This window comes from Zea mays, chromosome 8, assembly GCF_902167145.1.
Source record: "Zea mays cultivar B73 chromosome 8, Zm-B73-REFERENCE-NAM-5.0, whole genome shotgun sequence".
NCBI classification, from domain to species: Eukaryota; Viridiplantae; Streptophyta; class Magnoliopsida; order Poales; family Poaceae; genus Zea; species Zea mays.
In genome coordinates, this window is record NC_050103.1 from 69,117,901 (window position 1) to 69,189,989 (window position 72,089).

The 72,089-nt window shown below is 42.1% G+C and overlaps 1 protein-coding gene across 2 annotated transcripts; it reads right to left on the reverse strand.

Moving 5' to 3' along the window:
• Positions 1 to 25,927: 25,927 nt before the first annotated feature.
• On the reverse strand, positions 25,928 to 28,774 carry LOC103635319 (uncharacterized). Of its 2 annotated transcripts, XM_008657803.2 has the most exons (5): positions 28,296 to 28,753; positions 28,021 to 28,143; positions 26,948 to 27,024; positions 26,677 to 26,767; positions 25,928 to 26,374 (listed from the first exon to the last, which is right to left on the reverse strand). In XM_008657803.2, exons 1-5 carry the CDS (start codon positions 28,533 to 28,535, stop codon positions 26,267 to 26,269), a joined length of 639 nt encoding a protein of 212 aa, XP_008656025.1. In that variant the 5' UTR covers positions 28,536 to 28,753; the 3' UTR covers positions 25,928 to 26,266. The 2 variants fall into 2 exon arrangements, with proteins under 2 accessions (XP_008656025.1, XP_020398462.1); XM_020542873.1 differs by lacking the exon at positions 26,677 to 26,767 and having other exon boundaries at positions 28,296 to 28,774.
• Between the last annotated feature and the right edge of the window lie 43,315 nt (positions 28,775 to 72,089).

The window sequence follows — 72,089 nt, forward strand, 5'->3', positions numbered from 1 at the left end:
AATGTTCTGCTCATATGAGAAAAATGATGATCCTCAAAGAGCAATCACATTCGGGGATGGAAATCAAGGTTTGGTCGAAGGATTGGGTAAAATTGCTATATCTCCTTACCATTCCATTTCTAATGTATTTCTTGTAGAATCTCTAGATTACAACTTGCTTTCTGTTTCTCAATTATGCAAAATGGCTACAATTGTCTATTTACTGATGTTGATGTTACCGTCTTTAGAAGAAATGATGATTCACTAGCTTTTAAGGTAGTGTTAGATGGTCAGCTATACTTAGTTGATTTCACTGATAATAATGCTGAACTAGACACTTGCCTAATTGCTAAGACTAACATGGGCTGGCTCTGGCATCACCGACTTGCTCATGTTGGAATGAAGAATCTTCACAAGCTTCTAAAGGGGGAACACATTTTAGGACTAACCAATGTTCATTTTGAGAAAGACAGAATTTGTAGTGCATGTCAAGCAGGGAAGCAGGTTAGAGTTCATCATCCACACAAGAACATCATGACGACCGAGAGGTCGCTTGAACTACTCCATATGGATCTATTCGGTCCAATTGCTTACATAAGCATCGGCGGGAGTAAGTATTGTCTTATAATTGTGGATGACTATTCTCGCTTTACTTCGGTATTCTTTTTGCAGGAAAATCACAAACCCAAGAAACCTTAAAGAAATTCTTGAGACGAGCTCAAAATGAGTTCGGATTGAGAATCAAGAAGATTAGAAGCGACAATGAACGGAGTTCAAGAACTCTCAAATTGAAGGATTTCTTTAGGAGGAGGGCATCAAGCATGAGTTCTCTTCTCCCTACACACCTCAACAAAATGGTGTTGTGGAGAGAAAGAATTGGACTCTTTTGGATATGGCAAGGACCATGCTTGAAGAATACTAGACATTAGATCGGTTTTGGGCGGAGGCGATTAACACCGCTTGCTACTCCAACAGACTCTACCTTCACTGAATCCTCAAGAAAACATCATATGAACCCCTCACCGGTAAAAAGGCCAATGTTTCTTATTTTTGAGTTTTTGGGAGCAAGTGCTTTATTCTTGTTAAAAGAGGTAGAAATTCAAAATTTGCTCCTAAAGCAGTAGAAGGCTTTTTACTTGGTTATGAATCAAACACAAGGGCATATAGAGTCTTCAACAAGTCCACTGGATTAGTTGAAGTTTCTTATGACATTGTGTTTGATGAGACTAATGGCTCTCAATTAGAGCAAGTTGATCTTAATGAGTTAGATGATGAAGAGGCTCCGTGCATCGCGCTAATGAACATGTCCATTGGAGATGTGTGTCCACAAGAATCTGAAGAGCCTTCACAAGCACAAGATCAACCATCATCCTCCATGCAAGCATCTCCACCAACTCAAGATGAGGAACTGACTCAAGAAGAAGAAGATCAAGTTCAAGACAATGAGCCACCTCAAGAAGAAGGCATCGATCAAGGGGGAGCTAAAGTTGATCAAGAAAAGGAGGATGAACAAGAGATTCAAGACCAAAGACCACCTCACCCAAGAGCCCACCACGCAATTCAACGAGATCACCACGTCAACTCCATACTTGGTGACATTCAAAAGGGGGGTAACCACTCGATCTCGAATTGCTAATTTTTGTGAACATTACTCTTTTGTGTCTTCTATTGAGCCATACAGGATAGATGATGCACTTAGAGATCTTGAGTCGGTGGTGGCAATGCAAGGGGAGCTCAACAACGTCACAAGGAATGATGTATGGCATCTAGTTCCATGTCCTAACCAAAATGTTGTAGGTACCAAGTGGGTATTCCACAATAAACAAGATGAGCATGGTGTGGTGACTAGGAACAAAGCCTGACTTGTTGCAAAAGGATATTCACAAGTCGAAGGTTTGGATTTCGATGAAATTTTTGCACCCGTAGCTAGGCTTGAGTCAATTCAAATATTACTTGCCTATGCTACTTACAATGGCTTTAAGCTATATCAAATGGATGTGAAAAATGCCTTCCTCAATGGTCCTATCAAGGAAGAGGTGTATGTTGAGCAACCTCCTGGCTTTGAAGATAGTGAATATCTTTCACATGTTTATAAGCTCTCAAACACGCTTTATGGGCTCAAACAAGCCCCAAGAGCATGGTATGAATGCTTGAGAGACTTTCTTATTACTAATGGTTTTAAAGTCGGAAAAGCTGACCCTACTCTCTTCACTAAAATAATTTACAAAGACTTGTTTATATGCCAAATTTATGTTGATGATATTATTTTTGGGTCTACTAACAAGTCATCTTGTGAATAGTTTAGTATAATTATGATACAGAAATTTGAGATGTCCATGATGGGGGAGTTGAAGAATTTCCTTGGATTTCAAATCAAGCAACTCCAAGAGGACACCTTCATTTGTCAAACAAAGTACATTCAAGATATTCTCAAGAAGTTTGGAATGAAGAATGTCAAACCCATCAAGACTCCTATGGGAACAAATGGGCATCTCGACCTCGACTCTGGAGGTAAGTCTATAGATCAAAAAGTATACCGGTCGATGATAGTATCTCTACTCTATTTATGTGCTTCACGAACGGATATTATGTTTTCAGTATGCATGTGTGCAAGGTTCCAAGCCGAACCTAACGAAATCCACCTAAGGGCCGTGAAAAGAATTATGAGATATTTAGATTACACTCCTAAGTTTGGGATATGGTACCCCAAGGGATCTACCTTTGATCTAATCGGGTACTCTAGCACTAATTATGATGGATGTAAGATTGATAGAAATAGTACATCATGGACTTGTCAGTTTCTAGGGAGATCCCTGGTGTCTTGGGCTTCAAAGAAACAAAATTCAGTAGCTGTATCCACCGTCGAAGCTGAGTATATTGCTGCAGGACATTGTTATGCACAATTACTCTGGATGAGGCAAACTCTTAGGGAGTATGACTACAAATTGAGCAAAGTCCCTCTTCTATGTGACAACGAGAGGGCAATCTGCATGACAGAAAATCCTGTTGACCACAGCCGCACAAAACACATAGACATCCGGTATCACTTCCTGAGAGCTCACCAACAAAGGGGAGATATCAAAATTGCTTATGTTAGCACCCACAACTAGTTAGCCAAAATCTTCACCAAGCCCCTAGATGAAAAGACTTTTAGCAAGCTTAGGAATGAACTAAATGTCTTAGATTCTCAGAAATTTGATTGAAATCTTGCACACATTGCTCATTTTATACCTTTGATCATGGAATGTCTCTTTCATTTAGTACAAATGCATATCTCTTATTATTCTTCTGCCAAAGCTAAGACTAATATGCTTTGAAGTGTATCTCTATACTTAGTCTTAAATTGAAGAGGAAATGGAGTTGTAGGCAAAGGCAAGGCTTCCACTACATCTTCGTCAGAATTGTATACCCTTTGCCCTACTCATGTATTTACTTTCATATCTTTCTTGTTAAAGGCCTATAGTTTTCTTCGTTTTTGGCGCTTAATGCCAAAGGGGGAGAAATTAATAGGCCAAAGCAAAAGGACCACACCAACCACCTTGTTTTCTGAAAACTTTTTCAAAATTGGAACTATTGCATTTGCATCTGTAAAACCCTCTTGATAGCTAAGAGAAAAACTTTTTTAGGGAGAGCTTTTATTTAGCCAAAGGAAAATCATTTGAAAAATGGGGAGAATCTTTCAAAACTTGAAAATGCCTTTAGAAACCATATTCTTATACCATTGGCTAATTGCAAAAGAATTTGGAAAAACTTTTCCAAAAGATTTGCAAAAACAAGCTAAGTGGTGCAAATGTGGTCCAAAATATTAACTATGTCAAAACATTCACATATACACAAAACTGCTTTCATTTCAAAAGTAACTAAAAGGGAAATGTGCCCTTGGGCAATTTCTATAAATTTTTTGGTGATTAAGATGCCCAACACATATTGTTTTTAAGGTGATGTGTACTAAGTGTTAAAGAGATGCAAGTCAAGAATCAAGGTATGACTCTAGCCTTAGTGAATTGTTTTTGTTACTAACATATTCCTCTAAGTGCTAGGAACCGTATCAAAGCAAATGAGATTGGATTGGAGAAGTTTGGCTAAGTCTAGCCAGACTTGCACCACCCTCTGGTGCATCGGACTGTCCGTTGTGCACCGGACAGTGTCTGGTGCCTAGGCTGGCGCAACAACGAATTCGCTGCTCTCCGGAATCGCTGAGGACGCTGTGGCTAAAATTCACCGGACTGTCCGGTGAGCCAACAACGCCCACGCCAACGGTCGGCAGCACGATCAGCGGGCGACGCGTGGCCAGAGCCAACAGTCACTAGGCCGCAACAGACTGTCCGGTGTGCCAAGGGGACCGAGGGCTCAACGGTTGACTTTGCCAGAGAAGGAAAGAAATCGAGCATTGTTCATGTCCGGTGGTGCACCGGATTGTCCGGTGCGTCAACCGACAGAAGGCAAGAATTGCCTACCAAATGGAGATCCAACGGCTCCTAGGTGCCTTGGGGCTATAAAAGGGACCCCTAGGTACATGGAGCAGGATACTAAGCCTCCATTGAACATCCTAAGATGCCTAGACATCGCAAGCACGCATCCGGATCACTGTGACTAAGATTTGAGCACTTGTTGAGTTGTATACTCGATGCACTGTGTTTTGTGTGCTCGTGTCTTGACTTGTGTGCGTGTCATTGCTACGACTGTAGCTCTTGATTGTGTTTCTTTCCCTCCCTTACTCTTGTGATTTACATTGAGATCAATCTTGTAAGGGTGAGAGACTCCAACTTGTGGAGATTCCTCACAAAAGGGAACATCTACTATAAGGAAGAAAATCGTGGTATTCAAGTGGATCATTGGATCGCTTGAAAGGGGTTGAGTGCAACCCTCATCCATTGGGACGCCACAACATGGAAGTAGGCAAGTGTTCTACTTGGCCGAACCACGGGATAAAAATCGTTGTGTCTCTTGTTGCTTTCTTGTGCGATCTTTTATTCACTTGATAATTGCCCTAGTTTAATACTCACTTTGTGAAGAGCAATTAAGTGAAGAAGTCACCACTGTCTCTTGTCATAACACCTTGGTTTGATTTCACTAACATTTCATAAACCAAGTTTGTGGCATTTAAAGTTGATTTTTATAGGATCACCTATTCACCCCCCTCTAGGTGCTCTCAGTAACTCATGCACATATGTAAAAATACAAACTAGCTACATTTCTATACTTTGTATTTGCTTTGGTTTGTGTTGGCATCAAGCACCAAAAAGGAAAGATTGAAAGGGAAATGGCCTCAACTATTTCCTATAATCGATTTTGGTGTTTCAGGACCATCACAAGTCTTATGGACTAGTTTGCCTAGTGATCATTTTTCAAGTGCATAAAGTTCATATACATCTATTGTAAGTCAACTATTCGGAATACCGTAGATTATTTCGGACAGGAGAAATGTTTTGGAAATTCTCCTAAGCGCGGACCGTCGGGCCATTGCGGCGGGCCGTCCACGACACCAAGGAAAGCCTCGGACAGAAACACTGCAAAAACAAGCGTTAACACTACAGACTGTCCAAAGGAAAATGATGCACTGTTCGGGACCAAGCACGGACCGTCCGGGACCAAGCACGAACCGACCTGCCTCGGAGCGGACCATCCAACCGTTGAAAAACTAGAAAACCCCGAAGGTGATGGGTTCGGTAAAATGCATTTTTAGCGTCCTCGCGGATCGTCCGGGGTGCACGACCGTACCGTCTGCGACTTCACTATCTAACATCAGACGACACATTTAATGCACTTGTAGCCGTTGATATAGCCGTTACTGCTGACCGTTGCGATTTTAGCCGTTGATGTAAAGGGACGGACCATCTAGACTAGTAGCGTGGACCGTCCGCGATTGGTAGAAAAGGAGCAATGGCTAGGAAGTGATTGGTGGCTATAAATACAAGCCCAACCACCTCCATTCACAACATCTAAGCACTCGACTCATATACATTCTATACAAGAGCTAGCAATCCATTCCAAGACACATTCAAAGCTTCCAATCTCTCAAAGTCCCACAATTAAGAGAAGTGATCAATAGTGTTTAGTGACTTGAAAGAGTGTGATCCATGTTTCATTTGTGGCTCTTGTTGCTGGGCTTTCATAATTGTGCTTTCTTCATCTCCTTCTAAACTCTCTAGTGACTTGTAAAGCTAGCAAGAGACACCTAAGTGTGTGGTGATCCTTGCGGGGTCTTTTTGATCCTTGAGATTGAGAAGAAACACCCAATCGGTCTGAGTGATTGATTGATAGAGGGAAAGGGTTAAAAAAGACTCAGCCTTTGTGGCCTCCTCAACGGGGAGTAGGTTCATTGGAACTGAACCTCGGGAAACAAATCATCGTGTTCATTTGTGTTACTCTACGATTTGATTCTTCCCTTCCCCTCTCTCTAAAGTTCTCTTGCTCGCAATCTTTTGAGTTTGCTCCAAAAGTTATCCGCATTGATTGAGCAACTCATAGCAAGAAGAACTCTCTTCCGCACTCCGAATTCATTATTACTCTTTCTAATCCTAACCATGGGTGAAGTTCGTGTTCAAAGTTTATAATTTACAGGTTTTGCCTATTCACCCCCCTCTAGGCGACTTTCAATTGGTATCGGAGCCCGGTACTTCATTAGAGTCTAACAACTCGAAGTGATGTTGGAAGAACACGCCGAAAAGGAGTTGATCACCGGGGAAAAGCCCGGATCTCGGGAAAGAAGAATGAAGAAAAGACTCTGTCAAAGGAGGCCAGCCATAAGCACAAGGAGGACAAGGATGAATCCGTCGGCTCCATCAAATCACACAAGAAGGGCGACAAGAAGAAAAAGATGTTTTGGGTGACCATATGAGTGATCTGCTCGATACGATCTAAAGTGACTTGTGGTTTGTAACACTGCCTCCAAAAATCGAACTCGTGGCACAAGCCTAAAAAAGAACTCTCGAGTTCATCCAGCATGGCGTGAGATGCGAGTACGGGTGATAATGAGCTCTAATTTTTACACTGTAAAATTTAAGGATCAGATCGAATCAAGATCATATTAGGATCAGACTCTATTTTTATTTATTTTTAAATTAAATTTTAGGAGATCAATAAATAAATTATGAAAAGACATTTGGATCATGATCCATTACCACCTCACATGTGAGAGGATGAGAGGAACGGCCCACACACGCCCGTAGCGGCATCCGCAATTTCGACCGGCTCCGGCGTGCGTATTCCGCGGCCTTTCGGTAGACCAGCGATCGATGAGCCGCCAAAAGACTCTAGCCTCCTACTTGCGCGAGTAGCTTTAGAGGATGTTTGGTTCCACCTAGCTAAAGTTTAGTCCTTATCATATTGAATGTTTGAGTGATAATTACGGATATAAAATATAGTCTAATCATAAAACTAATTATGTGGATGAAGACTAAAAGACGAGATTAATTTATTAAACCTAATTAAGTCTATATTCAATATTTATAATTGATTTTTCAAACATTTGATTTGGCATGAACTAAACTTTACGACCAGTTTAGCACCAAAGTATTTTTGCAGTTTTGTTCGAATACCGTGGTATTTGAGAAAACTTAGGTATTGTGAGCCATGAGTTGTTTGGTTGGATTTTGCAAACTACAGTTTTCAATAGCACAATATCCTCAAAACTACGATAATTTTAGAGTTTTGGATACTAGACTCGAGACCAAAGTTTTGCTTCAACGTCTCCTCCCTAGCACACTCTTCACTTCGCTGGGGTTAGGGGTGAAAACGGGTCAGATATAGAGCGAGGATTACCCGGATATTCGGTTCAGATACGTGTACCCGTAATTCAGGTACTCATTTTCCTTTTTTCTGTATAACAATCTCTACTACTAATTATGTATGTATTGTAGGCGTTCACAATTTTCCAGTGGCGCACGGTTCTGCCATCTCCCTCCGTGCTCCCTCCGCCACCCTCCGCGATGCATCAACACCCGCGGCTTCTGCCTCTCCCTCTCACTGCGCCGCCTGCCCCCGCCGCACCCCTCCACCGTGCCCCTTCCCCCGCCGTGGATCTCGCCCGAAGGCGCCGCGGTTCCCTGCCATGGACGCCCTGGATCCACCACCTCCTCTCCCCATAACTGTGCCGCCTGCCCCCGCCGCACACCTCCGCCGCGCCCTCGTCCCCGTCTCCGGCGCCGGTTGCGGGGCCCAGGCCGGCGGCAGTGAGGTCCGGGAGCGAGACCCCCACGGCATCCCCGTCCCCGTCTGCATCCCCGTCCCCATCCGTGCCCGGGACGCCCACGGCCGCGGTCGCGTCTCCGGCGCCGGTTGCGAGGCCCAGGCCGGCGGCGGGGTTTACGGAGAAATCGCCGCTTCACCTCGCCGCTTCCCCCACCGCGCGTCCGCAAGAGCCAAGAGTGGGCATCCAGATTCCTACACCATGCCCTCGCTCGCGCAATCCTCGCTCCCACGGAACCCTAACCAAGAATCCGACTCGACGCTAGACGAATCGGACAGAAGGAAGACGAGAAGGCCCCGAGGCGAGCGGGGGAACAAAGAAGAAGATGGAGGTCAGGGGGCTCGTGCCCCCGGGCGCGGGCTAGGAGGACGAGACCGTCGCGGGCGTCCAAGATCACGTCGCATAGCCCCTCGCCATCAGGAGGCGGCAGGAAGGACAGGGAGGCGTCGGGGTGCGGCTCCGCCATCCCGGAGACGTTGACGAACCGCTGAGTGGTCTCCTTCCGCTCCGGGACCATGGCGTTGGGGCGCGTGAGCCGCGAGCTCTCGGTGCCGCCGTCGCTGTCCAAGCGACAGAGGAACCCCGCCAGGGTCTGCGCGAACCGCTGGCGGTAGAGCGGGTCCGTGAAGCGGTGGAGGGAGTTGGCATCCACAGGAGGCCGAACATCTCGACGAGCGCGACGTCGGGGATGCAGGGGTCGGGCGCCGCCGCCGCCGCGCGTAGTTTGGGGCCTCCGGTCATCCCGCCTTCCCCCACGCCGCACACACCCCACCATCCTCTCTCCTGCCCCACCCCCACAACAACGGAGGCGTCCACACCGAGCCCCCCCCCCCCCCCGCCTGCGCGTGCGCGCTCGCCCGCACGCCACCGTCTACGCCCACAGGTACGCCATACCCCAGCCATGTCCCCTGGTTCGTGTTCGTGTTGCTCGCTCTCAGTCCCCTCCCCCGACCGTGTGGCACCACTCCCCTGGTCGCATTCGCCCAATGCCCCTGCGCCGGAGACGCCGCCTGGCCGGTGCCTACTTCGGTCCAGCCCGTGCTCCGCGCCTCCCTGGGCGCCCTCGCCCTTCCACTCCCGTCGCCACCGTGCTCGACCGTTCGCGCCCCCAACCAGCGCACGACCAACCCTCTGTGACCGCCTTTGGCCAGCCCGCCGCCGTTCAGCGTTGTTTTGGCTTCAATTTTTGTTGGGTCTCTCCGTTAATCTAGGGATTCTGTTGCTTCTATTGCTCTATTACAATATTTTATCTCTACCACCGGTATCAGTTGGTTTGTGCTGCTAGAGGTGTCGTCGATCTAGCACTCCTTTAATTTAGAATGAATTTGAAATTTGTGTGTTGCGCTCATCGTGGTTTTATGTGCTCCCCCGTCTTCCGTAGACCTACATGTTCAAGTACGACACCGTGCACGGCCACTAAAAGAACAGTGAAATCACACTCAAGGACTCCAAGACCCTTCTCTTCGTTGACAAGCCAGTCACCGTCTTTGGCATCAGGTGCTCGCCTTTCCTGCCTCTTCTAGACATGGACTGAGCTTTTGTGTTCAAGCTGTGAGCTAATGTATTAACTATTGTGACCCTCAAGAACCCTGAGGAAATCTCGTGGGATGAGGCTGGTGCTGAGTATGTCGTGGAGTCCATCGGTGTATTCACTTACAAGGATAAGACTATTGCACATCTGAAGGTATAATTTCTGATGTGTCCCTTTGTTTGTTTCAGAATGTACATGTTGTTTTTACTTGTTCTAACATGTCTGAGGGATGTGCATATGCAGTGCATAAATTTAGTGATGTTGTCAAGTAGTTTTCCATAATGTGTCCAAGTTTGCACCAGTAAATTCTTATTAATACTACTGCATGAAAGTTCACACAACCGTAATAAGGCATTTCTATTTTTATATTTTAGTATAACTTCTTACTTCCAGTTAAGTTGACCGATTGCCTCTGACATGCCAATGTCGCCACCAGTGCTATTAGAATTCTGATGTCGCTCAACTATACCGGGTAAGATCTGCTTGACTTCGGGTACCATACCATTGATCTAAAATAAAAATGATAACTGTTTACTCTGAGAAAACTTCAGAACCGAAATTTTGAGTAAGAACCCATTTTTCTAAAAGTAGACTCCAATACCTAAATTGGCCTGTTAGCGCATGGTCCATTATGAACTTGTAGCCATATTGACATTAGAAATACACATGATGCAATAGGAAAAAGAACTTGATAAACCTCTAGGAGAAGTAGATCAACAAACATGTTCACTTCCATGAGTTCCTTGTGTTGTTTTAGTTGAAAATATAAAAAAGGAAATGTAGATTTAAGAAACAAAACCAGAAAAAGGTGAAATCACTGAATATTATGTTGAATAGAAAGGCTAACCATAATCCAAACTGGTGTTGTAAACCATAGTGGCATGTAGGGATGTATTTTATTCTTTATTGGAACGTGGTGGGTTTTCTGCAGTGGTGATGTTTTCCTTTGGTTTGATAGCTACAAATTTTAATACATAATCCTTGGTGCTCTGCATGAGTTTCATTCAAGCTGAGCAGGGCGTAGCTGCTGCCAAGGTTCCCCGTTCAACGCTTGCAGCCACATCCCTCTGCCAGCCAGGCGGTGGTGGGGAGGGAGATTGGGATGGAGCATGTGTCGATGTGGCTGCGTGCGTTCCCGGATCTGCACACCTATGTCAGCATGTAGGTGTGAGTTGAGCCGTCGGTGACTAATGACATGATGGACAAGGTGGAGCAGGTACTTGATGTACTTACACATTTTGTTTATTGATGTATAGTGATCTAGCATTATTGTCTATATTAATATTTATATTGCTGGTAGCTTCTACTTTAACTGATCTCAATGGGGCATTTGGGTGGCTAGCAATTCACATTGATAATTTAAAAGTGAATTTCAGGTGTACATTTGATGGCCTCCGATATGGTGCTGCCTTCAATCCTCTACAATGCGCGAGAATGCTGCTCAGGAGGGTATTAACGGCTCAACACAGATGACCTCCTCTGAGTCATGTTTCTAATTATCTACACTATGATTCTCCTTCTGTTGATAAAATATTGTTTTATTGTCCTGTGAGCTAATGATAACAGTGATGGTAAGTAAATATGGTCCATGCATATTCTCATCACAGATGGCTGAAAAACTCCCAGTGCTGCTACGCTACCAGAGTCTTCATGTGCATACTTACTTCAAGAACTCAAGGTACACAAAGTTTTTTCACTAACCACTTATCCATAGCACACTTGTTCAAAGCATTGCTTGCCAATTAACAGAGTAACGATATACCGTTGCAACGCACGAGCCTCTAACTAGGTTGTACTAACTAGCATAGTGTTCAAGTCAAATGTCACTTCTGTTGAAATTTGTTGGCTTCTGTTGTGTTTTTTTGCTATGAAATTAGAGAATATATTTGGACTGATTTGTTGATTAGTGTTGATTAGGATTAGTTATATGCTCAAAATGCTGCTTGCTTATTATGTAGTCTGCTTGTCCTTAGATTGCCTCTTTTGCAACTTTTTGCATGAAGTATTATGCATTGAGAGTGATCTTCTGTTGTCATGTTCATTGCAAAAGTCTCACTTTTGATCCTCAAATTAAATGCTAGAACTCTTGATCATGGCTATATTTTTTGCAGATTCTACTCTTAGGAAAATTCATTGTCTGTGCTTTAGGTACCATCTTCAAACTTGGGCTAACCTATGTTTGGTGATTGTAGCAAGCTATTTTTGCAGAATGCGCAAAGGTGCGGCCTTTATCACCCTCAGATTTCTTCAGCTCTGGGTCGGCGCAATCCGAGAGTGACACACACCAGCAATGAATGGCTCTGGTTTCCTACTTGACTGTATTTTATAACTATTATATAGAGTCCTCCAACAAGTGTCATTGCTTTATTTTTTTCTAGGATATCATCTCTTGATTACTTGTCATTTCCTTTTGTTGAGCAAAGTAGCTAGGTAACTTGAACTGTATATTAGGCAAGGGAGGCGACTCGGGTGACAGCTCTAAGTTTATCCTGTCAAGGACCACATTCCAATAATCCTTGTCCTCTTCATCTGATGCTTGCTTGCTGTGCTCAGTTTGGCCATTGCTGGACTCAAGACTCACCCCAGCATTCTGATACATCATGCTCATTGGATACATCAAGCAGCTTGCCAGTGAACCAACTCCAACCCCAGCCATCCCTAAGAACCATGGCTCCTCAGAGCCAATGAAGTCATCTTCCACTCCTTGCTGTCCAGTTTGAGCACTTGATGCTTGTTGTAGATCTACCAATACTTTTCATCACCCTCCAACTCATCACTCATCTCATGCCCACGTTGCAAAGTGGCATAGAGAAAATCGTCATCTTCTCTTCTTCCTCCCATCCTGCACATAGTGTCCTTTTGCGCCTTCATCGGGGAGTTGCTTTGTTTGTAACCCACCACACAAACACTACATTGTTCATATGTTTTTGGTGGGTGATGTTTTATATTCCTCTGCATTTGCAATTTTTTCCACCGAACGATTTTTCTTTGTTGTTCACCGTAACGCCTACAAGTGCTTTAAACCTAAGATCAAGGAACCATGCAGTTGATAATGTTACTAATCGATGGTGGCAATGAAACGATGAAGTATCAAACCTGCAAAAGAAACACCATAGTAAATGGATAGATTGTTACTTCATTAGGCTTTGGAGTTCCCTTAGACATGTTTCAAAGTATATATTTTCATTCATCCTTCTTCAGTCCTGTTCACTAGCACTTTTAACACTCCTTACTTTCTATGAATAGATATGTTTGCCCCACAGTGACTATCATACTTTAAAAGTCAAAGAGCAGTACTGAAAATAATCATGTGTGGCTTTAATGAAAAATTGAACCTTTATCAGTCTGTACAACCCATCTGCTTTAGAAAATCAGCCCCTAATTAGTGAAATAAGATCATGCAATACATTAAGCATCCAAGTTGTATTATCTTGGCTGTTTCTCCTGCAAATTCTGATTTAGCCAACTCTGATGCGCTCCAACTAGCAAGGCTTGCTTATCCTGATGATTCTTAATCAACTTACATAATGCATTTAATTACCACTTTCTTTGTAGTAGACTACTAGCTAAGTGTCAACCTTTTAACTGCTTGTTGTTTTACTGGCAGAGTCTCGTACTGACCGTGTTATCAGCAAGGTATTTATTTACTTTACTTAGCTAATGTTTTATGGTCCTTTTATCACTATATGGTCATTTTGATAACATCATTTTAATGTCTTTAGTCGGATATCATGGACAGGAGGCACTTATGCTTGTAACTTCTTGTTGGGAAATGTGATTCCACTCAAGTTTGGTTATGTAGGTGTTGTAAATCGCAGCCAAGAGTTATATTTTTTTTGTCGAACCGTAGGCCTTGTAAAGTTTAATTACCAGTTTGTGTTTTTTCACAATAGTAGTTATTTCTATATCCATCCAATGCCATCTTGGTTGGGATAAAAAGCTTTGTTGTTGTTGGTCCTCACATAATGCTAGATTGATGTCTGCAATCACTAGGAACTAGCAGTGGAGACAATTATGATGTATTAATGAGAAATTAAATTTCTGATATTAGAAGTCTTCATTTGCTTTTACATTTTGTTCTTTTTATGATCTTGATCTTAGAAGCAGGGTTTTGGTACCAGCTTAGCTAATTTTCTGAAGTTTTATGTTCTTACTTTTTAGTTTCCTATATGATATACTGCATTCTAAACTCTGTATTCGTGGGGAAAGTTGTTGAGAGGCATTGGTATGAGAAAAACCTCTACGCCTATTAAGCGGGAGTTCCGTCGTGCATCACTCCCTTCCTCTCCTCCACACGATGGTGGTTCCCCTCCACGCAAGATAGCAACTGCAACACAGCATTCTAAACTTTGTATCCGTCTTCGTAGTTCATGTGCAGTAAGATACTTTACTTTGTATCTGTCTTTGTAGTTCATGTGTAGTCAGAGAAGTGTTTGCTCAAAGTCTTCTGTTAGATTTCTTGCATGTGCCTGTTTTGTTTTCTTCAGAGGCTGAGGACGCGATAGGGGATGAGATAGGGGATTTGCTGGAGATAGCCTTAGGGTACCTCTTTTTGGGTTATTTCCGACTATTTGAATGTATCGCCTCTATTCTTGATGCCATGATAATAACTTGCCAACTGCATTTTGATTTTTACTGCAGAAAGTGGAACAAGAGAAGCTGGAGAAGCTCGCACGCAAGGTATGCAAATACACAATATCTCTAAGCATTGAATTGGGCAGCATTCTCTTATGTTCGATCCAGTGTTGTCGTAAACGACCCTGTAATCTGTTTACTCACCATGTAAACTACACGGTCACTAGCCGTTTACATTTAATCATCATTTATCCTGTTTTCCTTGATCATTTACCATTTTAAGTTTAGTCTGTCATTGGCTAATAGGCTAAACATGGACTAATTAAACATTCTTTTTTTCTAATGAGTTCTACTCATCAATCACCATCTATTAGTTCATATTAGTCCACGATTAGTCCCCCCCACAGCATTCTGGTCAACATGGGCTCAATCATATTCTTCTGCTTTGTTGATGCTTGTGTTTTACAAATTTTCGTACTTGGAATCATGAACTCTTTACTTGGGTTATATGTATGCCCATGTTGAGTAGGAGTTTTGTTGCTGGAGGGTTATGAAAACATTAAACTCTCACACAAGATGTAACATTGATTCTAGGGCCCCAGCTCAGGTGAGCAACCCTCGTCAACCACAGGCTCTGCAACAAGTGATGTGAAGGCCGATGCTGGGCCAACGGAGTCAGCATCTGCAAGTGTGTCGACCGACAAGAACAGAAACTATGCTGTTCTGGCAGGCGTAGTTGCTGCCCTGGGTGGCCTGGGTTGGTATCTATTGTCAAAGCCTAAGAAGTCGGAGGTGGTTGTGGACTAAAAAGGGATGTTGTGAACTTGTGAATCCGATCTGCGGATGGTCGGCCTTATATCTCACCATGGTTTTTACTTTCTGCGCATAGAGCTGCAACTTCTGGAAATAATTGTTGAAATTTACTCTGCACTACTTGTTCTTAGGCCTGTTGCATCACATAACCTTGAAGTATGCACTCGAGTTGTTCAGTGGTTCTCTCCCTCGCTTGTCAGGTTGCAATGTTGAGTAATGCTTGTAGTGCTGCCTGCATCGTTGCTGGATAGGTTTTTGGATAGCTTGGATTAGAAGGGGAGGCACTAAACCAGGCCTCAATCTACTTCAATTCCTTTCTCCCAAACAATCTTTCTGATTCAATTCCAAACGTATGTTCTACTTTCCTATATATATTACTACATGTGTTACGTATGTTGTGGGATTCACAATTTTATTCCATGGTGTACACAGAACTGTCCAAAGTGCATGCGTTGGTTTGCATATATTAACATTATTGCTTCACACTTACTCCAAGTGCCAGCCTGCCAGGCTACCAGGTATCTTGCTATTATTTGCTCTGCTCTTAATACAGAGCTGGGGTGTTATGGGTGTGCCACAAAGATGATGAATTCCAAGATTCATCAAATGAAGCTCCTGAATGAGGACCCCCTGAGATGATCTTTATTCGGAAAATGCAAGGCAACTTAATGGCCTACCCAATGTGCACAGGCTAACATGATGAATATTGCAGAGTGATACTGTATTTGTTTAGTCACCTTATTACTTGATCACATTGTATTATCTTTATACATTGTTACCATGACTGAGCTTATAAAAACTTTTCTATTTAAATGTATAGTCGAGATGACATAGTTATACATGCTTAATTATGCTCTGAATTCGACCGAGGGTAGTGTATATATATTGTCTTTGTATGCTTACATGAACAATTTGTTTTATTTAATGTTAAAATATAAAGGTACTTTTGGTGGAAGTGCATTAGTGAAAGAACATGCATAATGTTCAATGAATTGTTTTATTAGAATAATTTATAAGATTTTTTTTCAAAGGCGTACACGCCCTCTAATCGAACGTTTGCTCCCATTGAACCAGCTCCCTGTACCTAAGGGTGCCTTTCGTGGTTCTGCCTCTCGTTAATTTTGCCACCCGGTCGTACGGACCGACAGATAGCCCCCCACGCGACGCCGAAACCGCAACCTTTTCTCCCCTAATTAGTCATGCCCCACCCCCATCTCTCACCTGGCTTACCGTGCCCCAACCTCCACAACAATATAATAGATTACTATGTGTTTTCTGTAATACTTCTGTTTTTTTTGTAATATTTATATCTTAGAACAAAAAGGCGCATGAATTTATCTATCCTTTTTAATTTCCATGACAAAGTACTTATCAATTTTCCTTTTCAATTTCCATGACAAAGTACGGGGACATACATATATATTTTTAAGGTATGTAACCTCTTTAATTATTTAAAGATACTGACAAGAGCATAAAATACCAGTTAGTGCTTCTATATCTTAATGTATCTTAATATAATATATTGACTCCGTAGCGAAGCACGGGCATATACCTATATAGTTATAAAATCATAACATTTATATATGAAATTGGATGAAGATAAAGTTTATATGAAAATTGTAGAGCTCAAAGAGATCAATAACTTTGTAGTACAACACATTTTTATTTAAACACATCTTTAGACCAAAATAATTGAAATAATATCCAAAATTATATCAAATTAATAGATTTTATCATTTTTATGTGGGGATTTAAGGTCATCTCTATGTGGGAACTTAATGTTATCTTTTTATAGAATATTTATTAGTATTGGTAACTTATTTGGAATTTTGATCGACGCTACAATATTTTTATGAATTTAATTGTATTTTGATGATTTTTCTACAACAAGAAATGGATAATACACAAATAGCTTTAAAAATTCATGAAATTTTACGGAGGCATAACATATGTCCATATATAACCATAAAAATGTTTGGATCATAAGATCTATACGATGCGTTTCTTCCATTTCACTTTAACTTATTTGTATGGGCTACATGTGATTATGTGAAATCAATTTAAGTATCCAAGTTTCAACATAATCAGTACTTTACTTTATCATTTTGATGTGAGGACTTGAGTTATCTTCGTATAGAATGTTTATTAGTTTTTTGAACTTATTTGCAATTTTTAAGTGAAACTAGAATATTTTATGAATTTAATTGTATTTTGATGATTTCCTATAGAAAAATAATAATAATACACAAATAGCCTCAGAAATTCATGGATTTTTTACAGAGACACAATATATATCTCCACATATAGTTCTCAAAAACATTTGGACTATAAAATCCACAAGTTATTGTTTCTTCCATTCCACTTCCACTTATTGCATGAGTTATACATGTGATGTCACTCTATATATCGAAGTTTCAACATAATAAATACTTCACTTATCATTTTCATGTGGGGACTTGAGGTTATCTTCGAATAGAATGTTTATTAGTTTTGGTAACTTTTTTTTGCAATTTTGGGTCGAAACTAGTGTAATTTTTTGAATTTAAGTATATTTTGATGATGTTATGTAGAAAGAAATTAATAATGCATAAATAGCCTTAGAAATTCATGAAATTATACGGAGGTATAATATATGATCACATATAGTCATAAAAAATAACGGGACCCTAAAATTCACAAGATGTCAATGTTTCTTCTATTTCATTTTCCACTTATTGCGTGAGTTACACGTGAAATTACTCTAACTATTCAAGTTTCAACATAATCAATACTTCGCTTTAGGAACTTGAGTTTTATCTTCTTATAAAAATGTTTATTAGTCTTGATAATTTATTTTGCAATGTTATGGCCGAACAAGAATAATTTTGATAGTATCTAATGTCTGACAAAAATTATTCATTCCGTCACTTATCCACCCGAATAAATATCTGGTCCATGTATTCATATCAGTTGTGTTTCTAACTATCTATATATCCGATTCCCGATACGTTTTAAATACATCTATTGTCACCCTAGCTTGGCTAGCGCGTCCAGGCTGGTGTAGCAGCCCAACAAGCTGACAAGCAAGCATGCACGTTCAGCTCCACGCCGTCCAGCCCTGCATCGTCGAGAAGAGCACTAGACCTCGCTGCACCTCACGACTTGTGCGTACACGCGCTCAATATGGCGCTCCACATCGCGACGGCCTTCTCCGACATGACGTCAAATACGATGCTCATGTCTCCAGCGAGCATGAGCTTTAGGCCATCCTGTCACGAGGACAGACGCCGGACGCGGACTAGCTTGCCACCAGCGACGCCGGTGTAGGGACGTGGTAGGGCATAGCACAGCGGCGCCTGGATGCGTGGCCGCAGACGGGACTGCGGCACGCTGGCCGACATGCATGGATGCTAGTGTTGGCGGCTGTAGGCCTTCTTGTGCAGCCGTTTGCAACCAAACATTCCATGGTTTAAATGTTTTTACAGGAGTATGAAAAAACTACAGTATCGATGTGCCATGTACAACCCTAAACCAGCATAGTATTGTAAGTATCAAAATACTTTGCTACCAAACACATGGCCTACAGGCCTAGTGTTTTTTGGTTCCACACACTTTCCACCCAGCAACTTGCTTGCTGCAATATGCATGCAGTACACGGGCAACTTGCCATCCGGCCGGGCACCATGCATGATTCAGCTTCAGCAGTCGTCTCCGAACTCTCTTTCTCCACAACTGGCTAGCTAGCGCATTATTAACGGTATAATAAGCATATATAATAAGTGCATATTGCTAGCTGGTACGACGTGTATATATATCGGCCTGCATGCACAGCTTTCATCTCCGATATATACATGCATGCGATGATTACTTCAATTTGATCCACAGTAGCTTGTGTTATCACACGTGTACTACCGTTGAACTGTAGCCTTCGGATTACAGGCCGGCCGGTACGTCGTATCCTTCATCTAAGGTTTCACTACAGTAAACGGAACAACGTCCGACGGCCAAAACCGTCGGACATAAGGATTAAACCGTCGGAAATAGGTTATCTCCGACGGGAATGACTTATCTCCGACGGCTTTAAGCTGTCGGAGATAATTCGTCGGAAATAGTGCAATGTCCGACGGCAGCCGTCGGACATAAGCTATCTCTGACGGCTGCGTGAGCCCGTCGGAAATAGTAAATCCCAACCGTTTTACCGGTCAGCCTGTGGGCCCCACAATCTTACGTCCGACGGCCCAGCGCTAAGCCGTCGGACATAACCATGTGTTATGTCCGACGGTATAGAACACTGTCGGACATAAGGAATGGTTATGTCCGACGGCTATCACTAGGCCGTCGGACATAACAAATTATAGAATTTACACAAAATTCTGTTTTTTAAAAAATCTGACATTTACAAAACAAAAACAGATTCATGCACATATACACATTCACATTCACAATCACAAATATACACATTCTAATAAGTATTCACAATCACAAATATTCTCACATAAATATTAGCATTCACAAATTTAACATCAACATATAGGTTCGACGGTTGTTGCAAACTGAAATTGTGTCTCACAAACAAGTGTTGCAAAGTGTTTCATAAATAAACATCACGACACATCAATCATATCCATCGTCTGGATGGTTCGAGTAGCCACCTCCTCCGGCTGGACTCTGCGTGTTGAAAAGGTTGTTGACCCACGAATGTGTTGTGTCGTCTTGACCAGACCCATCTCCTGGTGCGGCAACTGAAGCGGGTGGTGTCTGAAATCCCTATAACACAAGCACATGAAATAGTAACCATTCAGTTGTTCATTTAAACACATAAGACATCTATGAACATGTCACACACGCATATGTGTACATACCATAGGGAATTGTGACGGAGGCGGAGGCGGAGGTGGAGGCGCCAACATTGGCATTGGCAGTGCAAAGTCCGGAGGCGGCATCCCATATGTCGGCATCGGGACGCCCGCTTGTTGGGCTAGTTGCTACAAATTATATACAAGTCATTGTTGAACAAACAAGATACACATCAAGTGTTTTGCAAAATAAGCTACAAAATGTTACTTCGACTTACCGAGAGAAGAGCTTGATTTTGGGCCTGGAGGCTTGCATAATACTCGTCCCTCTTCTTCTGGTACTCGGCTTGTTGTCTCTGGTATTCAGATTGTTGCCTCTGGTACTCCAATTGTTCCCTCAAGACTGATTGATGGTACTCTGCCTGTTGACGCAACACTGCAAGCTCTATCTCATGGGCTGCTGATCGTGAACGGGACGACTGTGAAGACGACGATGTGGATTGTCGTCCACGGCGTCTCAGCTCTCTGGAATCAATTGTAGAATCAAAAATACCCAACCTACAAGAGTGAACCATGCACTTAGTATAGTAACTCATGGCTCAGTTGAATCGCAAGCATATGATGACAATTTTGAAAACCAAATCAAATAATCTCACCGTCCATGGGCTTGTCCTCCTACGCTAGCATATGCTGCCTGAGGGTCGATTGGCTGGCTCCTCCAATCGTACTCCTCCCCATGGCGTTGAACCATCTCCTGCCCATACGAAGCCTGGAGGCAAACAATATCAAATATAAGTGCATAACCCCTATGCCCTTGCAAACAATATCAACACACATAATAGAGTATCAAAAACTCACTAGACGGTCGGTGGTCGTCTGAGTGCATAACACATCAGGATTCTGAGGATCAGAACCCCTATGCCCTTGCATATACACCTCCACATCCGTGGGCGTACGGCCGGATTTGACTTCCTGTACATAAAAGTTATAATGACACATTTCTATGTGATTCAAAGTTACGACAAACTGTGACTTACCATTCGCTTAGCCAAGCGCACATGACCATCACCGCCGTAGTTGTGGAACGACTCAGTCCCACGGTTTCCCCTGTTCCTTTCGGAAATGGCACGAAACTCAGGGGAAGCCCACCATCTGCACAATGCCCGATAACCGTCTGATCGGGTGGCCATCCACGGCACCGACACCTACATGAAATTTTTTAAATAAAGCAAGCAAATACATGGCTTTGTGCGATATGAGAGGCAACAACCTGTTTACCTCTAGGTATTGCTCCTCCGTCAAGTAAATTGATGACCACTCGGCCTTTGTATTTGGCATCGGTCGATCATCAGCATTTGCTCTGTACCATGCCTTTATAGCCTGAATTCGTGCATAGTACATTGCATCTGCAACGACATCGTTCGCGTTAAACTCAAACACGTAACGAGCGTTCATATCATATGATCCATCGTCCGACAACTTGTACCGTTTCTGCAAAAACCATAGTGTTATCATAAAAGCAAACATATATGGAATAACTAAAATAGTATAAACAAGTCATACCCAGAATGCATCCCAAACTAGTGCCTGTGTGTTGCCAAACGTTCTACAGACACCATAGCGATAATGCTCCCAAGTGGTGGCGGGGACAGACTCTAGATTATATCATTAATGACTCCATAATAATTAGTCACCTTCCCTTCATCATCGACAGCTCTAGTTACAACTCCAAAGTTTGTCGTGGCTGCTAGAGGATGATCATCTTCGAACCTTGTGGAACGGAATCTAAAACCATTGACATCATACCGACCATAACGTCTACCAGTTACTGCTCCTAGGGATAATTGTCGAAGGTCCGGGTGTATATTGTCATTTTTATCTACATAATCTCGAAACCAACACAAGAAATTAAGTCCCCCATCTTTTCCCTCTCGACGAATCTGGTCACGTTCACAGCCAGAGATGCAATTTTGAGAATCAAATTCCCTGTTAGTACAAGGAAACAAACCTTTTAGTATCACAACAAAAATTCTAGCGGCAATGACTAAAATAAAGTTTACACTTACAGGAGAAACTGACTCATCTCTTCCATGTTGTTATACATGTAGAGTAAAGCAGTCTTCCATTCGTCGTTGGTGAAACAGTATGTTGTGCTGGGTCCTACAGTTTTGCCCCTCCATTGAAAAATTTCAATATCACTAATAGGGGGCTCGTCGACATGATACCGCAACGTATGGGCATTGACATTGTGTTCCTCTGCAAAGTACAGGCCCGTGAACGATGCTATCTCTTTGTATTTGAATTCTTCAGCGATGCACCCTTCAACTCGTCTCTTATTACCAACCATTGCACGTAGCTTCTTTAGTGTCCTTTCGATGTGATACATCCATCTATATTGCACATGACCTCCTACCTTAGCTTCGTATGGTAGGTGAACAAGTAGATGTTGCATCGGATTGAAGAAACCTGGTGGAAATATTTTTTCAAGTTTGCATACCAAAATCGGTATTTCTTGCTCAAGCTTCTCCATCATCTCTTTCTTTATTTCTTTGGCACAAAGATGTCTATAAAAGTAGCTTAGCTCCGCTAATGCTTTCCAGACATCATTTTTTACAAAACCACGAAACATAACAGGAAGGAGTCTTTCCATTATTATGTGGTAGTCATGACTCTTCAACCCAGAAAACTTGCCCGTCTTCAAATTCACAGACCTTCTAAAGCCCGCGGCGTAACCATCTGGGAACTTTAAGTTTTTCAACCATTTCATCAATTGTTTCTTCCTTTTAGGTTTAATACTGAAAGGAGCACGTGGCTTCTTCTGATTCTCTCCTATCTCCATAGTTGGTCTTCTACAGATTAAGGCCAAGTCTTTCCTTGCCTTAGGGTTGTCTTTTGTTTTGTCGGTGATATTCATGCAAGTGCTGATAATGCTTTCACCCATATTTCGTTCCTGGTGCATGACATCAATGTTATGCATTAGAATCAAGGCTTTCATATAAGGGAGTTCCCATAGACCACATTTGTGAGTCCAATTATGCTCGGTTCCATAACCTTCAAAACGATTTCCATGTTCGTTTAGTTTCAAATCATTAAGTCTCGCGAGAATCTCTGGACCACTTAGACGCTTGGGTGGTCCCCTCGTCACAATCGTGTCCTTTTTAAAAGCGTTCCTATCGAACCTGAACGGGTGATCCTCTGGCAAAAAACATCTATGGCAATCGAAGTAACATATCTTTCCACCAAACTTTAGTCGAAAGCATAAAGTGTCTTCAACGCATATAGGACATGTCAAAATCCCATGACAACTCCATCCAGCAAAGATACCATAAGCCATAAAATCATGAATAGACCATAAAAACGCGGCTCTCAGGTTGAACTTCTGTTTTTTGTAACAATCGTACGCCTCGACTCCTTCCCACAAAATTTTCAATTCTTCAATCAGGGGTCTCATCATCACATCGATCTTTGTTCCAGGATGATCCGGACCAGGTATTATAAGACACAAGAAAATAAATTCATATTTCATGCAAAGAGCTGGTGGAAGGTTGTATGGAACAGCAAAGACGGGCCAACATGAGTACGACGTTGCAGTTAGATTGAATGGTGAGAAACCATCTGTTGCCAAACCGAAGCGGACATTCCGCACTTCATCAGCAAAGCTGGAATCAAAAGCATCTAGTGCCTTCCATGCATCTGTATCAGCTGGGTGCACCATGACATTTGGATTCTCACGTACCCCTTCTTTGTGCCACCTCATGTGTCTGGCTGTATTCTTGGAGATGAACAAACGTTTCAACCGAGGTATGAGAGGCATGCAACGAAGCTGCTTACGTGCAATCTTCGTAGTCACGGTCAAACCATCGTCGTTTTCAACCTCAACGAATCTACGCTCACCACATACAATACACTTCTTCTCACCTGCGGTCTCCTTCCAGAAAAGCATACAATTATTTTCACAGACATCGATTTTTTCGTAGTCCATACCGAGGTCAGATAACAGCTTTTTAGACTGATACATGTCCTTTGGCATCTTGTGATTCTCCGGAAGTACATCACTGATCAAGTTCAAAAGTTCCTTGTAACAGTTGTTTGAGAATGCAAACTTAGACTTAATAGCCATAAGTCGAGTCACAAATACAAGGACGGTCACTTTTGTGTGCTCATGCAACGACTCTTCGGCAGCTTTAAGGAGCTCGAAGAACTTCTGAACCTCAGGTGTAGCTGGATCCTCAAACTCGGTGGGTTGACCGGGGTTCTCCGAATCGACGGTTAGAAACTCATGGCGTACATCGTCAAACATCTCTTCCATCCTATCGTAGTCCTCCTCTTCATGTGACTGAACTTCCGATACAATACGAGGAGGTGGGTCCTCACCGTGGTGCACCCACACCTCATAGCCTGGCATATAACCGTTCTTGCAAATATGTATCAACATAGTCCTCCTGTCAAGGAAATTAATGTTCCGACACTTGCTACAAGGGCACCTAACATCGGTTCCAGTCTCTGACCGAGCAAAAGCATGGTCGAGAAAAGCATCAGTCTTGGCCACCCACTCACTTGATAGAGCACCTCTTTTCTTCCAACCTTCATACATCCATCGACGATTCTCCTCCATACTAGATACGAGACGTTAACTTAATTAGATAAGTAATGCACGGGCCATCCGTTTTTACGAAGAAATCACGCCCCTACATCTGTAGGAAAGGATAGGTCCTAAACCCACCCAGGAGTGACCGACGAGGCCGTGTTTATTACAAGACATGTGGTCGTGCGAAATTTCGGCAGCATAACCCCGTTGTTCTCCAATCGCACGCCTAAAAATGGTGCAATTGGAGAACAGAGAGGTTATGCTGCCGAAACTAAGCAGGAGCACATGCTTTTGTCATAAACACGGACTCTGTCGGTCACCCCGAGGCTGTCCAATAAAGGGACAATTCCGGCCCAACATACCTCACATGCGTCGCATGTAAGGTGTGTTGGACCGAAACGGATGACGCCTAAGTTTCGTTTGTTGACACTACGATACACTATGAATAACTAGAATCATCGTTAACCATACTAGATACGAGACGTTAACTTAATTAGTTATGATTACTAATTAACCACACTAATACAATAGCCACTAATTAACCAAACTAATACAATAGCACTACAAAAAATCATTTCACGGGACCCTAAATCAAATAAAACAACCTTATTTCCGAGGGCTAATAATTACCCTCGAAAATTAAAAGTTTAAATTATATAGACACCACTACATAACATTATTACGGGTGACAAATCATATAAACTGACCTTAATTCCGAGGGCATAATAATTACCCTCGGAAATTAAAAATTTAAATTATCTAAGCAACACTAAGTAAACGAAAACAAACTTAATTAATTACATAACCAAATTTCGCCATATAATCAAATTTAGGCCCTCGGATATAATAAGATAAACATTATTTAACATACTAATAATTTAATAACAACAGTGGAAACTACAAAATAAAAATAAAAATACTTACTTAGCAGTGGGCAGGGCAGTGGCGGCCGGCGGCGGGTGTCGACGGGGGGCGGGCGGGGCGGCGGCGGCGACGGGCGGTGACGGCGCGGCGTCCAGGGCAGTGACGGGCGGTGACGGCACGGCGGCGGCGGCGACGGGCAAAGAGAAGAGAGGAGAGAGCGAGCGCGTGTGAAAAATGAACCGCGCGCCGGGCTTGCCGTGTTAAAAAACCTTACCTCCGACGGCTACGTACGAGACCGTCGGACATAAGCTTATGTCCGACGGCTATCAGGGTAGCCGTCGGAGGTAAGGCGGTATTTCCGAGAGCCCTTGGTGGCCGTCGGACATAATCTTATGTCCGACGGCATCGTAGACCGCCGTCGGAGATAAATTGACCGTCGGAATTTTGTTAGTTTACTGTAGTGTTTAGCATATAGCGCATGCACGCCCAGATGCCAGATTACCCGATAGTATACACACACATACATACATACATGTATGCATGCATGCATGCTTGCAGCATAACGGTGATAATAACCAGCACACACGTAATTCTATGCTATATCAAACTTATACACAGTATGTGAGTATATTATATATATTGTACAGATAATAATTAGGTAGCCAGCATATATCAACCAAATAAACCCAGCTTGTACGTGCTTGATCGTTTCCGCAAGTCGGTTACACAACGTCACACACCGTACGTGATCAATCAAAGAATTTGCACATGTGTGTGCATATATATATCTTTTTCTTGTATATATATGCATGCATCTCATGCAGTTCACACAAGACTACTGCAAGCCCGTTTAGTTCTCTTGTGGCAGAAACAATCAGGTAGTATATATATATGTGTAGCTTAACTGGGAGGGTATGGTAGAAGAGAGGGCCAGCAGCATGCATGTATCATCATAGCTTGAGCTCAAGGTCTACCTCCTGATCGTCGTCTAAGCTCGACGACGAGTCTGCGGTTTGATTTAGATCGTAATAATACGGCCTGTTCAAGCAAATTGATTCCTGCAACAAGTCAATGGCAACACTGCAACATGAGCTTTTCAGTAAGTTATCGACGACACGTACGTACTGAAACCACATACACACACTTGTAATCTTTTTATTATTATTTCAGACATATATACTCCATCTATTTCAAATTATTATTATGAGGCGTTCTAACTACTTCTCTAGATATCTAATAAAATAAAAAAGGTATGTGTTTGGACATAAGCTATATATACATAGATGCATATATAGCAAAAGATATGTAATTAGAAAAAACAAATAGAACGATTTATAAAGTAGAGGTAATAAAAAAGCACCCGAGGTTTGAAGAGAGGCAATGTGGCATTGCTTGGATGTGGATAATGTGCTTCCGAACCAAAGGTAGCGCCATAGTAATTATTTGGTGACCTGATCGACAGGTAATAAGGGAAATTAATTGCATGCATGCTCAAATGTTACTGCAGTACGTACGTAGTATATATCATCATCGTCTGCGTGTGTTTGAAAATGCACATGTTTTCTTTATTATTTGATATGCATGATCACAAATAAGCTAGTGCATGCAAGTACATGCATGGATGTGTGTACCTGCTGACGATGGGATTTGTTTGAAATTCACCATATCTCATGTCGTCTCCTCCAGCAGATCTCTCTCCATATGCCATCTACGTACGTACAACAGACACACATAATTGAGGTTGTTAGGTCGCAGCAGCAGCAGCTGTAAGATATGCAGGCAGCTGGCTAAAGCCCATCACGTGCATGGGGGAATAAAATCTCCTGATCTCCCCCACTGATACTCGATCTCGCCCTTTGTTGATCATCTTTTGGCGTACGTGTTAGGCTCAATTATTATACAATATTCTTATATTTTAGGCATCGTGAAACATCATTCCGTGTGCCACACAAGTGATATATGCATGCATATGGTGCATTCTTGATCGAGCTAGTGGTACACCAGTACTCACAAGTCACAAAATTGAAGGCACCTAAATATATATGAGCTAAAAATAAGTGCAGCGATGTACCAAATTGCTTAGCTAGCTTTTCTGATTTTATTTCAATCCGATGTTGCACTACATATATATCAAGTAACATTGGCGAAAGCAAAAACGACATGCATATGTTTATAATCAAGGATCTAAATCTCCTGCTGTAGCTGCTGCCATCTCTCTACATATTAGCCGTTCAATTCGTGGAGTGTAATAAAGCTATTTGCTAGCTCCTACATACAATTTAGCCAATACTTGTCGCTATATATAGCCTGCTAGCTAGTATATATGTGTAGCAGCTGTTTTAGAAGAGCTAGTGATATCACTAAGTTACTTAGATCGCTATCTAGAACAATGCTTATATATAATACATGTCGAAATTAATCTAGAAAAGGTATGTATAGCTCGAAAATAACAAGTATTTTCTGGAAACAAATAAATTAAACAACAACAACTTTCTCGAACAAAGAAAATATAGCAACTTTGTAGACAATGCTCTCCTATAAATTCATTGGAGAGGTATGTGCTATATAGTAAATGAAAATAGCATACTCCCTCCTTTCTTTATTATTTACCGTGTTTTAGTTCAAAATCGAACTACCAGGTGGCAAATATTCGAGAACGGAGTTATTATTTGTGAAGCGATATAATGGTATTTGGGTCGTGTACCGCAAGACGATGATGAGTCGGACGATGGATTGGGTAGGACGACGACGAAACACCCATGTTGTTGGCATGGAAGGTGGAGGACGGAGACGAAGAAGGCACCGAGTGAGACAGCCGCAACTCTTCCTGCTCGATGCATATATCGATGGATCCATCAATTGCAAAATCATCACATCAGATCAGGAAGTTCAGACCTAGCTACTGATAACCATGGCTATATATATTGCCACAAGACAAACTAAATTCGATCTGGCCAAACGAACTATATATTTAATTACCGAGTTGAAGCTACCAGTTCTGTGGATCGGATGAGGCGGCTGCTGGGCAAGAGGGTGGTGCAAGTACTCCGCCATCTCGCTCTGGATCCTGATCTTCTCCAGCTGCGCAACGCCGAGCCCTCGCTGCGGCTGCCTCGGCTTGTCGGAGCCGCCGCCGCCTCTCTTGCCCTTCGTCCTGGTGGTGGACCTTCCCCGTCCCCACTCCATGCTGTCCCCGGACCCGGAATTGCTCGCGCTCATGGATCCCACACACACACGCAGACGTCTCTCTAGACCTAGCTAGACCTAGAAGAAGTCGACCAAGAAATGGGAGCAAGCTAGCTACAGAAAGGAAGCTAAGGAGGATACGATGGATGGTGTAAAGAAGCCTCTTAGAGTGAAAGGGAGAGATCCCCCTACACGCGCAATACACCCATTAATTAATGCCTTAATTAATTAAAAAAGAGACAGCTGATCTCATCGATTTTTTTATCGGATTTGTTAGTTTAATCCTTTGTAGTGGCAAATGTGGGCTCACACGCATATATATAGTAGCATAGATAGAGAGACAGCCAGTACCATGTGCAGTCGCAGACGATCTTGGGACATCGTCCTTGTTGTCAGCAAATTAAAATGCACCACTGCTGATGAGAATTCACGTCTTCCTGGAGGAGTAAACAGAAACTGAAGGTGCGTCTCGCGATTTTTGCTCAGTTCGTTCGTCACTTTTGCTAGCGGAAGGACAAAACTGCGAAAAAAACGGGTAAAAATATGGAAAGCAGTAGAAATAAGGGCACCACTTTAAAATACCGGATTTTAAAAGTTGTCTGCTGACCCTTTTCAGTAACGATTCGTAGCTGTGCTAGCTAAGCTAAATGCTTCTGTTGGCCAGTGAGTGAACTGAAAGGGTAGTATATATATGTGGTCTTGGATTCTCTTGATGTCTCAAGAAAAGCACCCATTCGTGGTTGAGATGATAGCTGGGGCTTTATTTGTTATCACCAACAACTCTCCCTCTATATGTTAGCAGGCAACTCAGTGATTTTTTTTATGATGATACCACTATACAATGTATAATAACTGGAGTAATGATATCAGACTAGTGGAGACACATATATACATATAGTCTCTAAAAAAATAAAACACACAACTGGATCGAGACTGAGAGACAGGGGACAGGATTGTAAGTGCCAAATCAAATCAAGAACATGATTAATAAAGTAGCAAAGTGTGGATGCGGATCGGACATGCATGGTGGATTAGTTTGGGGGGTGCATGTGTGTGTGTATATATATATGTTATAGTACATGATGGCAACATGCTGTACCATCATCTAAAGAAGAAGCAGTTTAGTAATGTGTGTTGGGGAGGGAGATGGGGAGCAGATCTTCTGGGCGATCTCGGCAATCAGAAGCTTCGCTGGTTGCATGCGTTGCTTGAATGGATCAGACTCATCCGCTGATGGCTCATAGATCTCTCCATCGGACATGGGTTGTGTGTCACTGTACCACAACCTAGCAATAACGACTTACTTACAGTCGGTATAAGCCGTTATAGCAACGTACTATCAGTCGTTATAGAGTTATACCGACTAACACTTTCTGACGCTGTAAGTGGCGTCGGCATAAATATATAGCGACAGACATGTTTATACCGACGGACAGTTAGACGTTAAAAAGATATACCGACTAACATATTTATACCGACGGACAGTCTGTTAGAACTTATACCGACACACTGTATGACACGATATATGTATTTTTACCGACTAACAATCAAACGCTACGGCTATATGAACCTAAAAAATATATTACTAGTAGTTTCCAATTATCATCAACATCAGATAACAATTGTACTGCATTCATACATAGCTCATGTTGATATAGCTCATATTTTCATTCATGACAATAACAATTGTACTGCATTCATACATAAAGTTCACAAGTTTGCTTTTGTTGTAATAAAGATCAAAATAAGCAGCAACAACACTAAGTTTGGCTTGTCAAAGCTCAGAGATACTAGCTAGTACAACCACATGTTGGTTTCAGAATTTTAAGTTCACTTGCAAAACACAAAATATGTAGCTGCATCCATCCAAAAGAACTTTTGATCTTTCTTGTTGTAGGCTTGTAGCATCCATAGGCACCACCGCGATCTGCTTGCTATTGTCATCATGGAGTAAACAAGTGACTTACTACCTCTAGGACCTCCCTCCTGACAAAATTAAAACCCAAATCATTAGTAGACTACTTAGAAATCTATTCCAAAATAAACTATAGAATAGCTACCACCAATGCTCCATGATTAAGCTAAATATACAATAGTTGAACGCAACAGAACTGCATGATCACAACACCTTGCTGCTGCTTATTGAGCTGCATGAATTTTAGACAGCAGCTACTCAAGTGTCCTTTCATTTAGTTAATATCTACATTGAAATGTATGTTGTCCAGCTAGTAGGAAAAGAGATGTATTTAGCTGGTGACTTATTTACTGCTTCAGTCTCAATATCTTGTAAGTTAACAGCTGAAAAAAAATCAAGAATATCTGTGCTGAAAAAAATCAAGAATAGAATTGTGGTACAATGTCAATCATATATATACCTGTAGCACTCTAGGATGATTTTGATGTCTTGCTCACCTTTAGCTATATAATCATAGAAACCATTAGTTAGAAAATATGCAATCACCATATATGAAAAAACAACAAAAAGATAGCTTATTACTCTCTTGTACGGCCATGCGATCGACATCCGATCAGCATCACCCATCTCCTCCAAATAACCATATGGGCGAGGTAGAAGGGCATCCCTTTTCAGCACAACATTCACAACAACCTCACAATATTGCTTTCCTAGAGCAACTCCTCCTAGCACTGAGCTTGGATTAGTTGAAATAATTGTTCCCTTAGCCACAGGATGATCTCTCAATATGGCATATAAGATCACATCCTTTCCAATCTGAAGCAAACAATGAAATTATAAGAATATAATAAATGTACAGAACCACTAGCAAATGAGAATTAGAAACTTTGAAGGATGGATGAAAAAATTACAAGTTCAGTGTGAAGAGGCAGACTTGCTGGGATAGCTCTAGTGTTGCCTTGACAGGGCTGCACTACTGGGGTTGTATTGGTCGTCTTGCTAGAGGGCTGCATTGTTGGGGTACCATTGATAGGGGTAACAGTAACATGATTGTTGCCAAGCAAGTTTTCACCCTCATCAGAGATTTCATCCTCCACATAAGCTTCATCTTCATGGAACTGAGCAATATTATGTGTTTGATCATTATGTTGTCCAGACCTCGTGTCCTAAAATAAATATGAGGGTAATAAGTAATAAATGTTCCATAGATTTCAAAATGACTCTAAGATGTTCAGCTACTTTACTGGATGGTGTCGTGTATTAGAACCATCATGCGAGATGATTTCCACATCTCTCATTTCATGAGCCATCCTTTGCTCCTGCATTTTCTCCTCCATTTCTGCTATGCGTTGTTCTAGAGCAGCTTTCTCACGTTTAGCCTTTTTGCGGGCTAGGACTTCCTTTTGGAGTCTTGTGGGTGTGTAACTTCTCAAGCCCGGGGTACCATTATCTTGGGGAGTGTTGGTCCTAGACCCAAAACTCGGACACATCCTCTTGGCTCTTTCTCTCCACAAACAGCAGCAAAAGCATCACCTTCTTGAATTGTTCTTTCCTTCGACTCTGGATGGGCCTCAACATATTCTTTAAGTTTGTTATACCCAAATTGAGTTGCAAAAGAGAAAGGTTCAGTACCTACCACTATAGGAAACAGTAGCAAATGTGATGCAAAAAACACCTTACAATAAATGTCAAGTTCACAAAAACTTACAATAACTGGTTCAGCAAGTCTTGTTGGAACTCCATTCTTTCTGGTATGTGTTTTGATATAGAGGTCATCTCTTCGAGAAGGGCGGCCTAGTTCCTTAGACTGTAAATTGTTTTAATATTAACAATTGAAAATGAAAAATCATAATATAAATTCAACAGTCAAATTGCTTCAATACCATTTCATGGCCAGAGCGAGCAAAGCTCTTGCTACCAGATGTATGAAGTACCCAACCTTTGAACGACTAAATTTGGCTTTTTTTGTCTTTCCTTCACATTCAGGAGACACCCAATATTCAGAAAGAAACTTCCAATCCTCATCACTAACCCTTCCACTATGTTTGTTCTTCATGTCCTCTTCTGTTAAATTCTCATTAAAATACTGCGCCTTTAGGGTTGACTTAAAATCCTTCCATTTTCTTCCAGCAGTGGTTAAAAACCAGTTAAGGCAGCATCATCTACATCGAAGATTTTCTGATTTTCCAACCAAAAAAAAGATAATCACAACTTGGTCTAATGGTCAGAAACAAATTCAACCTAAGAAACGATAATAATGTAATTGGGCAAATACCTTTATGTCGGTCCAGACTTCATACTTCTTCTCACCATCCACTAGTCTCCAGTCAACACTGCTAACTGACAACTTCTTTCTCACATGACACCCAATAGCACTAGAAAACTTCCTTGAATTGTTTCCAATAGGTTGACCAAATTCATTCAGTTCTATCTTAATTTTTTGCCATCTCAGGTCCCCTTGCAAATATGTCCTCCAATTTTGTAATACCCCTTCCTTTTCTCTTCTTTTGTGGACTATGGGATTCTATTAATTTAAACACATTAGTTTTACTATAGCAAGGTGAAAAAGTAAATGCAACAATAGAAAAATTACCATCATTGTCACACAGAAAATCTCCAATTGAATCACAACCAATATTTGCATCAATCTGCTCATCTGCATTCTCAGATAAATTTCTTTGTATCCTTGGACGCAAATTATGACCATCAGTTGCAGCACCACTGGTGTTGTGAGTTCTCTACAAGAATGAAACATGGTGTAAGTACTTTTTATGTGTTCAGAACAAAACAGAATTTGACGATGATCAGAACAGAACAGAACAGAACAGAATTACTGTGTTCAGAACAGAACAGAACAGAATTTAGTTGACTGATTTAATTTGGTTGACAGAATTACTGTGTTCAGAACAGAACAAAACAGAACAGAATTTAGTTGACAGAATTACTGTGTTCAGAACAGAACAGAACAGAATTACTGTGTTCAGAATAGAACAGAACAGAATTTAGTTGACTGATTTAATTTGGTTGACAGAATTACTGTGTTCAGAATAGAACAGAATTTAGTTGACAGAATTACTGTGTTCAGAACAGAACAGAACAGAATTACTGTGTTCAGAACAGAACAGAACAGAATTTAGTTGACTGATTTAATTTGGTTGACAGAATTACTGTGTTCAGAACAGAACAGAACATAATTTAGTTGACAGAATTACTGTGTTCAGAACAGAACAGAATTACTGTGTTTTCAGCAATTAAATGGATAGCTGTAACCTGAATGAAGTGTCTAGGATAATCCACCAATCAAATACCCAGAATCAATAAAGAAATGCATCTAAAGTACTATGTATCGGGGTCGACTTGGAGATGAAATTGTGACAACTACACAGCCTTCACAAATGAACAGAATTTATTGGCGTAATTATGCTATGTTACAGGTTTACAACTATCCATTTTGTTCTGTTCTGATCATCGTCAAATGAACAGAATTTGCATTCTCAAATAAATCCCTTCAGAACAGAACAGAATTTGACGACATCGTTTGGAGCTGGTTTCCTGAAACAGGTTAGTTCCTATTAGATGACCATGATCATGCCTGCCACTGGCTTAATTCTGTTGTGTCCTAAGAAAGAAGATTACTCAGCCTGTGGTTCTGCTGCATATAATTTTTTTTTGTGTGTGTTTCCTTCCTGCGCTGCTGGAGATGTTCAGAAAAACAAGACAGAAAAACAAGACTGAAAAACAAGGAAAGCAGGAACCGGTCCAAAGTTTGACAGAAAAAATAGATTACTCAGCCTGTGGTTCTGCTGGAAAAACAAGACTGAAAACAATCCAGTTTGATGCGTATAATGTAATTGCAGCCTCCAATCTACTGTCTGCTGGAGAACAAGGAAAGCAGCAGCAGCCGATGTAATTGCAGCCTCCAATCGTAGTAGGCGATGGCAGGCACAGGCAGGGGCAGCAGGAAGAAGAAAAGGCGGTGGCAAAAGGGATCGAGCAAAACAAGGAAAGAACACGAGTCGGCAGCCGAATTTAAGACTAAAAACAGTCCTAACTGCTGCACGCCAATAGCCAGACTGAAAACAGTCCTAACTGCTGCACGCCAATAGCCAGACTGAAAACAGTCCAGATTGAAAACAGTCCAGTTTGACAGCCAATAGCCAGACTGAAATTTTACTTTTTTTAATATCTGCTGCACGCCAGAAATCTCCATATCTGGTACACGCCAGAACTACCCAGAGAATTTCAGTCTTGAATTGCAGAGTGCTACACGCCAGAACTACGCCAGAAATTTTTCATGCTAAGATGAATGCACACTAGTGACCATCAGGGAAAACTGGCGGCTACACTACACAAGCTAGCTAGAGATGAGAGAGAGAGAGAAACCAATGCAAATGGCCTAGCTAATTGACTAAATGTACAGCAACATAGAGCATAAAAATTAAATATATAAACTGGAGCATATAAAAAATACCTTTATCCTTTTCTTAGGTTGACCCTGGTGCTGCTGCATATCACTCAAAGTTGGGATATTAAGAGCATCTAGTCGTCTTTTGTTGCCTGCAATGATTGCAAGTCGCTGCATCTCATACATGTTGACCATAGCTTCGTTATGCTTTCTTCTTTCGTTTGCCATTTTTTCTTCTACAGAGAATAAAGAAATTAGCAACTCCTTGAAAAGAAGTACTCAATACATACCAGCTACTTTGCAGAAATGAAGAAAAGAACTTACTTTGCAGATTTTGTTTTAGATGTTTTAGGATCAACTAGGTAACCATCTATGTCTCTTCTAACAGCAGGGACAATCCCATTAACAATATCAATAGTCACATTACCATTTAGATCAACTAGTGGGGCCAAAAACTGATTATCATTATCTATGTGCTCGTTCTCCAAATTATCCAGGTCATACACATCTCTTGCTTTAGATTGAACAACAGCAGCCCACTCAATATCAATTGGATCAGGAACATAGTATACTTGGACCGCTTGTGATGCTAGAATGAAAGGCTCATCTGATAATTTTTCACCTGTATTGAACAAGTGCTTAAAATTGACAGATGTGATACCTAACTGGTCAGTTTTCACCTACTTCTTCTGCACACGGTTGTCAACCCAATCACATTTGAAAAGCACGACCGTACCTTTGTGGTTATAGTTTAGTTCAACAATTTCATTGATAATACCAAAATAGGTCTTATTTCCTATTATGACATTATCATTATTACCCCTGCCAAAGCTTGTTGACTCTGCAACTACAACAACCCCAGTATTTTGAATAGCTCTACCCTCATCATAGGAGTGTGTGTGGAAATTGAATCCATTTATGGTATAGCTATTATACTTGTGTGCAACCATCATTGGTGCCTTGGCTAAAATTTTAATCTCATCTGATGCTTCTTCACACGTTTCTTCCACCTGAATTTGAAATGCTACCGTTAAAGTATATGTGAATTCCATCTCAAATAAATCTATTAAGTTTATTTCTTACTTACATGCAACCTAAGCCACTCATGAAAGGATTGATGCTGCATGCGGTTGATATCTCATTTATTTTGAAGACCAGTTGAGGATAGATAGTGAGCATGTTTGCTGCAAAGGTCATTTTATCACTTCAACATGCAAAAGGTAGTGATCATGTGATGAGAAGATATATACTTATATAGATAACTTACTCCAAGTAAGGCCCTATATTGTAATAGTTGAACAAAACATATTTGTGGGCTTGTAGCCATGTCTTGTGGTTTAAAGTAACTACACATTTTCCAGACAATCCACGACCAATTCTATGGAAGAAAGGAGTTGTACTACAATCTTCATCATTTGCATCTAGATGGTTCAATTGAGACTCGCCATGTAAATAGCGAGCACAAAATGTAAGGCATTCAGTAAACATAGACCACTCCATGATTGATCCTTCACAATGACTTTTTGTATGAACAAAACCCTTCAATCTCATTAGATACCTATGCACATAAATAAAAGGATCATTGATAACATTATAGCATAGCGTACATGATTTTTATTCGCTATGCTACAATATGCATATGAAAGTACCTCTCTATCGGCCACATGCTTCGAAAATGGGCTGGACCTGCTAATTTTGCTTGAGCAGGAAGATGTACCATCAAGTGTACCATAATATCAAAAAAAGAAGGCAGGAATATAGTCTCAAGAAAGCTCAGAGTTTCAGCTATATCAGCCTCAAGACTTTTCATGTCACTTATTCGAATGATTGGTGCAGAAAGTTTCTTGAAAAAATTAGATATACGGATCACTCCAGCACTGACTATTGTAGGCAATATTTTTCTAACAGCAAGTGGCAGCAAGTGTTGTAGAATAATGTGGCACTCATGCCTCTTAAGTCCAATTATTTTCCTCTCATTGACATGTACATTATGTCGTATATCAGCTGCATAACCATCAGGAAACTTCACCCCTTTTAGTACTTGGCAAAATAATTTCCTCTCGGCAGGACTCATTGAGTAAGGTGCTGGTGGTAAATAAAGTTGGTCTTCTACTTCAATAGGGTGAAGATCACTTCTAATACCTAGGGCCTGAAGGTCCAACCGAGAATTCAAGTTATCCTTTGATTTCCCATCTGTGCCCAGGAATGTATTAAGTAAGCTTTCACTCACATTTTTTCCTATGTGCATGATGTCAAAATTATGTCTCAACAATAAATCTTTCCAGTATGGTAGTTGAAACCAAATAGATCTCCTTTTGAGAATGACTAATGGTTCCCCTTTCTTGCGTCTCTTGTTTGCCGGTTTCTTTCTAGATGGATCCTTGCCAAAAGTTTGATTAAGATCTTTAGTGCACTCTAAAATTTGTTCTCCAGAAAGCGGAGTAGGTGCTGGCCTAAACTCAGTTTTACCAAATCTATCAATGTCAAACCTAAATGGATGGTCATCAAGCAAGAATCTACGATGATCCATATAGCAATTCTTGTTGCCATTACTAAGTCTAAGTGAACAAGTGTGGTAGTTGCAATCAGGACATGCTGCTTCACCAGATGTGACAAATCCAGATGTGTATCCTAGACCTGGGAAATCAGTAATAGTCCATAATAGTGCAGCCCACAACATGAAGAATTCACCCTTTGAAGCATCATAAGTTCTAGCTCCATTGACGAACATATCTAGCAGATCATCAACAAGGGGTTGAAAATAAACATCCATGTCACTACCAGGTCCATTTCGACCAGGAATCAACAAAGAAAGGATGAAATTTGATTGCTTCATGCACATTGAAGGTGGAAAGTTGTACGGAATACAAATACCAGGCCAAACACTATAGCTGACATTCATGGACCTAAATGGATTAAAGCCATCAGTTGCAAATGCAAGGCGAATATTACGGCTATCTGCAGCAAACTCTGGATGTTTGTTGTCAAAGTTCTTCCACAGGGGTGAATCTGCTGGATGTCTAAGTAAACCATCTTTTTTCGACCTTCAGCATGCCATCGTGTTAGATTTGCTATTTTGGAGGTCAAAAATAACCTTTGGAGCATTTTCTTTATTGGGAAGTATCGAAGAACCTTCTTTGGAACCTTATACACATGTTTCCCATCTAGACTCTTCTTTATTGATTTCCATCGTGAAACCTTACATTTTGGACAAGAATTCAGATCTAAATTCTCCTTCCAATAAAGAATGCAATCATTTTCGCATGAATGAATACTTATATACCCAATTCCTATTGTTTTCACCATTTTCTTAGCTTCATAAAAAATTTTCGGGAGTGCTGAACCCTCAGGGAGTGCATCATTAAGTAAATCAAGTAGTAAGTTAAAAGATCTATCAGTCCATCCTCCGAGGAGTTTGATGTGGAGTAATCTAATAAGGAAACGTAGCTGCGTATATTTCTTGCAGTTTGGATATAACTCTTTGCTATTTTCTGCAACCAACTTTTGAATAGCAACTAGCTCCTCACAAGGGTCAACAAAAGAGCTTGTATCCTCAAATTCTCCTCGATCATCTAAACCAGCAGCTAAGTCTCTAAGCAAATCAGATATGTCATCATCTTCATTGGGTTCTTCCATAACCTCATTAGTATCATAGTTTCCATGATTCACAACAGATTTAGTCTCCCCATGCAAGTTCCATATGGTGTACCCTTTTAGAAACCCATCGCATATTAAGTGCTCACGTATTTCACTTGCCTCTTTCCAAAATGAGTTAACACACTTTCTACAGGGGCATAAAATCTTGTTCCCTACAGCTGAATTTCTAAATGCAAAAGCCAAGAAGCTACACCTTGTAAATATGACTTGTTGTGCCTACATGGATCATCATTTTCATTCTTAGGTTAAATTATATTTAAGCTATAGATATCACATTTATATTTGTGTTATAATGGATTTGTACCTAGCATCATCGTTGATCCATGTTTTATCCACAATCCTTTGTACCACAGATCAATTAGCTTTCGAATGAACTAAAAATTAAGCACATCATAAGAACTCAAATAGTTGCACCCTCTAAAAAATTCTGTTCATGTGGATGCATCCACAAATTGAAAAAATAACCATAATATTTTCAATTTAATTAAATGCTCAGACTCAAAATTAGTAAGTAAATATTTATACTACAGAAAAATGATGAACAACTAGGGAAAGAGAATTATACCGGTACACAAAGCGAGCTCTAAAGATACTTCAATCAAACGCGAAGATACTTTGCAGGTGTTTACAGTTGGTTTAGTACTGCAAAAGGGGACAATAGAACCAGTTTGAAGTTTTGATATAGATATATGCCAAACATGATAAATATGCTAGTTCGAAAGTGTGATAGTCTAATGTGTGTGATCATCAAGTCACTACAGGACACAAGATACTATACCTCTACAAATAAATTAAGCTACTAGAAGTCTGATTTCTCTTCTTTTGTTGCAGCATGGTTCCAGTTCTGCACACACAAAATCTACTAAACAATCCACACAATCTGAAACCACAACCAATGGCATATAATCCTACAGTTCTGCACACACAAAATAACACTCCATTGTGATGCTTATCCAGTTCTCTTTACAAACAAAATAACACAGTCAAATTTTATGCTTATTCCTGAAATTTGTCACCAACCAACAACGTAGTAGGAGGAGATTCATTACCAAATAAAGGAGCCAAATAAAGGAGCTAACTGAGTAGATCTCCTTTAGCAGTGCAGGTGATGTATTGGGGAGTACCAGGGGATAAAGCAAGTGCTTGCACGCATAAGATGGGCAAGAATAGAGAAGCAAAAGAGATATTGGCCGGACTCTCACCAGAGGCGAGGTGCGCGCGGTCGCTGGCGCAGGGGGCGCACGGTCTCTGGCGCAGGGGTGGCTTGCGGTCGCTGGCACAGGGGGCACGCGGTCGCTGGCGCAGGGGCGGCTCGCGGTCGCTGGCGCAGGGGCGGCGCTGGCTCGCTGGCGCAGGGGCGGCGCGTGGTCGCTGGCAGGGGCGGCGCGCGGTGGCTGATTTAGGTAGGTGCGTTTGTGTGCTGGCGGGCTCAAATTTGGGGAAGGGGAAAATGGTTGGAGCAGGGTTTGCTTCTGTGTTTTCGCGCGGGCCCAAATTGCACACTGCTTTTATGCCGACTCACGGTGCGAGACTATTGGTACGAATTGCCGACTAACGAAGCGACGCTATTCACGTATACATATAGTGACTGATGCTCAGTTGGCCTATAGATTTATACCGACTCATTATCTGTGACAAGATATACCGACTAACAGTTCAACGATAATAGTATATTTATAGCGACAGTTGTCCGACGCTAATTTGGTGTTGTGGTATAGTGTGTGTTGGTTACCGAGATTATTTGGATGCCCATATGTTCATTTCAATTCACAAAAGTCGTCCTTGATTTAACACGAACCACACATTTATGATATACTAGTGGGTTACCCTGCGTTACGACGGCTCACAACAACAATCACGTAAACTATCCACCAAAAAGATCTCAAGATTTTTTATTTATTGTCTTCGCTCTTCGCATAATATTTTTTTATGAACGCACGGGTACCATAGGCAGCAAATCAGAGACCCAACCCCTCGCCTCCTCCACTTCCAAGGTTTCGTAGAGTAGGAGGGGAAAGAAAGAGGAAGACATACCTGTTCGTTGCCGGAGAAGAACACGACGAAGACCTGGACATCTAGAGGCGACATAGGTAGTATACCGCTAGATATATAGGAAGAGAGCACGCAAGCGGAGAAAGAAGTCTAGCCGGAGCAGCTCCAAACCAAGAGGCACCAGCACCAGGCATCAATCCAAGAAGGACGAGAGAACGCAAGTGTCTTCCCAGCCCTGAACCCGCCAAAGCGACACAACACCACCACCAACTTCGCACACTACTACAGCATACCTCTGTATAGGCGGTTTGGTTCGCCTCTACACAGGCGGTTCCAGGAACCGCTTGTGGTGCACCGCCTGTGATGTAAAACAACATCATAGGCGGTCAATCAAAAACCGCCTGTGAAAAACACAGATTACAGGCGGTCCAGTTCAAAGGAACCGCCTGTGATAGACACACATCACAGGCGGTTTCTTATCCTAGCCGCTTGTGTAGCCACACATCACAGGCGGTTTTTTATATAAGTCCGACTGCATACAATATAAATCACAGACGGTTTTCATTATACAGATTCATATATACAGAATTTCAAACACAGAATATACACAGATTTCATACACAGATTATACACAGATTCACACAGATTGCATACACAGATTTCATACACATATTACAAGTTCCATAACAGGTATAATACACAGATTCATCCACATATCAAGTTCCATCGTCATACACAGATTTATACACATATCAAGTTCCATATACAACTAAACATCTCAAAGTTCCATAGACAACTAAACATCTAAAGTTCCTAACTAAAGACCTAAACACTGTGTGATATTGTGTACAAACTTAGTTCTGGGAATTTTTGCAAATTTCCATTTGAATTGTAGAATAGCCCTTGTTGATGAAGAACTTCACGGCGCATAAAGTAAAGCAAGTCTCTTACAACCTTAGCAACACCGACGGAAACCATATCTCTTTCTAACCATTCAGCATTGATCTTGGATTTAGGAACCTGCAATGAAAGCAAAAAGCAAGCGGTGCTAAGAGTAATGTGATGAGCAACAATATAACATAAAAATTGCAACATAGACAATGATAGCGAACTTACATCCTCACGATTGACCATGTAATGGAAGGTGACACGACACCATTCGCATACATAATAACCGCACAGGACAGTACCCGGAGGTTGTTTGTCACCATATGGAAATAATGATATTGACAAATTAGGCTTGTCCTCTGGATGTTCGCCGCCAAGATCTTTCCAATAAAAATGGTATGCACTGCATATAAGAATAGCATTGTGAGATTAAGAATATATTTGTTAAGTTGTAATAAGTACAAGTGTGCAATAATAATCATACTTCTCTAAAATCTTCAAGAAGTCATTATACGTAGCCTTTTCCATTCTCAGTGAGTCGAAGACCACGACTTTACCATCCTTTGGCCAGATCATGATACAAATGTAGTGGTCACTATATAGACATAGACGAAAACACATGTTAAGATCACGATTGCCATAATTTATAGTTCAAAATTAAACCATGTCGATAACTTACTTAAAGTGGTGCGGAGCTATTATTAAGTCCTTGCCATGTTGTACATGATTATACATGGCTCGTCCAATGTATGCCGCCATTACCTTCATTTTCTTTCTCTGATTCTGTTTGACGGCTTTCTCAAATTCAGCACCGTCCAAGTCTTTGTATTCTTCTCCATGCCTCCGAGCAACTACTTTGTAGCGAGCTTGGGATATCATCAACGGGTCAAGAAACCCTGTCTTAAGTTGTTTCTTCTTATCATCCATGTATTGCATCCTACGTGTAATAGTGTTAATCGTTAGACTCTCGTTTATGTGTGCGTGTACAAAACTAACAAATATGAAAGTTTAGAGGTACTTACAAGCAAAAGAGGGTTAAGTAGTTGGTTTCCATCCTTTGTCGGTGGTACAACGACCAGAGATCGTCAAAGAATAAATGCCGCACAGGATCTATATGATCATTGCTCCAAAATGCATCTTCTGGCACAACAAATGTGAAGTCCTCGAGTTTGTATTTGTTGCTAGCCACCATGTACCACTCATGCATTCTAATCTCCGGAGTCGACAACTTAGAAAGTTGCACCGTCGTCAAGAACGGCCTCCCATTCACAAATTTTGGAGGAACATCCTCCTTCTTGTATACCGAGATATTGGTTTTAAGACGTAATGATTCTCGAGTATGAATCATTCCATCTTCTTCCCATACTTCGAAATTGTCTATTTGGGACCGTGTGCCTACTCCATGAGATGCTGATTCCGCTTTTGATTGATTTGTCATAACTCTCTGCAATTTATGCAGGTAGCGTGCCACTGATTCTAACGGTTTCTTGACATCGTCAGTGGCGATTCGCTTATGAATTTTCTTTGAAATAGTTGGCCCTTCAACATTGGTGCCAACCTTTGGTTCCTTTTTGATGTTGACGTCGACATTCTGAGGAACAATTTTGTCTACGTCCCCCTCGTCGAGTTCCTTCGCAAGAGGCGATATGATTGTTTCAACGATTTTTTTGGAGGTCGGTGTCATATTTTCCTGCACCATGGGGTGTGGAATGATCGAACTATCTTTTTGTTGCATTGGTGTTGAATTCGGCTCATCACCCAACTTGATGTCGCGTCGATGCCAAAGGACCAACTCGTTCATTGCCTCCTGCAAAGTTATGATCCCCTCAACTTGAAAATCTATCTCCTAATCTTCACAACCACTGTCTGTGATTTCTAGAACTTGGACCACAGCATAGTGTGGCGGGACAGGATTATCCTTGTAGTTAACAAGTCCTGGTTTTACCAAACCAGTAGCAGCTTGCTTTGTTTTTGTCCCAGATCGATTGATTGGAATATGAAGAAAGCAAGGCTTGTCCTCAACAATATCGTCTACAGGGTACTTGGTCAAGTCTTGCACAGATCCTACGCTGCTAGGGACTATAGGTGGACTCATGTGGCTTGGCTTGAGTTCAAATGATATGCATTCTGTTTTCTTCATTTTGTTCATCACGTCATTAATAGCCTTTTGTACCCTTTCATCAATAGTCTCTTCAAGGGTCCTTTTCGACTTCTCGTGTTTCCTATATGATGACGCATACTCTGGAAACGCCTCTCTCCAGGAAATCTTAGAAGAGATTCCCCGAGCCCGTCCAGTGTGTTCAGGATTGCCTAGTGCTGCAGTTAGTATGTCATTCTCCCTCCGAGGCTTAAATTCTCCTTTTTTTCTCTTATCTGCATATTCTTGAATTTTTGTTGAAACTTTGCCTACCAATTCTGGATGCAAAAGTTTGCCGTCCTCACTCAAACCTGCCCGACCTAAGATCCAACGAATAGCTCGCTCATCGATATCTTTTAATATTGGGTCCAAAGTGCCGTTAGCTATAGCTTCCTCAATTATCCTGTTCCACTTCACAACTTTATGGTGATATCTGGTTGACCCCAGGCGATGGGGGTGTTTGTTCATCTTCGCTCTCTGAGAATTAGTTTCGCCCAGTTCTTTGGCCTTCAGTTCGGTCTTCTAACGAACAAATTCCTCCCACTGAGCTTGAGTGATTTTCCCCATTTTCTTGGGCGGAGGAACCTTATTCTTCTTAACAAATTCCCTATTCATCTCGGCCTTCCACCCACGAAACATCTTGGCCATAGCAGAGAGCATCGACTTCCTTACTGCATCCTCTGTGCCTTTTGGGAACTTGAATGACTCAGACAACTTAGCCCATAGCTTATTGCGGGTGTCTTCATCTAAATCCTTCCATTTTTGAAGTGTGATTGACACTATATCTCTAACAGTAGACCCGCAGGAATTTCGAAACTTTGTAACCACGTCAAGTGGTTCTTCAGGAAACCCCGCTGCATTTAGTTTTGTTACGTACATAACTGCACCTTCTTTCATCTGATTCAGACCTCGTCGCCCTCATTTCCGCTTATGTGAAACGGATGATTCAGGCATCGGAGCATCCTCCGTGTTTCGTGTAGAACATGCATCCTCTTTATTATCTTCATTTGAAATCTATGTAGTGAAACAATTAATGGCCTTTCATATATGAACATTATTTTAGAATATAGTCGGCATATTTCTATTTACCTCTTCATCGTTGGGAATATAGTCGGCATCAAGCTCATCTGATGTTTTTTTCTTCCTTGGAGGTATAGGAGTACAAGGATTGTCGTCACTAGAACTATCCTCCCCGCTCCCTTCACCGGAGCTGCTCGTTGTCTGACAACCAAGCAATAAGCATATGATTCAGGGATAGCCAAACAAGTAATTGACAACCAAGCAATAAGCAATAAGCATATTGACAACCAAACAAAATATGTAAGTGAAAACAACAACAGTAATTAATCTAAGAACTGATAATCAGGGATAGCCATTGATTAACACCTTCATGTGTTTGAACCATTGATTAACCTAAGCTATGATTCAAACACATATATATCCAGCTGTGTATTCAAACACATATATGATTCAAACACAAGTAATCTGCCATCAATTAACATATATGATTCAAACACATATATGATTCAAACACATATAGGAAATTTGAGCCATGAACTTAGAAGAAATGAACCTGAACTTTGACCTTACTACGAGAGGAAGAAGAAAGAGCTTGGGGCTGGCGGAGCTTCGGGCTCGGAGACCGTGACGGCGGCCCTTGGGCTCGGGGACGAGGACGGCGGGGCTCGAGCTCGGGCTCGGGGACGGCGGGCGCTCGGGCTCGGTGAAGGGGACGGCGGCGCTCGGGCTCGGTCTCGGGGACGGCGGCGCTCGGGCTCGGGGACGAGGACGACGGGGCTCGAGCTCGGTGAAGGGGACGGCGGCGCTCGGGCTCGGTGAAGGGGACGGCGTTGCTCGGGCGCTCGGGGACGGTGGCGCTCGGGCTCGAGGACGGGGACGGTGGCGCTCGGGCTCGGGGACGGGGACGGCGGCGCTCGAGCTCGGGGACGGGGACGGCGGCGCTCGGGTTCGTGCTCGGGGACGGGGACACGGCGGCAGCCTGGCGGCGCTTGGGTTCGTGCTCGGGTGGGAAGAGTTAGGGTTCCTGCCGACCAACGAGCCTTTTATATTGTAAAGAATCCTAGGCGGATATTTAGCAAAACCGCCTGTGATAGACAACATCACAGGCGGTTGTTAATTCCGACCGCCTGTGATAAATTAACTTCACAGGCGGTCGACGTAAAAAACCGCCTGTGATGTTATCTATCACAAGCGGTTTTGCTAAATATCCGCCTGTGATGTGTGTACACTATAAAAGGGCTAGCCCCCGACGGGTTCCAGAACCCTAACTCGCAGAACCCTAATTCACAGCACTAGCGGCGGCGGGGTTTTTTTTGAGATCTACAGGGAGAAGGTTTTGTTTTTGAGTTTATTGATTGATTTCAATAGTTTATGCATATATATGATCTCCATTTGTTTTCTTTCTCATTTTGATGCGATTTTTTGCCTTAATTTTGTAATATAGAACGGATTTGAAGAAAAGCTTTGGAATTCAAGATTTGGACTTATAATAGTTGATCTAGTTTAAAGATTCTTTAAAAACACAATTGTCTCACCTCAAGGTATCTATTGTTGCAATGTTTGTTTTATTTTCATACATATCAATTCGTTTCATGTTTTATGGATGAATTCAATTAATTAATGATTTTATTGATGTTAATCAATATAAGGATAGGTATTGGACCGAGGTTGGATGTACAATGTGTCAAGACCACATTCGTTGTATATTCGAAATTTGAGAAGCTTTATTGAAGCGGCCAAAAAGCACGCGAATTTGCGAAAGAGCAAGGAGATATTATGTCCGTGCATCGACTGTGATAATAAGATAGCTTGGAGAGATACAGGAGTAATCCAATCACATCTGCTAAAAAGAGGGTTTAAAAACAATTACACGATATGGTCAGAACATGGTGAGTTGGATCCGTGTGAAGTGCCTGGTAATGACGAGAGAGTTGTCGGAATTTTAGATCTTAAAGTTGATGGTAAAGTGGATAATGTGGATGCTAATCAAGATTTTGAAGAATTTGATTGCGAAGAGATGTTGCGCCATATGGAACCAGAAATGTTGAGTTCTGTGGGATCGCAGAAAGGGCTATCTAAAATGGAGGGACTGGAAAGTGCTTCAAAAGAACCTTTATATGATGAATCAAAGGGTTGTGACAAAGAGTTTACTACACTGCGTACAGTTCTAGAACTTCTGAAGTTGAAGGCTAGCGCCGGATGGTCTGATACTAGCTTCACAGATCTTTTGAATTTTCTGTCCCAATTACTACCAAAACCCAACAAACTACCAACAAGCACTTATAAAGCGAAGAAGCTTATATCTCCCATAGCTCTGGGTTTGCAAAAATTCATGCATGTCCGAACCATTGTATTCTGTATCGTGGCGATTTTGAGAACGCATCAAGATGCCCAGTTTGCAATGTCAGTTGATACAAGAAGAGCTACAATCAAGACTGTGTAAAAAAATTCCCGAAGAAAAATAAAAACAAGAAATCCACTATTGGACCTGAAAGTGACGATGACACTTTTGATGACATGGATAGGAAAAAGAAGTCAAAGAACCCAGCTTTGGTGATGTGGTATCTTCCAGTAATTGATCGCTTAAAACGTTTGTTCTCAAATCCTAGGGAGGCTGAGCTTATGCGTTGGCATGCTGAAAATCGCAAGCAGAATAACAAACAGATTCGACACCCTGCTGATGCATCACAATGGAAAAATTTCGATCTTATGTATCCTGAGTTTGCCAAAGAAACCATAAATGTAAGATTTGCTTTGGGTACAGACGGAATGAATCCATTTGGTGAAAAAAGAAGTGTACATAGCACCTGGCCCGTGACTTTAACGATGTACAACCTTCCATCATGGCTGTGTCACAAAAGAAAGTACATTATGTTGACTATTCTTATTCAAGGTCCGAAATCAGCTGGTGTTGATATTGATGTGTTCCTAGAACCTCTTATGGAAGATATGACAAAGCTTTGGAATGAAGGAGTTAGAATATGGGATGAGTATTGCCATGAGTATTTCAACTTAAGAGCAATTATATTTGTTACCATCCATGATTCTCCCGGTGGCGCCACACTATCAGGGCAAAAGACTAAAGGAAAGAATGGTTGTGTAGTGTGCGTCGATGGAACTGCTTCCAGTACCTTAAATCATCCAAGAAGTTGGTGTTCACGGGACACAGACGGTTCTTGATGAAGTAGCATAAGTACCGAAAGATGAAAGCGGAATTTAACAATCAACTGGAAAGTGAAGGTGCACCAAAGCCTTATAGTGGGAAACTTGTTTTTGAAATTGTAAAGAACATTCATGTTGTATTCGGAAAGGGAAAAAACAAAGGAGAAAAGAGAAAGAGAACTGACCCTTCAACTTACACAACTTTCAAGAAGCAATCAATTTTTTTCAAGTACCTCCCGTACTGGAAGGATATGGAAATTTGCCACAGCATTGCTTTGATGCATGTAACAAAAATGTTTTGGAACAATTGGATCTATACCATTAAAAGATCCAAACTTTAGATATATACCATGGACCCCACATGTCATTGACTCATGTGGACCCACATGTAAGTGAGATAGTAATGGTATGGATCCAAAGTGGTGATCTTTTAATGGTATGGATCCAAATTTCCCAAATGTTTTTGACAGCATCATTGGAACCTTGCTGGGCATGCCGAGTAAGACAAAAGACGGACTCAAATCACGCAATGATCTAGTAGATCTTCAAATCAGACCGGAACTTCATCCAGTGGATAGTGGCAAAGGGAAGCCTTACCTCCCCCCAGCTAGCTACAACTTGTCAGTTGAGGAGAGAACAAAGATTTGCAAATGTTTGCGTGGGGTCAAAGTGCCCACAGGTTTCTCATCCAATATCAGCAGACTAGTCAGGATGAAGGACTTGTCTCTATTTGGCTACAACTCTCATGACTGCCATGTGATGATGACGGTGTTCCTCCCAATTGCGGTAAGAGCCCTCGAAATAGAGCATGTCAAAGTTGTCATCACATGCTTGTGTTACTTTTTCAATGCGGTTTCACAAAAAGTAATAGCTTTAGAAGACTTGGACTATCTAAAGGCATACATCATCGAGACTATGTGCAAGCTTGAAATGTGTTTTCCTCCATCATTTTTTGATATGCAAGTACACCTAATCATACATCTCGTGGATCAGATAAAAATATTAGGGCCACTATATTTACATCATATGTTTCAGTTGGAGCGATACCTGGGAGTATTAAAGGTTATGTGCGAAATCGCGCTCACCCAGAGGGTTCAATCATGGAGGGATACACTACAGAAGAAGTGATTGAGAGCTGTATAGATTACATCAGTGACGGAACAATGATAGGTGTGCCCGTACCTAAACATGAGGGTAAACTATGTGGGAGAGGGAGAATGGGCAAGAAAACTTTTCGCGTTGAAGATTACAAGCTAGTACATTGTGCTCATGGTAGTGTACTACAACATCTCACGATAGCCGAGCCTTACATAGAGGAACACCTAGATGAGCTTCGTAAAGAAAATTAGAACCGCACAGAGGACTGGATCATGAGGGAGCACAAACATCGTTTCAGCGAATGGTTAATGGACAAAAACATCCCATTCGGAGACTCTTTGGAAGAGAAAACAATGAAGAATTTGGCTTCTGGGCCATCGTGTTTTGTGACATCATGGCAAGCATATGACATCAATGGGTACACATTCTATACTAAATCAAAAGACATGAAAAGTGTTGCACAAAATAGCGGTGTTCGTATCGATGCTTTTGACCTACATGGACAGAAGACCACATATTTTGGATTCATAGAGGAAATATGGGAACTTGATTATGGCCCAAGCATGAAAATACCCTTATTTAAGTGCCAATGGGTACAACATCCCGTGGGGGTGATAGTGGATAACTATGGACTCACACTGGTAGACTTAAAGAAAGTAGGATATAAAGATGACCCGTGGGTTCTCGCCGAATGTGTTGCACAAGTGTTCTATGTACTCGATCCAGCAGATGAGAAGATGCATGTAGTTATTTCTGGAAAGCAAAAAATTGTTGGAGTTGAGAATGTGGGAGACCAAGATGAGGAATACAATAAGTATGAAGAGATGTTCGTCTTTAACGGTCCAGAGAGAATCAAGCGTGTGGAAAAGAAAATTGATAAGAACTTAAAGCCATACATGCGGAAAAATGGTAGTTCATGAAAAATTGTATGAATCAAATTGTATTTGTTATCATGTATGATCTGAATTGTGGTTGCCAATTAATTTAAAATCTCTCTAGTTATCTATGTGTGCTATTATAATTCATTTAAATTGTATTTGCATATTATTGTTAAAAATTAAATATCAATTCATTTAAATTGTATTTGCATATTTCTGTTAAAAATTAAAATTATTTTCATATTTAAATTGTATTTTCATATTTTTACAATCACATGCGGTTTTTTCTTAGGGTCCGTTTGTGAAAAGGATAGAGCACCACAGGCGGTCCTAAACAAAAACCGCTTGTGATACTATTACATCACAGGCGTACTAAACCGCCTGGGACATCACAGACGGTTTTCTAACCGAACCGCCTGTGATGTAAAAAGCCTACCGCTTGTATAGAGCCAAATTGTACTAGTGGCAGCATATGCCGACTGCTGCCACACTACGGGCCTTGGTTGTCCAATATCTCAGACCTGGACTCATCATTGCCAAGATAACCTAAGTGTGGCAGGCGTCACCATGTACTCATCGGCGGCACGCACAGAGAAAGGCTAGGAGCATGACCGACTCGCGTCGTACCCGCGTCGACGAGGACCATCATTATCGTGCGGAGGTATAGATGGCCAAATGGGTCGTGCCTTGCGAGCCGGCCCGAGGCACGATCCATTTAATAGTGCCCAGGCCAATCCAGCACGAGCGCCATGCGGTGCTTGGGCCGTAGCCTCGGCCCGTAGTGCTGACCCAACCCGAAACGATTATTTTTTTATTTTACAAAAAATCATATATATATATATACATATATACAATTTATATTCAATATTATAAACATTTGAGCATGATGTTCTACTGATTAGACATCTTTGCTCAGTGTCTCCCACCCTTCTTCTATCATGGTGTGGGTTCCAAACCCCACCTCCTGTACCGCTTTTTAATATTTTACGCTGAGTTGATTTGAAAGAAATGTAGGGACTTTTTCGTAAAAAGATGATGCAAGATGACCGTTGAAACTGTTTTTTAACATTTTACGTTGAGTTGATTTGGAAGAAATGTAGAGACTTTTTTGTAAAAAGATGACACAGGACGACCGATGAAACTGATGCTTTGAATATAGTAGAGATGTATGTATGATCAGCATGCAGGCTTGGCCTGGCCCGACCCCAAACTCTATATAATATATAATATATAATATATATATTATATTATATATATAGGGATGAGCTAATGGAAGCTCAGGGCTTCCATTAGTACTGGGAAGGCCCAGCCAGGTATACCTCCGCGCAGGTAGGCGTGCATCTGATCGTGCACGGTTCTGGCTGAGATAGATTTTAGCGTAAAACATGAACCAAACCAGCGCAAATGAGTACGAATTTTAGCGTATATAGTAGATCTGTTTCATAACAATGAATGGGCCCCAAAAATTACAGCGTAAAAATTCCGCGCGTCCGATCGTGCGCGGGTTCTGGCTCGGGCGGATTTTAGCGTAAAACGTGAACCAAACTAGCGTAAATGAGTACAAATTTTAGCGTAAATTGTAGATCTGTTTCATAAAGATGAATGGGGCCCAAAAATTACGGTGTAAAATCACGTGCGTCCGATCGTGCGTGGGTTTTGGCTCGGGCGGTTTTTGCCTAAAACGTGACCAAAACAGCGTAAATGGGTACGAATGGGGCCCAAAAATTATTTACGGCGTAAAAATCGTGTGTGTCCGATCGTGCGCGGGTTCTTGCTCAGGCGGATTATTGCGTAAACGTGAACCAAAACAGCGTAAATAGGTGTGAATTTTAGCATAAATCGTTGATCTGTTTTGTAACAAATTACAATGTTTAAATCGCGCATGTTTAGCGTTAGTTTCCATGCATGTCGCGTTGAAATTTTTGAACATAAAACGCACCGACTGGACCATTTATTATGTAACAACTCAAAAAGCAACGCATGGTTCAGATCTAAAAATAAGAAACTTGTCATTTCATATCCATGAACCCATAAATGATATACAAAAGATGATAATGAGTGACACAATGATGGCCAGGAGGTTAAAAAGATCCATCATTCATGTCGCACACATCAATCAAGAACGACGTCATAAATATAACAAAGATAGCAGATGCCATGCCATAAATCATGTCAATATACGTGCATGCTGAACCAATAACAGAAAACATAATTGAAAAAATAAATCATCAGAACACTTGGCTTCTACTATATCGTCCATTGCTGTGGAACTAAACTATATCTTAACTAGTAAATTGTGCGCGCTCCGCGCTCTAGAAAATATTTAAGTGTGTTTAGTGTATAGATGGGTCCACAAATAGTGGATGGTAGAAATATATGATAGAGCCACTGCTATTTAACATGGAAGAAAAGCCCTTCCAATCCCTGAAAGATTTCTAAAGATCTCACAGAAAGAAATAAGGTCGTGAATCCATAACACCACCTAGTTGTATTCTTAGGCTTGTATGCAGTGGGGAAAAAATTAGAGCTAGTCATCAACAAAAAAGCAAGACCATTCCTCAAATAGGATTGCTAATCCAACCTAAGAACTGAAAATTGTCATGGTGTCATGGATGAAGAATACAGTAGTACAAACATTATTACTATATGTATGATATAGCAACAAACAGTGTCGTATAAATTGCAGTTATTTAATTTGCCAGAGATCACTTCACTCAAATGCAAAATGTAGAGGTAGCAATGTATATGCGCACACGCATAATGGAGACAAGGTTGTAACTACAACTGTATTTTCACTATTTGTAATGCTAGTTGTAAATATTGTAAATTGAAAGTAGCGCAAACCAATTATGATTCAGTTCTAATAAATAGACTGTAAAACATGATGGCTTGATATACTATTAAAATTTGAATAGGTAAGCGTAAATATTTCATTATGTCCTGGTTACTGAATTAACTTTGACACCCAATTTATATATGTAATGAAATAAAACTCATGATCAAACCTTTTTCATCAGAATTATAGGTCCTCCCTTCTTATATTATCACTGATTGACTCCTTACATAGTTGATCAGGTCATAAATTTTGCTTGTTGTAGAACATTCGTGACTGGATAAAAACAAAACACAAAGTGTACATGTAGATAACCCCAATTTGTCTAATTTGTGAGACATAAAGCTTACTGGACAAAGGACATTGAATACTAAAACAAATATGATGTGGTAACTGCAATTCTTGTTCTATATGTACAGTAATGCATACAGTGGGATCTTGCAGCTTGAAAATTTGAAGAAAAGACAAATTTGTTGTTTGTGGAGTTCAACAAGTGTCCTCTAATTACTGTATTGACTGAGCTTATTTCAGGTAAAGTATATTCAAGCCCTACTAAGCTACAAGGTTTGCGCTCTCTATGTTTTCTCTGTTCATCATTCGGATGTCTAAGATCCTGTGTCTGAATTTACTAAAACGGTGCCAACTATTTATGTTCCACTCAACTACAAAAAATCATTACCTGTATAATGACCAAAAGAAAAGTATAGTAGACTTATAATCCTTAAAAGGACGGTTATATTTACCCTCCCATAAATTTGTTCTAGGTCTTTATTTTTTCAGAGGCTTATGACTTTGAAGATCTTGAATCTATGGTTGAAGAAATAGGCAGAGCATTCAAGACAAATGTGCTAATATGTAGCTATAGATGGGCAAAGGCGAGCTCATAATGCCATGTCTAAAAAATGCAGGAATCATGTAGCAAGAGAAGAGAATTATTTTTGTTACCCTAATCTGTCCAGCAAGTCCAACATTCAGTCTGATTCCCTCCAACATAGAATATTTAGAATGATAGGCGCACATTTTATTGGAGCATACACTCTATGCAGAGTCAAACAAAAACGACAGGCCAATAAGACAGACCAGGTCTAAGACATACCACATGAATAAGGATAATCCAAAATACTGTTCAAATTGCCTAAGTCAATGCAAAGAAAGTACTCGGCGGCGATACGTCGATACTTGGAACTTGATTGTTGACAGCGTAGGAACGGAAGAACAGGGCAGAACTAACCCTCGCAGTAATCCATTAGAGCGAGCTTCCTTACCAACAAGAGGAGAAATGTAGCCGAGCCTGTGTGGATCTACACTTCTGGGGGAGGCCGCAGGGCGACACGATGTCGGTAGAGGATGAGGGACCAGCTGACTACGACGTGCTCCGACGGAAGGAGCCTGCCAAATACATCAGAGATCATAAACATTGCTACAAAATTGACTCTGAAATCTAATTTAGATGTGTCGGTAGGTTAAAATGTAAACATCCAACAATCCATGTACCTACCACTTTCAAGATATCATTTCAGACATACATTCTAATCTGAATTTGATCCGCTTCTTTGATCTATAGTCAACCGGTTGGATCCGGGTGGCCAGGGCTTTCTCTAATTAGAGAAATTGTAGGGCTCTAATAGATAATATATATATATATATAGTTTATATATTAAGAGCCCTGGGCTTCCAATAATAGAGGAAGCCCAGGCCAATCAATATGCACTTTTGGTTGAACCAGACCTGGTCAACATATACACAGTCACGGTCGCCGTTAGCCTCTGTCTCCGTTAGCCACGCATGTCTCCCCCGTTTCCCGTTTTCCAAAACCATCTTCGCGCAATCAACAGAGATAAACCCGCGCGAGTCTATAGGGGTTTCTAGCTTCTGCATCCGTCGAACAGGAAGGAAACCCCTTAATCCCACTGGCCGAGGCGACTTGCCAGGCGACTTCCACCGCTTCAATCCATCACTGCTCCTTCAATCTGTGAACTTTGGAGCCCCGATTGAAGAGCCATTGCTTTCCCGTGAAATTCCAGGTAATCGCTCCAACTTGACACACATCGAGGTTTCCGTCGATCTTTGAGGTATTTTTTGTCGATTTGATTTTTCCCTTAGTTATTAGTTGTGTGTGATTTGAATCCGTTTCTACATTTCTCCAATCGGGTGCTTTATCTTACAAAAAACCTCTCATTGCATATCTCTTTGGTTCTGGAGCCCCGATTGAAGAGCCTCTGCAGTTCTTTTAGATCCGCTGTATCGCTCGGCCTTCAAAGACTTCGGCAATGTCGCCGGTTCAGGTATTTGTTCCTTAGTTTGCAGAGATTATTTTTACATACCATTAGTAATATATATATGCATATTGGTACTGATATATATGCACATCGGTAATGCTGTTTATGCACATTGGTACAGCTATATATGAACATCGGTCATGATAGTTATGCACAATTGTATTTTTCCCGCTACCTGAAACATTAGTTTACACACTCGTTGTATTATATATAAATGCACATGCGTACTATTATATATGCAATAGTTATTTAAATATTCATGTTTGAATATCATCAAATTGTGTATATTAATATGAACTAGTTATTTAAATATTTTGTATAGTTAGTTGATGAAAATAGGTATTTTTTTTATCATGCACCAGTTACAATTATATGAAATAGTCAATTAATATTTATGCTTGTATATAACCATGGTTCATTAATATTATGACATATAACTGGAAAAGGTAGTTTAAGATATGTAACTTCATTTCGTATTATGTAGTATGCATTGTAGACAGTTATATACAATATTCGATTTGTTTTTGGCATATATTTATGCATAAATCATTTTACTTAAATCCAATCATTTTTTTCAACAGTTATATTGCTTGTTGAACCATGAGGTTCGTTGATCGCCCACCATCTAATGCAAAAAGATTAACAATTGAGTCAAGTCAGGAGGTGTTTTCTGTTGACATTTCAAGACGAACACGATCTAGCATCTCAGCCCAACATGCTTATAATCCCCATAACCAGCAGCAGATTGATCCTCAGCCAGCACCAGTTACTCGTGTCCGTAGAAAGGCACTAGCTTGTTGGGTCAAAAAATCCTCCTACAACTCCATCAGCATTGTCTGACGATGATTTCATGGATGCTCCAACATTGAAGCGCAATTTCAGATCAACTGCACCCTCCACTTCAGAAAATAACCGTTCAAAGAAGAAGTCTCATGTATTGAAAATGGACATCCCTCCCCCACAAGTCCCCATTGTGTCTGTGGCAGAACCTCCCAAGTTATTGGGCCCACATGCACCTGTCCTTGTCTCAAAGACCTCAGATAGCTATGCATGTGCACTAAATAACTTAATAGGATCCGTCCGATTGCCCCAAGGACATCGGATAAACCACTTACAACCAGAACCGCGGGATTAAGTAACACAAATCACACACCCCAACCGTTTGCAGCGGAAATCTTATTGCCAAATTTTACAGGTTACAAAAATTTTACTTTATGTTTATCGGAGGGATTACAATAGTGATTCAAAGAATTAAACTTTGAACTGTTATGAATTATTTATAGTTTTGAAATATATATGCTAGCTCAATTGACCATCCTCAATAAGAAGTATAGAAGAGTTACTTAGATTTATAAGAAGGCCGAGCCCACCGGCACTTAACACCATCATCAGCAGCACAAAACTATAACCTGAAAAACAACAGGGAATAAAACCCTAAGTATGGAATTACTCAGCAAGACTTACCCGACTAAAGAAAAGACTCTCAAGGGTATGCTGGATTTGGGAATCAAGGAGAGGCTTTAGCAAGAATCAACTTAGATACTTTTGCAGAAATAGCTTACTAAAGTGAGTCCTTACTTTCAATATTTTAACGCCAGATTAAATATTAATAGACTCTGTTTGCATCTAGTCTAATCTCACCATCTCATCAATACAACATCATTTTTATTCATGAGGTTCACATCCTGACTTAGGTTGCAGGGCAGCGATCAAGTCTCCACTCTCCGGGGATATAACGGCGATCTGAATCGATTTACTCAGCTGAGGATCTCTAACCACACGACATATGTAGCACTTAACCCTGGCATATGTCAACCGTTCCCACGGATCCTCCACTACATGAACAGGTCCACGCCACCCGAGAGCACACCACCCCTTTTAGGCGATCCTTTGCCAGGAGGGTACGTGCCACTCTCGCCATCTCTCCACTCCCAGTGCACGATTGTCTTTTCATGTATGGAATAGCCGGGTTCAAGCTTACCCTGTCCCATATCCAGGGCATGTGGCTAGTTAAGATAGTCCTTGATCATACAGGCCTACATACGCATCCAATCCTTAATTAACCTGGGTAGAACATCACCTGTTCCTAGCCCAAGTCCCGATTTAAGTACTTCCATCCTTAGGATTGTTTGTGTTCCTTAGGATGAAAAGAGCATATTATAGGGAACTTTGTAGTAAGATCCCACCATGCTCCCAATGAAAATATTCTTGCAGGTAGAAGACATCCTTCCGCAGGATAACCCCTGAGCTAGGCATTAATGCAAAAGACAACCTCTATCCACAAGATCTAAGCAGGGCTAAGCATTTTTGTAAATCATATTTTGATACTTCACCAGAAGTATCTATAAAGGTATGGATATCAAGGAAGGCAATGCATCAAAGGGTTCCAAGCAACTCCTATAAACCTAATGCACATTTCACTAGACTTAAAGTGTGCAAAAATTATTTAAAAACACAAGGAAGGGGTTGCATGCACCGGGGCTTGCCTGGAATAACACTAGGTTAGTGTTGTTAGACGTTGTCCACTTGACGAGTATCCCTCGACCGAACATTCTCTTGATTTAACCATCTTCAGGTTGGTCCATCAGCCTCACCATGTGGAGTAGTCCACGCTTGGGGTCGACTTGACTCAAGTTCTCCGCATCTCGTGGTTAATCAACGTACCTAAATGATTTGCATAATGCACATGAATGCATATAAACAAGAATATCACAAACCTAAATAAGGCTACACGACGGTGAATTAAACACCTAGCGGCGAGGCGTTGTACTATTTCCTACGAAAAACACTAGTTATCAGCGTACGACTAAGCGCAATAATCACGGTTTTCTAGATTAAACGAACCTAATGCAAACATCACGAACAACACATTAAACATAATCAAAAGCCTAAACACAACTCATTAGCTAATTGGTTAAATGCTAAATTCATCCCCCGCTTTATAAATTATACCACCTTGTTTCCCAAGAACCAATTCAATTTTATCAAACAATTATAATTCATCAATAGTAATACTAACAATATTATTGTCTAGACATTTTAAAATACTAAATTTAACCTACGTGTCACTGAAATACTATATTCTACAAAATAGAACTAGTTCGAATATATTCGGCAACTAAACTCCTTGAAGCATACCTCGCCTTACTGGTATTTCTAACTTAATCGTATACGCATACGTAGCGTTTTATTTTACGATCATAAAACCGATAGTAAAAATAGCGAATCGGCTCACCACATCACAACTCGATTTGGTAGTTGCCTGAACGACGACGGCTTTCAGCTGAAGTCTTCAATCGAATATCTGGCGAGCGTGACTGACGAGCTAAGGCTGATGGCGAAGCTTGACGACGAGATCGAATAGGGGATGGTGAGCGTGAGGATTTCATAGCGAGGATGAGCGACATCGTGGATTCTTGGTCCGATATTTAATCGAACACAATGGAAGTGAGGCACAGCAGGAATGATAGTATTAACCATGAGCACGATAAGGGACGTGCTGCTGCACGGCGCGAAGGCGAACGATGACAATTTACGACGGCTGGAACGGAAGACTTGGTCGAGGCGGGGTCCGAGCGTCCAGAGTTTTTGTCGAGGCCGAACTTGGCAAGCTACACGCAGGCACGCGTCGACCACGGCAAGGGAGCAGAGAAAATTGTGCGGATGGCCGAAATAGAGACGGCGAGCACGCGCGCACAAAAAGCAAAGCACGCAGAGGAGCGTCGACGGCGGCGGCTTGGGAGCTCTACGACGAGGAGACGCAGGGGCAAGCTATGGAAAGGGACGCCGCGACAAAATCCCCGGAGCGATGCAGGGAACTCGACAGCGGCGACATGGACGAGATCCGCGCACGGCGAGATGGGCACGACCAAGCGCGACGCAGGAAGCAGTCGGGCGCGGCAGCAGGAGCTTGCACCAGGACGGCAAGCGACGCTGGGGGAAGGGAGCTCTGCGAGCGGAATTCGAGCGGGGAGTTTCGGTCGGCAGAGGAAGCAGGGAGGAGATGAGAGAGGCTCTCTCGGCCAGACGCCATAGCTAGGAGTTGGGGCGAGCAGCAAACAGAGAAAGGCGTACGCAGGAGAGATGGAGGGAGCTGGACACTGGCCAGCAGGGAGCGAGGGCGAGCGCCAGGAAGGGAATGGGCTGGAGCAGCAAGCTGCAGAGACCACGCACGGCAGAGAGAGCACGCGGCAGGAAAAATAGGAGACGCGCTAGGGAGATAAAGACGATGACCCTTGAGCGGTGACAAAAAAATCAGGACGCCGGAGTTGGAGACGAGCACGACGATCTGGAGAAGATGAGGCCGAGTCCTGGGGCGGCAGTGAGATAAGGCCAGATGAACGATGGCAGGGGATAACGACCAATTACATGGGATATTTAGAGGAAGAGATAATTCTAGGCAGATGTACATTAAAGAAAATCTGCAGGAGCCTGGCATGGATGAAGACTACGTGAGCTTTACAAAGAGCCGGCGTTAACTGGATAAGTACAGAACGTAAGATATTAGTGAGAGGGTGACATAGGAAAGTTTCTAGTTACACTGGTCTGGTTGGTTTCGGACTGAAAACTATTTTCTCGAATTCTAGTTAATTGGTTCGGGATAAAAATCGGAAGACTGGACTAAATTCCCAAATTCGTATTCGCGCGAGTGATGAATTTTAAATAATCACCGGACGCACCGATTTTCGGAACAGCTATGTTCCGAACATCACAAAAATTTCAGAAGAGCCCGAATAGATAGAAATAAAAACGATGCTGGACTCGCGATTGACGAGACAGATGCGATATTAAATTCGCGAAGATGTTTAAAATCTAGCATTCATTTTATCTACTAATTACGTGCTTAAATCCGTACTCGTTGTCGAGCGGAATATAAACACCTGGGGTGTTACAGCCCTCCCCCTTAAAAGAATCTCGTCCCGAGATTCGGAGCGAAAGACTTCTAAGAGTAGAGAAGCATGTAACCCATGCCCATATCAGCGATAATCATAAGGCCAAGCAAAGGCGAGTGTCTCAGGATGGGGTCTCTCCAGTGGACATATCATATGTCGCCTTAAGCTAATTTAGAAATGTCCACCAATAGAGACGATATCTGCCAGAGGAACACATAAGGTTCCATGTGTGCAGTTTGCTTTTTCTGATGGCACTGTACTATCTGAGTTTGTTGAGCGAGCGGTAAATACGCAATTTTACCCAAACAGAATCAGATGCACCATCTTGGGTAAAAAACACAGAAAGAGGTTTACCAACAAGTGGTCCTGGTAAGTTCATAATACATGAGACGGGTGTGGATGTTGAATAACATCACAGTTAACTCGTGTTAGCCAGAGAATCCAAGTCCAAGAAAATGATAGAGACTCGAAAAATCACCAGCGAAGGGATCTGTAAATGCTGACTTTGTGTCCAACCCATTTTATCAAGCACTAGGGCATGGCTCGACTTGATCACACATGCTGGAAAAGCACACGTGAGGCGATCGAGGCACGACTAGAGCGATGATTAGGTGGTTATCAGTCGATTTAACTTGATTCTTATAATCACTTCCTTAAAATCAAAGTGAGTTTAGACAACTCGATAAAATGATCTCTAAACTCAATCTTTGTTTACTGGGCAGTTACAAGTTAGTAAAAACTAACTTGTTGAACTACTTTTGACCTTGAGTAGGTCCTCTCAGTACCATCGGTAAGCCAAGGGTTGAGAGTTCACTTTTGTTACAGGAGATTATGTATTTGGGTAGAAATCCATTTGTTCATGTTGTTCATCTGTTTCTTCATGCGAGACGCATTATCCACTTGGTTAGGGAATACATGGATTTAATAAGAAAGCGAATGAACAAACTCCTGCATCTCCATAGCAGGGGAAATCCAATCTCCATTTTGAGAGCTAATCAGTTGTCTCTCAACACTAAAAAGCTCAAGGCTTCACCTCTACACAAAGGATGTAAAGGGAACTTGTATAAGTAGTCACTACCAAGATCAAAAGAAAAGAGACCACATATGGAAGTGGTATGCCTGTTTGATCCAACAGAGATGATAGATGTTGCTTGGTCACTCGACAAACAACATAGAAATTGTTTCAAGGAAGGTGTCCACGGAAGATCACATATCAGTGTAGTTCCATAATGGATCATGACTAGAGACCTTGATACCAGCATCCGACGAGTAGCACAGTCCTGTGTGCGCATTCACAGGAGGCTCTCAGTTTCGCTGCGGCACCATAAGTCATTAATCGTGACACCATTATCGAACAGGCACCAATAATAAATCCCACGTAGAAAAAAAAACAGATTGTGCCAAGATAACGCATTGACATAGTCTCATAATGGATTACAACTACTAACTATGATACCAGTGCGTGCCGAGCAGCACAACCATGTGTGCGCACACACAGAAGGCCCTCGGTTTCGTCACGGCACCACCGGTTTTAGTCATAACACCATTACCAGACATAACCAATAAGAAATCTCACGCGACACAATAGACTGAGCCAGGATGACAATATACAAAAAGACTCTACCTGTCAAAACGGTTACAAGTAGAGAGCCAAATAGATCATGGCCCGATGAAACGAACAAGGCATGGCCATAACCTAAACTTGATGAAAGGAGTATGATGGGAAACTGTTAATTTAGCCCCAAACATATTTCTATGCCCATCATAGGGATTACAAGGTCAAGGATTAGTATCTGACTAGATACGAAGGGAAAACAATCATCAAATTAAGTTGGTATGCCTTCGAGAGATATGAAGAAACCAAAGGCATCAAACTTAAGAAAATGATCGGACATGTCTTTCTTGGGTTAAGTTGATAAAATATCGACATGATCCCCAAGAAGATACAAAAGTAGAATAGAGACATCAGTTTGCACAAATCGAACAAGAGAATGGTTTTGGATGGAGACATGACTCGAAATTCTTGTTTTAAGCTTGGGTACACTTTATGCCCAACAAAGAAATTATCTAAGCATTTATTTTTAGGTGTTTGGTCATGGAGTGATAATGGAAAATTCAAATTTGGGTCTCGGTTCACCAACTAAGAACATGGCCTAATTCTAGATTTAGGCAAACAAGTCACTAACCTTCTATCGACACATCAAGCACAAGAGCAAGCACATAAAGCACCCTAAGAGGTCACCTAAAGAATGGAGGACACCTATTTCATCGAAGTTCATAATTCAGCATTACACCACATTATCTACAATTAATGGTTACTGGAATAAAGATGAGAGAAGCATTTGGATGTATAGGTGACAAACATGATGCAACAATCAGGATGCATGCTCGTCCTATGCGTCCTCACTGATTTTTCCAACATAATATGGCAATAGCGTTCTATCTCGGTGGCATACTTAGACTCTCACGGTATTTTGCTAGTCGTCAGCTACACATACGTTTTCGAGGTTAGTGTACCTGCAGAAAATTTCATCACAGCCCAATTTCCCAATGATGCAATTCACACATGACAATTTATCACAGTTTATACTCCATATATTGCTATATGAAGGCCAGCTCATCATTAAGCGCCGAGCCACGCATAGGCGCCGTTGCCACACTTTAACCATAGGGCAACTCATTATGGTAACTTACCTTCTTACCTGAGCGTAGGTGCGTCGTTGCAAGTACATTACACTTCTCAGTAGTCCCATGTCTGTATACCCATACACATCCATGGGGTACTGAATTCCCGAAAAAATAAATACTCCACATCGCACATTCATATATACATATGTATAACATGTATATAATCAAGCGCTTCAATTAAGCACTCCCCTAGACCGACGTTTGTTCGGTCATGCTCTCACATCTCACCTTACCTTGGGCGTCGATCAATTCAAAACCGAATGGCCTTAAAAATAACAATACACATGTATGCAATACCCACCCGGTTGTGGGTTATGGTTTTCAACTAAGCCACCTGATAGTCCTTAACTTAGGGCTTAATAGAGGATGTCGCTAGCATTATAGTTTTTCAAAACTGTTTTTCAAAGCCAAACAATTTGTTTTGTTGAAAATAGCTTTTTCAAAACCAAAACTTTTGTTCTGAAAATACGTATGTGACCGTATATACTTAATCTCACTCTGATACCAGCTGTGGCAGAACCTCCCAAGTTATTGGGCCCACATGCACCTGTCCTTGTCTCAAAGACCTCAGATAGCTATGCATGTGCACTAAATAACTTAATAGGATCCGTCCGATTGCCCCAAGGACATCGGATAAACCACTTACAACCAGAACCGCGGGATTAAGTAACACAAATCACACACCCCAACCGTTTGCAGCGGAAATCTTATTACCAAATTTTACAGGTTACAAAAATTTTACTTTATGTTTATCGGAGGGATTACAATAGTGATTCAAAGAATTAAACTTTGAACTGTTATGAATTATTTATAGTTTTGAAATATATATGCTAGCTCAATTGACCATCCTCAATAAGAAGTATAGAAGAGTTACTTAGATTTATAAGAAGGCCGAGCCCACCGGCACTTAACACCATCATCAGCAGCACAAAACTATAACCTGAAAAACAACAGGGAATAAAACCCTGAGTATGGAATTACTCAGCAAGACTTACCCGACTAAAGAAAAGACTCTCAAGGGTATGCTGGATTTGGGAATCAAGGAGAGGCTTTAGCAAGAATCAACTTAGATACTTTTGCAGAAATAGCTTACTAAAGTGAGTCCTTACTTTCAATATTTTAACGCCAGATTAAATATTAATAGACTCTGTTTGCATCTAGTCTAATCTCACCATCTCATCAATACAACATCATTTTTATTCATGAGGTTCACATCCTGACTTAGGTTGCAGGGCAGCGATCAAGTCTCCACTCTCCGGGGATATAACGGCGATCTGAATCGATTTACTCAGCTGAGGATCTCTAACCACACGACATATGTAGCACTTAACCCTTGCATATGTCAACCGTTCCCACGGATCCTCCACTACATGAACAGGTCCACGCCACCCGAGAGCACACCACCCCTTTTAGGCGATCCTTTGCCAGGAGGGTACGTGCCACTCTCGCCATCTCTCCACTCCCAGTGCGCGATTGTCTTTTCATGTATGGAATAGCCGGGTTCAAGCTTACCCTGTCCCATATCCAGGGCATGTGGCTAGTTAAGATAGTCCTTGATCATACAGGCCTACATACGCATCCAATCCTTAATTAACCTGGGTAGAACATCACCTGTTCCTAGCCCAAGTCCCGATTTAAGTACTTCCATCCTTAGGATTGTTTGTGTTCCTTAGGATGAAAAGAGCATATTATAGGGAACTTTGCAGTAAGATCCCACCATGCTCCCAATGAAAATATTCTTGCAGGTAGAAGCCATCCTTCCTCAGGATAACCCCTGAGCTAGGCATTAATGCAAAAGATAACCTCTATCCACAAGATCTAAGCAGGGCTAAGCATTTTTGTAAATCATATTTTGATACTTCACCAGAAGTATCTATAAAGGTATGGATATCAAGGAAGGCAATGCATCAAAGGGTTCCAAGCAACTCCTATAAACCTAATGCACATTTCACTAGACTTAAAGTGTGCAAAAATTATTTAAAAACACAAGGAAGGGGTTGCATGCACCGGGGCTTGCCTGGAATAACACTAGGTTAGTGTTGTTAGACGTTGTCCACTTGACGAGTATCCCTCGACCGAACATTCTCTTGATTTAACCATCTTCAGGTTGGTCCATCAGCCTCACCATGTGGAGTAGTCCACGCTTGGGGTCGACTTGACTCAAGTTCTCCGCATCTCGTGGTTAATCAACGTACCTAAATGATTTGCATAATGCACATGAATGCATATAAACAAGAATATCACAAACCTAAATAAGGCTACACGACGGTGAATTAAACACCTAGCGGCGAGGCGTTATACTATTTCCTACGAAAAACACTAGTTATCAGCGTACGACTAAGCGCAATAATCACGGTTTTCTAGATTAAACGAACCTAATGCAAACATCACGAACAACACATTAAACATAATCAGCCTAAACACAACTCATTAGCTAATTGGTTAAATGCTAAATTCATCCCCCGCTTTATAAATTATACCACCTTGTTTCCCAAGAACCAATTCAATTTTATCAAACAATTATAATTCGTCAATAGTAATACTAACAATATTATTGTCTAGACATTTTAAAATACTAAATTTAACCTACGTGTCACTGAAATACTATATTCTACAAAATAGAACTAGTTCAAATATATTCGGCAACTAAACTCCTTGAAGCATACCTCGTCTTACTGGTATTTCTAACTTAATCGTTTACGCATACGTAGCGTTTTATTTTACGATCATAAAACCGATAGTAAAAATAGTGAATCGGCTCACCACATCACAACTCGATTTGGTAGTTGCCTGAACGACGACGGCCTTCAGCTGAAGTCCTCAATCGAATATCTGGCGAGCGTGACTGACGAGCTAAGGCTGATGGCGAAGCTTGACGACGAGATCGAATAGGGGATGGTGAGCGTGAGGATTTCACAGCGAGGATGAGCGACATCGTGGATTCTTGGTCCGATATTTAATCGAACACAATGGAAGCGAGGCACAGCAGAAATGACAGTATTAACCATGAGCACGATAAGGGACGTGCTGCTGCACGGCGCGAAGGCGAACGATGACAATTTATGACGGCAGGAACGGAAGACTTGGTCGAGGCGGGGTCCGAGCGTCCAGAGTTTTTGTCGAGGCCGAACTTGGCAAGCTACACGCAGGCACGCGTCGACCACGGCAAGGGAGCAGAGAAAATTGTGCGGATGGCTGAAATAGAGACGGCGAGCACGCGCGCACAAAAAGCAAAGCGCGCAGAGGAGCGTCGACTGCGGCGGCTTGGGAGCTCTACGACGAGGAGACGCAGGGGCAAGCTATGGAAAGGGACGCCGCGACAAAATCCCCGGAGCGATGCAGGGAACTCGACAACGGCGACATGGACGAGATCCGCGCACGGCGAGATGGGCACGACCAAGCGCGACGCAGGAAGCAGTCGGGCGCGGCAGCAGGAGCTTACACCAGGACGGCAAGCGACGCTGGGGGAAGGGAGCTCTGCGAGCGGAATTCGAGCAGGGAGTTTCGGTCGGCAGAGGAAGCAGGGAGGAGATGAGAGAGGCTCTCTCGGCCAGACGCCATAGCTAGGAGTTGGGGCGAGCAGCAAACAGAGAAAGGCGTACGCAGGAGAGATGGAGGGAGCTGGACACTGGCCAGCAGGGAGCGAGGGCGAGCGCCAGGAAGGGAATGGGCTGGAGCAGCAAGCTGCAGAGACCACGCACGGCAGAGAGAGCACGCGGCAGGAAAAATAGGAGACGCGCTAGGGAGATAAAGACGATGACCCTTGAGCGGTGACAAAAAAAATCAGGACGCCGGAGTTGGAGACGAGCACGACGATCTGGAGAAGATGAGGCCGAGTCCTGGGGCGGCAGTGAGATAAGGCCAGATGAACGATGGCAGGGGATAACGACCAATTACATGGGATATTTAGAGGAAGAGATAATTCTAGGCAGATGTACATTAAAGAAAATCTGCAGGAGCCTGGCATGGATGAAGACTACGTGAGCTTTACAAAGAGCCGGCGTTAACTGGATAAGTACAGAACGTAAGATATTAGTGAGAGGGTGACATAGGAAAGTTTCTAGTTACACTGGTCTGGTTGGTTTCGGACTGAAAACTATTTTCTCGAATTCTAGTTAATTGGTTCGGGATAAAAATCGGAAGACTGGACTGAATTTCCAAATTCGTATTCGCGCGAGTGATGAATTTTAAGTAATCACCGGACGCACCGATTTTCGGAACAGCTATGTTCCGAACATCACAAAAATTTCAGAAGAGCCCGAATAGATAGAAATAAAAACGATGCTGGACTCGCGATTGACGAGACATATGCGATATTAAATTCGCGAAGATGTTTAAAATCTAGCATTCATTTTATCTACTAATTACGTGCTTAAATCCGTACTCGTTGTCGAGCGGAATATAAACACCTGGGGTGTTACAGTGTCAAGCAGATCAAAGTCTGATATTGATGTCAAGTCAAAGATCATTATGAAAACAAGCTCACCCAAACAAAGGACACCCAGAAAATCCCAGGTACTATGTATATATTTATGTTTGTTTAGGTGTTAATTTTGGTGCATAATCAATGTTGTATTACCCCAATGTTACATTTTATATATTATTATTTTGGTATGCTTTTTATTTTGTTAGTGTTGTTAGACTATAGTTATTTACAACCATCTAATAAATATCATATGTATATCTATATTATCCTTAGTTATAAAAATATATATACACTGTGTATTAATACATATTCATTTATTCCAGCAGAAATTGAATATCCGTTGCATCCCGTATGATGTCATTGTGTCAACTTGGATAATGAGTGATCGACAGCGTGATGCTATTGCTAGGTTGGGATTTCAAAGTATATTTGATTTGCGTACCGATGCATTAGAGAGCAGGTCTCTCATAAGGTGGTTGATGGATAAGCTGGATCCAGACGACATGACAATACGCCCAGGGGCTGGTAAAGAACTCAAGATCACAAAAGAGACGGTTTGTCTTATATTGGGATTGCCAAGTGCTGGAGGTGGCAGGGATTTCACTGATTGGTATGGTGAAATTGACGCTACTTCAAAACTGAGACGGGATCTCAACATTTGTAAAGAAGAGTTTGATGTTGTTAAGCTACAGGACAAGCTAGTTTTTGGGAATGATGATGAGTTATCCATCAGATGTTTTTTTCTGATTTTATTCAATCGACTTATATTCCCATCTGCTTCATGGGGTATTACGAACAACGAGGTCCTAATGACAACAAACATGGACCGGATGGCTGAGATTGATTGGTGTCAACTAGTATATACTGATCTGTGTGATGCTGCCAATCGTTGGCACAAGCGGAACAGAACAAACATTACTGCAACAGTATATGGATGTTCACTCATTATTCTTGTAAGTTACTCTCTGTTTACCAAGTCTATATATGCTATCCAAATATTTGTTTTGTACTTACATACATAATCATTTATAACATTCATACTAAATATCTATGATTGTTTTTCTATTTGGTTCAGATATATTACCTTGACCACTTACACCACCCTGCATCACCTGAGAACAAGTATGGTACTCCCCGCATCAAGTATTTTGACAACGAGACAATAAGAGATTTGGCTAGGGGTGACAGACGTGGCCCCCGCCAAACTGGGGAACCATTTGGTCGTGCAGAGGTTAGCCATAAACATATTTTTTCCTGTTCATGCAGATGGTAAAATTCCAATACATGCTAACAGTTATAACTTGGAGTTAAACAGTTTCGTAGCCGCACAGAGACATGTTATGTCATTGCTCCAGAACGGCCAATTTCTGAAGTATTCAACATATATGTGCCACGCATAAAGCATTTGATTGGCAACAAGCTGAAATGTCTACCCTCCCAGCATCGCCCCATGTTCGAATCAATGTTTGATGCGCATGACAAGGAGGTGGATAAGTATTGTGCTTCTCTTCAACAGATCCATCAGATGCTTGTTTCTAAGCAGATTGAACTATCTGAGACATTTGGCGGAATTGAAAGGATCACGATGCCCAAGAGGGGGGTGAATTGGGCTTTTCTAAAAATCAACACTAATTAAAACCTAAGCAAGAGCCCAACTTCACCCCAACAACTAGCACTAAGAGAATAATACTAGAAATACAATAATGCTAAGACAATACTTCAAATACTTGCTAAACAAATACACAATGTAAAGTGCTTAAATTAAGTGCGGAATGTAAAGCAAGGTTTAGAAGACTCCTCCAATTTTTCTCGAGGTATCGAAGAGTCGGCACTCTCCACTAGTCCTCGTTGGAGCACCCGCGCGAGGGTATCGCTCCACCTTGGTCCTCGCAAGAACCAAGTGCTCACTACGAGATGATCCTTTGCCACTCCGGCGCGGTGGATCCCTCACGACCGCTTACAAACTTGAGTCGGTTCACCAACAATATCTCCACGGTGATCACCGAGATCCCAACGCAACCAAGCCGTCTAGGTGATGCCAATCACCAAGAGTAACAAGTCGTAGACTTTCGCTTGACCAAGAGAAGCCTAATGCAAGTGGTGTGTGCTCTAGGTGGCTCTCGCTAGCGCTAATGAGGTCCAAATGCGGGATTAAGATTCTCTAATCACCTCACTAGACTTTTGGTGCTTGCAATGCTTCTACCAATGTGTACGAGTAAATGTGGGCAGCAAGACATTGAATATGGTGGGTGGAGGGGGTATAAATAGCCCTCACCCACCAACTAGCCGTTACCAGCAATCTTCTGCGCATGGGTGCACCGGATAGTCCGGTGCGCCACTGGTGCGCCAACGGTCGACTCCAACGGCTAGTTCTGACAGCTAGCCGTTGGGTAGATGGCACACCGGACAGTGAACAGTCACTGTCCGGTGCGCACCGTACGGTCCGGTGCACTGTCCGGTGCGCCACTATAATTCAACTCGTGAACCTTGCGCTCTCGGATTTCTGCGCGAGGGAAACCCTTCCTCGGGCCATCCTGGCCCCACCTGACAGAGGGTGCACTGGACAGTCCGGTGCCCCAAAGTCAGAAACCCTCATTTCAGTTTTCTTCTGTTTTTCAAATCGGTTTTTGTTCTAACTCGTGAGTATGTTCTAGAGTGACACCTAGCACTATATGTGAGTGTGAATATGCACAAACGCTACACTAGAACTCTCTTGGTCAAACTATTCATCGACAACCCCTCTTTATAGTATGTCTAAAACAAAATAAAAGACCTAACTATATCACGAGTGTCCGCAACTCCTTGACACTCGGACTACATTGACCTTCACTTTTTGTTTCGTCGCTTTAGCCGTCGCTTTGTGTTCTTATCTGCGGGATTGTTTTCACCGTTGTAGTACTTCTACCTGTAATGCGACCTAACTTACTATTTGTCTCTACAAAACACACGTTAGTCACATATAACGTTATGTTGTCATTAATCACTAAAACCAACCAAGGGCCTAGATGCTTTCAATCTCCCCCTTTTTGGTGATTGATGACAACCCCACAAGATTTGTGAGAGTAGTTTGTTATGAAATTTCTGTCAATAGAGAAGATGGTTAGTTGTACTCAGTAACCTTTGACAGAAAGAGTGTGTAACATAATAATAGGAATGAGCGCATACACATCGTAAGTTTCTTGTTCATATAAAAATGAAAACAAATCGATGAACAAGAACTAGAAGACTAGTCATAACATATAAGGTGAAAACATAATACACACACAGTCAACATAAGCATCGAGAGTATATAATAGAGTTTGTGAGCCAAAATCATCATACAAAAGTGGAGCTAGTACAGAGAGTAACATGCACATATATTACATCAAAATGACTCTCTACTAACTCCCTAACTCCCCCTAGCTCTCACAACTCACATATCTCTCCCCCTTTGGCGTCAAACACCAAAAGGGAACCCGAACCTACACACCAGAAGAGGAAGGAGGTGGCGGGGGCGCATCCGGTCGCAGTCGAGGCAGAAGAGCAAACGCCAGCTGAGGGTCAGAGTCAGTCTCGGATCCAGGATCTGTCGTAGAAGCTGGAGCTAGTACTGACTCAGATTGAGGCTGCGCTGCTGGAGCTGCCGGAGCTGAAGAGGTCACAGACACCGCCACAACAGCAGTGGTCACAACAGGAGCTGGTGGCACTAGCGGCTGAGTGCTGACGGAGCTGATGACCGGCGAAGAGAAAACCATGGTGACCGTCCGGAGCGGAGAGGAAGAAGGACCAACTATAGGAAGAGGAGGTCCTGCCTGAATGGCTGGCACAATAGCAGCCTGAAGAGGTGGAGGTGGTGCTGACTGAACTGGGGGAATCGAAACACCAGTATGCTGAAGCATGAGAGTCATGAAGGCCCTGTTCTCAGCCCGGTCTGCCAGAAGCCGCTGCTGTAGAGTATCCTATCTATACTGAATAGTCTGAAACATCGATAGGATTCCCTCGGACATCTGCTGCTGGACCGCTGCCAAGTGAGCCTGCTGCTGAGTAAGGGTCTGGAGGATCGCAGCAAGAGCAGGGTCAATGGCAGGAGGGGCAGCAGGGGCAGCACTGGAACTCCCAGCCTCATGATCATGAGTGCGTGGAGGCATAGGAGGCGGAGGCGGAACCCCAAAGTCATCATCATCATCATAATCATCATCATCGTCAGCGACTGCTGCGCCCTGAGTCTCGAACTGGTGAAAAGCGGTATCATCAGCCTGAGTGTCAATCACTGGAGCAGGTGCCGGCACAGGGTCCTTAGGGGCTGGACGGTAGGAGCCAAAGAGGAGGCGAGAGGCCTCAAGAGTGCCCTAGAACTGTGGTGGCCGAATCAGCTGAGCGAAGATGTGGCAGAGATAGTGAGCATATGGCAGATGTCGCCAGGCACGTAGACCATCCAGTACGGTGTCCTCGATCTCACAAATAAGGAAGTCCACAACATCAAACTCTGAGTGAGAGACCAGGGCACCAAGTAGCCAGAGTTGGATATGAGTGGCCGCCTCCCTATAACCCATCTGTGGCAGAAGCGTTCGTCTCATGAGCTGATATAAAAACTTGGCCGCTGTAGTGAAGTCTGTCGGAGAACGTCTCGACCCATCTAAGAAGGGCGGTCGGAACAAAGCCACGACGTGAGCTGTACTAGGAGCAACTCCGCCATGAGGGCGACGAGGACTCGAGGAGGATCAGAGGTGCCATAGCACAAGCTATGAAGGCGAGTTGAGGACTCGTTGAATCCAAACAGCTGTCGAATCTGACTGGCATGAAGTGTAACATCCTCTCGCTCAAAGCGGAATCTCATCCACTGGTGATCAGGGTCGATCCATACAGAAGCATAGAAAACTTGGACCCATTCCTCAACATATTTGCCGCTGGTAGACAAAAGAGTGAGAAGTCCTGGTAGATATGAGAGGTGTACCTCAAAGTCAGCACCGGTGGCTAGCAGAAACGCAGGAAGGTCCAAAAGCCGGTGCACTCGGAGAGCAATCTGTGTAGACATCTGTGCTCGAAAGAAGGACTCCTGTATCTTGGTACTGAAGAGATCAACTGTTGTAGGGTCCCTCTGAGCCGGTAGCCAAGTCTCCACAGGTACATGTCTGAACCGACGTACCCAGGCCGCTGTAGCACGCTGAAGATCAAACAACCTGGGATATGCAGCCAGAGGTTGCACCTCAGTCTCATCTCGCTCCCGGAAGAGGGCAGGTGGGGTAGGTGGAGCGAAAAGGGGAGCAGAAGGAGCAGTGGAAGCTGGAGCAGTGGAGGTGGTAGGTATGGCTGAGGTGGTGGATGGCACAGGAGTGTC

Coding starts and splice junctions, on each gene's coding strand:
- LOC103635319 (XM_008657803.2), bottom strand. CDS start 28,535: ATGAGCGCGAGCAATTCCGGGTCCGGGGACAGCATGGAGTGGGGACGG. Junction 28,144..28,295: donor GAACTGGTAGCTTCAACTCG/GTAATTAAATAT, acceptor TGCATCGAGCAG/GAAGAGTTGCGGCTGTCTCA. Junction 26,768..26,947: donor ACAAATCCCATCGTCAGCAG/GTACACACATCC, acceptor CCTGTCGATCAG/GTCACCAAATAATTACTATG.